The sequence below is a fragment of the Leucopleurus acutus genome, assembly GCF_964270905.1.
Source record: "Leucopleurus acutus genome assembly, chromosome: 9".
In the NCBI taxonomy this organism is placed as follows: Eukaryota; Metazoa; Chordata; class Mammalia; order Artiodactyla; family Delphinidae; genus Leucopleurus; species Leucopleurus acutus.
In genome coordinates this window covers 39,615,670-39,687,758 of record NC_139144.1, presented here as the reverse complement: position 1 = coordinate 39,687,758, position 72,089 = coordinate 39,615,670, and the positions used below count along the sequence as shown (strand labels likewise).

General features: G+C 37.1%; 1 protein-coding gene across 1 annotated transcript; it reads right to left on the bottom strand.

Moving 5' to 3' along the window:
- Positions 1-33,215: 33,215 nt before the first annotated feature.
- On the bottom strand, positions 33,216-45,892 carry AGR3 (anterior gradient 3, protein disulphide isomerase family member; the record flags this gene model as incomplete). The annotated part of the gene is made up of 7 exons (XM_082846548.1): positions 33,216-33,265; positions 34,020-34,103; positions 34,546-34,609; positions 34,853-34,929; positions 35,470-35,522; positions 41,476-41,539; positions 45,784-45,892. The coding sequence occupies 7 exons, from the start codon at positions 45,890-45,892 to the stop codon at positions 33,216-33,218; spliced, it is 501 nt and encodes a 166-aa protein (XP_082702674.1).
- Between the last annotated feature and the right edge of the window lie 26,197 nt (positions 45,893-72,089).

Genomic DNA, 72,089 nt, shown 5'->3' with positions numbered 1-72,089 from the left:
ACCAGGATGATTTTTGTTTTTTAAGCATCAAAATAGGAATAGGATTTTTTTTCAAATGAGTACATGGACATCTTTTTACGACTTCAAGTTTAGTCTTACCTGTTTCATTTCACTAGCCCCACTCAGGCTCATTTTATACTGGTCTTAAATGAAAATCTTCACTTCTTCACAGTTCTTTCAAACGAGCTTTAGGTAGCATGTCCAAAATGTGTAGCATTTACATCTCGGATTTGTTTAGAAAACTGGGATCAATGAATTTCTGAAGATGGGGAAAGAACATAAAACAAAGCTGTGAAAATATTTAAAATGTCTAAAATCGTACATTTTAGTGTATGTCTTAAATTGTTATTAACTCTGGCTGTGATTTCTGTAGTGTTATTATAGTGCTCAATTATGAAGCACGATACCCTTAAGATATAATTGGCCACTCATGTTCTATATCCTCTTTATTCCTTGTTGTAAATTCGTTTCTGTCGTTAAACCACTTTCCTTGTAGCACCATTTGTCAACTTTTATCATAAGTTTTTCCTGCATAATTTTGCCTGTTAGAGTCATTTAGATAGCTCAGTGCTACTGGACGATGGAGAAGTGGATAAAAGGGCCTAAAATGATTGCTTTGGGATTTCTAAACTAACACATGAATTTTAATGGAGACTTTTTTCCTACAAAATTACTGTCAAAAATTTCACAAATGAAATTTTTATTCCTGGTGGTTTTGGGTGTTACTTTTGTACCTATTTCAAACAGTATACGTTACTGAATTTTGGCAAAGCTGCCTCCCTTTGTTGACTAACTACATGTTCTGAGCTAGAATAAATGAGAGACCATGTATGAAATAACATAATATTTATTCTGTCACATGTGATCCAAGAAAGATTAAACTTCAAAAATGAATCCCCAAAGCATCTCAGAAACAAGAGTACACCCCCTGAGATCTTGTCGCTCGGAAACACTGCAGGTTTCGGTGGAACAAAAGATAGATCTAGTTCACAATTTTTTAAAATAACAGCTTTCACGAGGGAGTTTTGCACACCTTCTCGGATTCTGACTTTGTGGCCATTTTTCCTTTTACAAGGCACTCTGGAGGCACATTTCAGGTTAGGTAATAACACCACACAGATTTATTAAGCTCAGAAGAAGGAAGTTACCAATGGGAAAGTGGAGCCCAGGAGGCCAGTTGGTGCTTGCTAATTGCTAGAATTCTGGAGTGCTGGATAAGTACAGAGAGTTTTATATTTTATTTCCAACCACAGGTCAGCGCCAAAGATATGGCCACAAAAATGCTTTGTTGAGTCTATCTTGTTATCTGAAATCCAAGAAAGTAGTAGTTCCAGGGTCATATTTGTACTCAGTGCTTAATGCAAGAGGAGAAGAAATGAAATAGTGCTTCCTGCACCTAATGACATGACCCGGAAGACCCTTTGCCCCTTTTTATACCTTCAGCATCTGTCTCAGCAGCTAGACTTGCTACCCTTAAAGTGCCTCTTCCAAGGATGCCTGTGTATTCACTAGGCAGAGCGCTATATTATGACAAGAAGTTGTGTAAATCAGAACTGAGTCAGGATTCTCCTATGTTGTTCTTGTGTTAGCATAATGCCACTGGGGCTTTCAAGAGAAATATTGTGTCTTCTTATTGCTAGAACTGGGGCAGGGTGCTGTCCTTTTGATATCCTGGGGAAGTTTCCCTTTTATAGAATGTAAATGCAATCATTCCAAGTCCTCCCAGACAGCACCAGGGTGCTACTCCCCTTTCCCAACCCCATTTCATAGAACTGGGATGCTCTGATCATTATTAATGGTTTTGTTTTTCATTTCTAGAAGTTTTATTACATTCTTTCTTGATCCACCTGTTTATTTTTATAGCATTCTACCCTTATTATTTCTTTCCTTTTAACCATTTCTTTAATACTAATTTGATAGCCAGTGCTAAACAAACCTACTTGGTTTGCTTGTTGACTCTTCTTGGGGGGGCGCATTTTGTTTGCAATGGTCTATACATTTTATTTTTGAAATCATCTCTCCTAGGGGTTATTTTTCAGTAGGAGTCCAGTGTGCTGGGTCGTATACAAGTTTTTAGAGAGGATTTTTGAATTTGTATCCGGCAGGTGCCTGAGTGATATCTCTGATCCGGGACCATTCTTACGTTACTTGCTTTCCTCTAGAAGATTCCAGCACAATGAGGATGGTGTAAACTTCATTTCCACACCCACACATAGGACAGGTGTAGAATTTTCATTTTTTTTGTACACGACCGGGTTTCTTTTCTTTGGATTTTCTGTACCAGGTCTCTGCATAAAGATTGGTTTCCTGTGTTTCTTGGCCACAGGGTGGAATTTTCTAAACCCTTTTCCCCAGGGCCCTCGTTTCAGCAGAGTTCTCTGTTTTAGCTCTCTTCCTTGCACCAAAATCACATTTCCTAAACCCATTTGGCCCTTCTGAATGCTCCTGGAACTCTCAGTTGGAGATGATAGGATATAAAGGCAACCCCGTCTCCTGCAATCTTCAGGTCTGCGTTGATTTGTATTCATGCCAGCTCTTGTCATTCCTTTTCACTCAGTACTTGCTCCCTGGAAATGAGAATCAGCAGAAAGAGTGTTGTCTAAGCGGTGATTATTGCCATGGTGATGCGGGAGTGACTTTATTTAAGGTCCTGTTGGAGCTGGACTGGTGGAGCCAATATGGATTTTACTCATATTGGTTGGTGAGAGGGAGACTAAGGAAGGGAAGTAGAGGAGGTGGGGACCTGGCAGCAAGCCTGGGGTGATTCGGGTGGTGATTAAAACTGTGCTGGCAGCAGATGGGTACCCAGACAGAGGCCTGATTAGGTGTGGGTAGAACAACAATGCCATCTAATTCTTTCCGGAGAGGTTCGAAAAGGGCTCTATTTCCTGCTTTTATGTATTTATCCTCAGAGTGAGAAGTGATAGCATTCAGAATATGTGTGCCCCTGCGTAAACATCTAAGAAAAGAAGCCGATGGGACAAGGGGTGAGTTAGAGTACCGTGTACTTCCCAGGATGTGCCATCTTTATTCCAAGAACACTGAGTGTTTAATATTAACCATGTTCGTAATATTGTGTATCTAATATACTATCCAAGTGTGTGTGTGTGCATACGTGTATACACATAAATGTATACATATATAATACGTATCTATACGTGTGTGTATATATCTACATATCTGTATCTATTTGTATATCTATATATATGCACATACGAGGTGGTTAAGTATCTTTGGTGGTAATGAAGCTTTAGTAAAGGTGAAGGAAGCTTCATTCCATCAAAAAATAATTGTGACTTGCTACCATTTCCAGGCACAGGAAATTCAGCAGTGACTAAAACAGAGAAAAATTCCTAGCCTCATGAAATTTACATTCTAGTGCAGAAAGGCAGACAATAAATAAAATAATTTAGCAAAACATAAAGCTTGTTAGATGGAGATAAGTAGGATGAAGGAAAATAAAGCCAGTGAGGGGACATGGAGTGTTGGTGGAGGGCTCCTGTAATTTAAATAGGACGCTGAGGGAAGAGATACTGTTTGGGAGGGAAAACTTACTGGTAATTTTTAAAACATAAGGATATAGCAACTGTGAAAACTGGTCTTGTGTCGAGCTGTGGTCATCCATGCCCTGCTTAGACTGGACAGTCTGCAGCACTGCTGGACAGTATGATGCAGTGATAAGAGCATGGGCCACAAAGACAGCACCTGGCTTTGAATCTTGGTTACTCGTTGAAGGACCTTAAGTAAATTTCTTAATCTCTCTGTAGCTCTGCTTTCTTATGGGTAAACTATGGATAAAATAGTAGCTACTGCACAGGGTGTTTTAGAAGAAATGAGTTCACATTTTAACGTACTAAGAACAGCAATACAGGCCTGGGACACAACAAGGCGTCTGCAAATGTTACGTATTACCCTAAGCAACAAATTCATTCCCCTCTTCTAGCCATTCCTTCTCTCTAGCACACTATCTTTATTGACAACTTCTACTTGCTTAAACAAATAACACAACTTCCTGCACCTTAAGAACAATCTGGAGGCTGTAAGAGAGGAATATATGGGCGAAACCTCTAAACCCTGGGAAAAAAGTTCTTAATTCCCCCAAATGTTAAGTGCTATAGAAATTTCTGGATTTCTGTAGCTTCTAGAATTTAACTTTTATGGATGTTACTTAACTGTCTTTTGGTCTATCTTTGTTTATAGCAGATATTCTAGTAAATAAAAAATGATTACAAGCAAGAATATGTATGTGTATATAAATAATATTCTCTGTGCCTTCAAGTCATTTGTAAATTAGAACTTAATTTTTATCTCACCTGCATCCGTAGAGGATTTTTGGAGTCTGTCTTAGAATTTGTAATATACAACATAAAAGGAAGCTAAGAATGTGTGACTGGCTCAGAAGCTATGGTACTATTGTAGACTTGTCCACTTCCACTACATCTGTAATATGAGAATCACTAAACTGTCTGTGAATAAGCTGATTCAATGCATGCTTGAGTTTGCAAAAAAATGCCACCCTTTGTAGTAGTACAGCTGCTATCAAATAAAATTTGGTCCAGAGTTTGCATAATGGAGCTTATGATTGAGGGAGGACAAAACACAAAAATAGTTAGCAAAAATTGGCAGAAATTTATGGTTTCCTACAAGAAGTGTGTGTGTGTGTGTGTGTGTGTGTGTGTGTGTGTGTGTGTGTGTGTGTGTATTTCAAAGCATAGCATCAATATATGAAAATCAAGGGAGTCTAAAATATTTTGCAGGAATCTCTGAAAGATCCTGTGGTGGGAGAGAAAAAGTAGGCAGCCCCAGTCTCAATCAGAACAACTCTCATTTTGTGTGCTTACACAGTGGGCTTCCAAGTAAAAATTTCTTTAGAGCAAAATGATTTTAGGGACAAAATATTTGAAAGCCACTGGTGTAGACCAGGCTTTTCATTGCCACTCTATTTCTTCCACCACTGAATGGTCAGCACCTAGCACGGTACCTGGAACCCAGAAGAAATTCAGTAAATATGTAGCGAGTGACTGAGGGGAGATGGGAACATGCACACCAGCCATTTGTTGGGAGACTCATATGGTTCAAGCTGGGCTTTTAAGCAAGATGAATAATCTGTTATACTGTTTCGAAAGGGGAGAGAAGGTAGTGGAGAAGACGGAGACTGTAGATGAGGCTTTAATGATGGCTTCAGTTGGGTTCAATGACACTGGGTTGTGCCAGTGGAAATGAAGAGCAGGGGACAGAGGAGGTAGAACAGACTGGGCTGGCATCCAATTTGGTGTGAAAATGGAGGAGATGGATTTTACTATCAGAGTTTCGAGCCTTAAAAAGCTAAGAGAGGGGCTTCCCTGGTGGCGCAGTGGTTGGGGGTCCGCCTGCCGATGCAGAGGACACGGGTTCGTGCCCCGGTCTGGGAAGATCCCACATGACGCGGAGCAGCTGGGCCCGTGAGCCATGGCCGCTGAGCCTGCGCGTCCGGAGCCTGTGCTCCGCAACGGGAGAGGCCACAACAGTGAGAGGCCCGCGTACCGCAAAAAAAAAAAAAAAAAAAAAAAAGCTAAGAGAAAGGCAATAAATATGGGATGGGTGTATTGTGTTCAAGGAGTGGTGGAAAATAAAGACTGAAAACTGACAATGAGACCTGGCAACAAGGAAACCCTTGACTAAATCTTTGAAAGAACAGTTTCTTTTATAGGAACTTGCTTATATTTGCTCTGTGCAGTTCAAAGACTCAGACCGCGGAGCTCAGCCACATCCTGGTTTCCAGGACAAATCCTGGCCTCACATGGGAGGGAAAAGGGAGTCTTAGCTGAGCACACTGACACTCAGAATCAAGTCACGTTGCTTTTGTTGGTCTCTAATCTTGTGTCCTCACTGATCCCTGGACTTGTGCGTCATCCCTAACACATCGTTTCCGCAGGTTACCTTGATTCTGCCATATGGATTTCTGTGTTATTTTCTATCTTTAAATCTTCATCTAGGTGCCTTTGCCTAAGGTTCACCTCCTGCCTCGATTGCCCTGGCCCCCAAAATAGGGCATCAGCCTCGCTCTTCTAGTCCCATCCTGGAACTGGCCTTCGGTACCTGGGGCTTGGCGCTCTGCTCAGTGAATCCCCTCGTGCTGGCTGTTGCAATCTCTGAACATGGCCTGTTGCTGAGTATTTGCATGCTGTGTTTATTTGTTAGGGCATCCTGGTCTTCCACGATAGAACTCTGTTCTGGAGGTGTTTGACTGAACTTAACTGCCACTTCCAGGTAATGTTTTCTGCCTGGCAGACTGGATTTTTACTAAAACTAGCATTAGAATCTGAGCCTGCAATGGTTCCTAACTCCAGCGGGTCTGTTTCCAGGATCCATGGTCCCTTACTTCATGTCCTACCTGCTCTACTGAACTGGATCATTCCTCAAAGGCACCAAGCTCTTTCTTGCTTCAGGTCTTTATAGATCTGATTGCTCTAATCTAAAGGGTCATCCTACATTCTTCATAGAACAACTGGCTATTTTTTGCCACCGTTTCAGAAAAGCCTTTCCGACCATGGTACCCAAGTAGGTAGGCTTCCCTTGCTGTCACCAGCATGCAACCTGTTCATCTCTTTTATGGCGTGCCTTGTTATTTCCAAGTAATCTTTATTTGTTTACCTGTTACTTAGCTGTCTTCCCTGCTAGATTGTAAAATCCAAGTCACCATTGTATTTCTAGCACCAAGTACAGTGCATGCTCCGAAAGTATTTGCTGAATGAATAAATGTGCCCTGTATATGACGTAAAAGTAGATCATTGAAAGAAAAAGCCAGATTTTAGGGTTTTGGTATATGATTGGGCAGAGGATAATTTGTGGAAAACCAAATACTGATAACTCAAGAAATTAGGATCAAGAGCGGGGGTTGTAATTTGAGGTAATAACAGGGCTGATGAAGGTTTACTTTAAAATGAAGGCCATCTGAGTTTGTTAGAGATAACAGGAAAAGGGTCCCAAAGGGCTACAGGAATTGAAGGAGAAAATAGTTTTGTCTGCTTAAGTGAAGTTGGGAATTGAAAAAGGAAAATATTCATTCGTTCATTCCTAAATGGTAAAAAATCCATTTCCCAAAAATCAAGGTAACTTGCAGAATCTATGTGTTGGGGAGGAAGCAGAAATTGTGAATGGGCTAAGACTCAACAAACGTGTATAAAGGAACTGTCAGATAGGAAGAGCCGAGCTGAGGTCGGAGAACATGACTTTGAAGTATCCTCAGACAGCCAGGGTTTATGATATTTCTTTAGAAAAACAAATTGCTGCACTAGAGAAGTTCACAGGACAGAGGCTGTGGACTTGCAATTCACTCTCGGCGATTTTCCCCATTTGCTAAGGTTTTTCGTCACCTGTGGGTTTTTTTTTTTTCTCATTTTTGCAGTTTCATATTAGTCTGAAATAAGTTGATAGCATATTTTATGGGTACTTTAGCAGATAATTGGGATAAAGGGAAAGGATATGGAAGAGAGAGGAAAAAAGCTTAGTAATTTTTTTTAAGTAATATTTTTTATTGTGTAGCACCAGATTCATATTTTATCTGAACACTTTTTTTTTTTTCTTGCTAAGCTTAAATTTTCTTTGCATGGTCGGTTATACTTAGGAGATAAAAGAAAAAAACCCCACAAAAACGGTCATTCAGCTTGAAGACTTGATCCTCACTTGACTGTTAAGTAGAGTATTGTTGGCTACCCTTAATAAAGTGCATGTGCCTTGGGGCCTCAGCTTCTTCATTTCTGTACGGAATGGGGTAGTAATGAACTCCTTTGGGTTGCTAGGAGGAAAATAAACAGTCAGATCGGAAAGGATTGGCTAAATATTAAATGCTATACAAATACCTTTGGTACTGCTATTGAGGAAGGATGCATGACCTTTTAGATAAAGTTTATTAAATTTCTAAGGGAAGAAAATGAAGGAATGACAAAGCAGGCATTGCAGTTGGAAATCAGTCCCCTGATACTTTACTGATAAGTAGACTGGGTTTCAGTCATACTTTCCTTTTGAGGAAATGCAAACACTTTAGTAATATGGGCTTGCAAATAGTCCTAGACTTATGAAGCAGGGGGCCATTTTTACAAAGAAGGAAGCTTGAGCAAGGAGTATATGTGACTTGATAAGGATCAGCAATATGGCAGGAGAGAGGGGAAACGTACATCAGCACCTGCTTCTGTAGGTAATGAGTCACATACCCCACAATTCAACCAGAGTTGCACCAAGAACAGCTACTATACCTAGTAGGTGCTCAATAAAGGTTTGTTGCTTGACTGAATGTTGTTTCCAGAATGTCCTACTGAACAGCCACCGGTCTGCTAATCAGTATGAAATATGCTCTGATTTCCTCTGCAGCAACAGATTTGTTCATGACTCTGGGTTTCGTGTGGGTTTTAGGACTGTAATTCTGAGGTTACATCCCACAAACGCAATAAGCAGTGACCCAAGTGGAGTGGCAAACAGTCCCCTTCCTGAGTGCTACATGTTACCATTTGCCCAATACTTTTATATTCATTTTCTCTTGATTCTATGAGGTAAGGAGGGTAGGCATTTCTTCCACTTCTCTGAAGGGGAAACTGAAACCTCAGAGGTTATGCCCTGGCCTAATGTGTTATGATTAGTACTTTGCTAGAAATTAGTTTGACCAGAAATGAGGTCTCCTGGTTCATAGCCCCATGTTTTTTTTTTTTTTTTTTTTTTTCCTTTTCTTTTTCCTAAAAAGATCCTGTGGTAAAAACAAATGAATACATAAATAAAATTTGAGGGTCAATCCTTTCATGAAACTTTGGATTAAAACACCGAGAGCTTTTGTTAAATAAAAATAAATTGTCTAGAAGAAGTCTATCATTAATACTCACAGAATATTATATCATAATAGCCAGAAAAGTAGGAATAGCAAATACTCACTCTGTGCCAGACAGTCTCAAAGTGCTTTACAGGTATTAACTAATTTAGTCCTCACAGTGACTCTATGAGGTAGACACCACAAATATTCCTTACTCTCAGATCTATTTAGTTAGCGAGTATGGATAGCAAAGTTGGAAAATGAGTGATATTATACTGTCCAAATCAATTTGATTCCTGATTTTCAGACAGCAAGTAGTAGAAGTTTCAATAGCAAGGGATTTATTCAAATTTATTCAGTTCCTAAATTTAAATAACAAGGATATTTATACTATTATATCTGTTCTATACTAGAGGAAACTGAGGCCAGGGAAAATTAAGTAACCTGCCCAAGGCCACCCAGCTCGCAAACTCTGGAAGCTGAACCTAGGACTTGAATCCAGACAGTCTGGCTGCCAATTAACTTCTTATTTACTATAATACACTGTCTTTCACTAGGACCCCCAATTGTGCCCCAGAAAGTTTAGGACCCTAAGTTTTGAATAGAAAAGAGAAGGACACAGTGAAAACATGGGATGTTAGAATATGGGTGGTGGGGGGGTGGGAAAGAGAGCAGCTCTGGGGATACAGGTGGGGGACTTTAGGCCAAAGGACATCCACTTACCTATGGTTTTACTTTAAAAACTGGGAAGCAAAAACATGACTTGTCTCTAAAATATCTGATGCCCAGGACCCTATTTATCTTAATGTGATCAGAAAAGTGATGAACCCAGCTGGAATCAGTGTTAGCTCCCCTGGCTTCTTTCCATGTGCCTGTGTGGAGTCCCAGGTCTGAGGCACATACTGAATAAGTTCTGCTTCATTCAGCAAGTTGTACACGAAAAAAAAAATTTGTTAGTGCTCTGTTTCCTAATGCTACTCACCGGGCATTATTGCCAAGAGATGTTCTCTAGGAAAATAGTTTTAGAGTCAAATAGGCTTAGAAATCACCGCATTGAAGAGTGCCCATGGAGTATTGCATATTAGCATATTAAAGGCTTTAAGAAGTTCTGCAGGAATGAAGTCTGTTTAATTTTGCTTAACCAAGCATTTTTTCAGACTATTTGATCAAAAAAAGTTTGGAAGGCATTTCATTGTTGTTGTTATTTGCATAATATCTATTAATATCCCAGGGAACAAACTCTAGAAAATCTTGATTTAAGGTAAGAAGAAAAATCTTTCACCAACACAGATATGTTATAGAATCGGACTGCTGCTTAGTTGATATGACAATGTGCAGCCTATTTCTAGGAAGATAGAGCTACTTATTCATTTCCATGGCAACATGCTTCTGTGTACACAAAGTTCTTTTATGTACATCCCGTCGTGTGACTCTTAAAACCACTGTTAGAGAAAGTAGGGCAGCTAAACTTATCCCACTTGACAGAAGAATGTGGCTCACAAATGTACTGTCGCTCCAACTCCTCAGGCACCCGGAGCTATGCTGACGGCCGTCACTTTTTTCACAAATGTGTTGAATCACTTGGGGTTACTTGGGCTTTGAGTTTTATTTTTCATCAGGGTGAATGCTTTCTGTTGATCTATGGTCATCCTTTGTGGTGGTTGCCATTAATGGTCAAGGGGAAACATCTGGCTGATGTGGAAAGGGAAGTTTATGGCTATGGAACCGAAAATAGAAAAATAAAGTTCTATGAGAAAACAGAGGTAGTACTGTGTGTTCTAGACAGTTGAAATAACTAAACAACACGAAAGCACTAAAAAACTATCAAGACTTGTCATTGTGAAGTTGTATTAACTTTCACAAAAATTACTGGATATGGAGTAATAACCCAGAAGCCAATGAATTTATAAATATCATGTTTTTCAAACTATCAGGACTAGAGTTTGTCTCTTGAATATTTTCAATAGGATCATGGATTTTACATTTGAGAATGATTTGAGAGACCAGTTACTCCAGATTCCTTATTTTACAAATGGGAAATAGCCTCAGAAAAGTTACGGGGCAGACCAGACACTCACTGCTTTAGCACGAGATTGGACAAGATCCCCAGTTGTTTCACCCTTTAAGAAAAGGCTTCCTGTTATAGTGAAGGACAGTGGGGGAAATTTCCAGGGCCAGATCTGAATTGCTTTTGACATGCAAATATATTAAGAACCCTCAAGAAAATGAATAGAAACCCAGCCACTGTGTCAGAATCTGATTCACCCCTTCAGTGGTCCCCTTACATCCAGTAGCATTTAGATACTTGCTATCCTACAATTTCTAGAATTCCCATACATGACTGTTTCCTGCCTAAATAGTATTTAGGAAGTTCCTCCTTGTGTGAGAACCTATCAGGGTAGTTTGATGCCTTCCTCTCTTACTTATAGTGGCCATAAGGATTTTCCTCTTGTTCCCTGTTTATTGGGTGTTCATAGATTCAGTCTACTCTCTTGGCTACATGCCCTATTTACTTTGTGTTATCTTGGGATTATAATTCCTGTTAGCAATTATTTTCTCTCCTAAACTCAGAATTCCTCCTGGTATCTCCTCCTAATGAGAACACTATGAAGTAGTGAAAAAACATTCTAACAATAAAATTCTCTGTTCAGTCACAGATTGAATATTGAGTAGAGACAGATGCAAGTTTATCTTTTGGCCCATACACTTGTCAATGAGATCTGTCTTCTTGGGCTTGTTTAAAGGATTAATGGTAATTTATACAAGATGCCTGATATGTTTGAGGTGCCCAGTAAATAGAAGACACCAGTATTTTTTTTTTTTGAATTTTTGAATTTTATTTTATTTATTTTTTTATACAGCAGGTTCTTATTAGTTATCCATTTTATACATATTAGTGTATATATTTCAATCCCCATCTCCCAATTCATCGAAGACACGAGTATTGTTGTTAATATTAGCTGCAGGGCTACCTCTTTGAAAAGGCTTGCTGATACCTTATATCAAAATGCAGTACCGTAAAAGCTATTCTGTTTGGGGAGGAGGGACAGGGGTACCATTCAATGCAGTCCAAGTGCCCTTATTTCTTGTGATTTTGCTTGACCTATTAACTCTCGAGGAAAAACAAGACTTTTGCCCTTCAAACAATCAGCCCTGAGTATTATTTTTCTCAACACAACTTTTAATTAATACTGAATCCAACACTGTAGTGGTTATTAGTGGGGCCCACAGTGTATAGACCCATGTGTTATAATCACTAGTCACAGGAGAGGGAGGTTGAAGCTGGGGTACAGCTTGTACTGATGAAGGAGATGATAGCTACCAGCATATTTTCCCTAAACCTAGGCAGAATAAGATCTTTTTCCTGTCTTCCTGTAGTTTACTTGACCATTTTTAGAATTCCATTTTGAATCATCTAAAGTATTTCTGAATGCATCTCTTCGTATGTATTTTCTAGTTGTTACTTTAGGTATTATGTTTCACATACATAAATTAACACAGTTTACTGGCATCAACATTTACCAGTTTGAGTGAAGGGTAGAAACTTTACCTCCCTTTAAGTTGCTTTATCTTCCCCTTTTTTATAATAAAAGAGTTTTAAATATTTCCTTTACGTATCTTGAGCACTGCATGATACATTACAATTTTTGCTTCAGGCATCAAATATAATTTGGAAAACTCAAGAGGAGAAGGTGCATGTATTGTATTTGTCCATATTCTTACTCCTTATCTTGTTTTTCCTTCCTTTTTGAGGTTCCCAGATTCCTTCTTTTAAAATTAACATTCTGTTTCAAGGATTTTCTTTAGCCATTCTTTTAGGTAATTTCCCTATACATAGGTAATATATATAGGTAATGTGTTGTTTCACTCTCTGTTTACAAGACTTTGCCTTTAGTTTTCAGATGTTTGATTATCATATGTCTCGGTGTGGAAATCTGTCGGTTTATTCTATTTGGATTCTGTAGGTTTATGTCTATTGCCAAGCTTGGAATTTGTCAGCCATTGTTTTTTTCAATGACTTTCAATCCCAACATCCTTTTCCTTTCCTTCCAAGATGCCAATGGCATAAATGTTAAATCTTTTGTTATAGTCCTGTGCTGAGACTGTTATAGTCCCTGAGTCTATGCTCTTTTTTTAAAGTATGTTTATCCTCTGTTGTTCAGATTGTGATTTTTTCACTTTTTGTCTTCAAGTTCATTGATTCTCTGTTCTCTCCATTCTGTTATTGAGTCCATCCATTGAGTTAAAAAATGCACTTATTATATTTTTCCATTTGGTTCTTCTTTATATCTTCAGTTTTTTTGCTGAGACTTTCTATTTTTTTCATTGTCTTCAAGTACGTTTGTAATTGTTCATTGAAACATCTACATAAGGGATGTTTTAAAGTACTTGTCAGATAGTTCCAACATTGGTGTCATCTCAGTGTTGACATCTAATGATTAACTTTTTTCATTCAAGTTGAGATTTTCTTGGTTCTTGGTATGATGAGTTTTTAAATTTTTCTAATGGGTCCTGAATATTTTTTGGCATTATGTTGAGATTCTGGATGTTGTTTAAGTCTTCTGTTTTATCACTGACACCTCTGATACCATACTGATGAGGGAACTGGGGAGCCATCTCATTACTGCACAGTGGTGATGGAAATTCAGGTTCCCCATTGAACCTCTGTTGACAGAACAGGTGGGAGTGAGTGCCTTGTTACTGCTAGATGCAGTAGGACTTCTGACTCCCCAGTAGGCCTCCAATGACTCCGTCTTGCCTGGGAGAGGAAGGGGTGCCTCATTACTCCTCCCTACACAGCATTTACTAAACAACACAGGGGTGGAGAGATGGTGTCATTGCTCTCCTTAACACCATCACAACCGAGAGAGGTGTCATATTATCACCAAATGGTGGTGGAAGTCTTTGCTATCTGCTTGGGCTTTGCTCACATGGGTGATGGTGAAGCTATAACTGAACAGAACAGGCTGGCAGAAAATATGTCTACTAATAACAAGTGAGTAAAGTATTCCCTGTTTTTACACTTGGATTGTTGCAATAAAGAATTCTAAATATATGAACATTAGGATGGGATTCAGTTCCATTTGTTTGACACATGGTTCTTTGTAGCTCAAAATGGTAATACTGAATAAATATTTATTGAATGAATAATTATCATTTATTAGACCCTTGTGAATCCCTAAGCTAGGTACTTTGCTACATTATCCTTCTTCCTTACAACCATATGTCAAGTGGGTATTATTACTACAATTCTGTACTTAAAGAAACAGAGGTTTTGAGACAAATTAGGTGACTTGTCTAAACTAATGTAGGTTAAAAAGATGGCTGAATTAGGATTTGAGTCCAGCACCACTCAAAGCCTGGGTGCTTGAGCACAAGCCAAGGAGTGCTGAAGGGGGCCTGCCTGCTTGGGTGTGAGGATGAGTCAAACAGTGAGCAGAGGCACCCTGTTAATTGTCCTTCATTCGAGCCAAGAATCACATTATGTTGTTAATTAATACCTGCCAGTTGAGGCACTTAGGAAGGTACTTCAAGTTTGCCCTTTTAAGGGAGGGTGGTGGTTTTTCTTGATGCTGAGACCCAAAGACATTTGCCCCAAGTTTACCTTGGTTAGTTAGTTCTCTCTGGAAAGCCATAGGGTAGCCTCATGATTCCTGAGGAGAGGGAATTATTATTATATACCATTATTTCTGTCCAGCCCCTTTTTGTTCTTTTAATCCAAATCTTTGCCATTGATGAGTCCGAGTTTCTAGGTACAGCAGAGGGAAAAGAAAGTTAACTTTGGGTTCAACTTTTTTTATAATGCAACTGTATCAATGGTAAGTACCGCTTTGGAACAGTGCCTTTTGTGTTGCCATAAACTTGTACAGTCAATTATCATTAATTGAGACTTTATGATAATGGATATCCGGCTGGTTTGACGTTAAACTTTGATATGCCTTTGGAAATGTGAGTCTGTGCCAAAAAATAGTGTAAATAAGATTTCAAGTGGGAATATTTACCTATTTAAGACAATAAACTAATTAAAAACTGAGCAGTTTAACATAAAACCTACTAAAAGTAAATTGAAATAAATGCTTCTTATGCCGTTTGTCTTATACATTTAAAACAGACCACTTTTATCCATTCACTGACGCCTTATTAAAGGCCAGATCCAGTTACTGCCCAAACTTGAAAATAAACTACTTCTTTCTAACTAGTCTATTTTATCTTGTTCACTACAGTGTGAATGAGGTATTCATTGAGGATATGGGGGGAGTTCCCCAGTTTTGTTAACCAATTTAACAATCTATCCCAATCTAGAGACTAATGGTGTTGATGGGTTTCTGTGAGGCTTGGAGAGCCCTGAAGGTAACAAACAAAACAACACCAAAAGCTACCTGTAGTGAATGGACTGGAAGGCTTGGGAGTATTTCTATTTATTTATTTGTTTGTGCTTGTTTTTTTTTACAGTAGGTCCTTTTTGGTTATCTGTTTTAAATATAGCAGTGTGTATATGTCAATCCCAAATTCCCAATCTATCCCTCCCTCCCACCCTTCCCCCTGGTAACCATAAGTTCATTCTCTAAGTCTGTGAGTCTGTTTCTGTTCTGTAAATAAGTTCATCTTCATCATTTTTTTAAGATTCTGCATATAAGTGATATCATATGATATTTATCTTTCTCTGTCTGACTTACTTCACTTAGTGTAATAATCTCCAGGTCCATCCATGTTGCTACAAACGGCATTATTTCATTCTTTTTAAAGGCTGAGTAATATTCCATCATATATATATACTACACCTTCTTTATCCATTCATCTGTCGATGGACATTTAAATTGCTTCCATGTCTTGGCTATTGTAAACAGTGCTGCAGTGAACACTGGGGTGCATGTGTCCTTTTGAATTATGGTTTTCTCAGGGTATATGCCCAGTAGTGGGATTGTGGGGTCATATGGTAGCTCTACTTTTAGTTTTTTAAGGAACCTCCATTCTGTTCTCCATAGTGGCTGTACCAATTTACATTCCCACCAACAGTGTAGGAGGGTTCCCTTTTCTGGCTTGGGAGTATTTCTAACCCAAGAGGACTTTCCATGTGCTTTAATGTATACAGTTCCTTCTGAAAAATCCTTAGCCTTCTATAAAGCTGTCCCCAGCAGATGAGGGTGGGTTTCTGCTAACTAGTTACCTTCCCCTCCGGTCGCACTTGTAGTTCCCAATCAAAGCTTGAGAAAAAGGGTCAAATTACATCCTACTCAATAATGGATTTAAATCTAGATCCTTAGGTGCAAAAGAATAATGATGTTTACTTTCAAAAGAGAGTGTTTGTCCTATTTTTGAAGGTAAGTTGAAGACGGTAAAATGTAACCCTTTGAGGAGTCATCATTTATAGGAGGGTGAATGTTTATCCAATATCAGGGTCTGAAAGTATCATCACTCCTTTTAGGGATGAGGTTACAGCAGCCAGTACATATATGTAGCCAGGAAGCACTGGATTGGTCTCTGGTTTTGTTCAAGCCCATCCAGCCTGAGTCAGATAACCTAGAGATGAATGAGAGATGATCTCCTCGTAATACCTTACTAGCTGCAGAAATATTTTAAACGCGGTTTTTCTCTAAATGATAATTCTCACTCTGTGGTGAAATGGTAAGAAACACACTCTTAATGAGTTATTCTGGATTTTTAGCCTAAAGCTTAAAAAATCAGGTTTCAGATACAGAAGCTTTTGAATAGGAAAGGAATTAAACCACCAGTAACTAGATTTAGGTAATATAGAAAAACACTTAAAAAACAAACAGGAAAGATACCACTCCCTTTTCTGTTTCCTGACCCATTCCACTGTGTATGTGTGTGTGTGCATGTGTGAATTTAAAATTACTCACGTGCAATTAATAACTTGAGTGAATTTGGCATTTTATTATAAATGGTGATATGTAAACTGTTACTGGGAGAGGCCCTAACAAAGGGCTTTGTTTTTCTAAATAGTCAGAGCTAGCTTAGTATTTGTGGAAAGAATGTAGTTTAATACTCTTAATTTGCTTTTGCATTTTCTGCTAGGGCCTGCTAGGGCCGGTACATTGAGAGTTGTTCTCACTTTTTAATTTTTAAAAAAATAATTTTATTTATTTATTTAGTTTTGGCTGCGTTGGGTCTGCATTGCTGCGCACGGGCTTTCTCTTGTTGCAGCGAGCGAGGGCTACTCTTTGTTGCGGTGCGTGGTCTTCTCATTAAAGTGGCTTCTCGTTGTGGAGCACGGGCTCTAGGCACACGGGCTTCAGTAGCTGTGGCATGTGGGCTCAGTAGTTGTGTCTCGCGGGCTTAGTTGGTCCGTGGCACGTGGGATCTTCCTGGACCAGGACTCGAACCTGTGTCCCCTGCATTGGCAGGCAGATTCCTAACCACTGCACCACCAGGGAAGTCCCACTTTTTAATTTAAGAATGAACATTTTCCCCTAACTTCTTCAGCAAGATTTTAGATAAATAGCTAACTTCATAAGAGAACTTGATGCACTACTTAGATGAAAGTATCAGTATTAGATTATCTTTTATAAAGTTCAGTTCTGTAATTTGTTTTGTGCTGTGACACATATTTGAAAAATACCCAGGATTCTTTTCACCTCAAATAATAAACCACAATAAAATGCCTCTATCGCACTATCTCGAAAGAAATATTTCTAAATAAAAAAGTTTCAATAGCTCAATAAACTATTATCTGAGAGAAATCTGGAAAAGCATGTTAATCCAGACATAATTGCAATAATAAGCTCCAGAAATACTGATTTAACATCTATATTTATTTTCCTAGCTAATTAACACAGATCAACTCCAGATTTGTATTTCTGTTACCCGTTTGTCCTTATTGATTTCTGGAACTACCTCTGAACGTTTACACTTTTTTGTTTAAAAATTTGTGTTTTGGCTCATTAAGAGATCTCCCTGAAGGTTTCTGCTTTCTGCCTGTTTGAAGTTAATTTATTTTTTTCCTCTTGTTTCATACTCTTTGCAATTATACTTAAAGTCAACTTAGGCCTTGTGTGATGGGGCCCCTGTCAAAGCATGTTGCTCTAAAGGCCCACTGGATCTTTTGCAGACTGGGGAACTTAAATGCCTTCTTCTTTAGAATTTTGCAGTCTATTCCAAATAAAAAGCTTTCTGTGGTACCTTGAACTCTATTCCCCTGTTTTCAATTCTGGCCAGCAGTGTCTGATTGGTGCTTTTAATTTAATGTCCTCAAGAAGTTAATTTTATAAATAAATCAGAAGCATTGTATAGTAGTTGAAAATGCCCAGAGTTAGGGATCAGGTAGAATAGGTCAAATTATTCAGTCTCTCTGAGACTCAGCTTTCTTACCTGTAAAAGGGCGGCAATTATACTAATCTCATAAAGTTGCAAAGTTCAGATATTAAGTAAATATTCTAGCAGAGTACTTTGTACATACATGCACTATAAAAGGCCACTATTTTTTAAATCATAAGAATTCTACAGTTTAATCTTAAAACCCAACAGAATTTTTATGAATAGAGCTGTTTTTGCTCACTCCCTTTTCTAGGTACATGCTAACTCTACTGAATTTCTCCCTTTACCTAGTTTATGATGGGTCCTGAGTATCTATATAGCTAACCACAACTTCATTTTCTCATTGTCTTTGCTCTGCTCAGTTTGAGAAGCACCTTGGACGATTTTTGTTATAGTCTGCTTTCTTTCACAGTACATGAGCCTAATAAACTTTTTTTTTTTAACCCCATATTTGTTTATTTATTTATTTTTGGCTGTGTTGGGTCTTTGTTTCTGTGCAAGGGCTTTCTCTAGTTGTGGCAAGCAGGGGCCACTCTTCATCGCGGTGCGCGGGCCTCTCACTGCTGTGGCCTCTCCCGTTGCGGAGCACAGGCTCCAGACGCGCAGGCTCAGTAGTTGTGGCTCACGGGCCTAGTTGCTCCACGGCATGTGGGATCTTCCCGGACCAGGGCTCGAACCCGTGTCCCCTGCATCGGCAGGCGGACTCTCAACCACTGCGCCACCAGGGAAGCCCCAAGCCTAACAAACTTTTGACAGTTCTCCATGAGTTTCTGTATTTAGGCAATGGCTATTTGACGCTTTAAAATTAAGTGCCTCTCCAAAATGTTTTGCTGCACAGCTATGCCACAAGAGGTATTCATCCTTCAGGTTAACTTAAAAGTTTCTCTCTCTCTCTTTTACTCTCTCTCGCCCTCTCTAGAAGCTTGTATTTTTCAAACAGTATACAACATCTCCCATTCCACATGCTCTTCTTTCAATGCGACTTTGACACTCCTCCCATTAAAACGTGGGCTCTATGCTTCCTCTTTGTCCCACGGGTGGTACTGTGTAATGTTATGTGACTTGCAAAGCCAGGTCATAAAAGCAATACAAATTCTACCTGGTCTCTGTATATGCTTGCCCTTGGAACCCAGCCACCATGCTTTGAGGGTGCCCAAACTACCCCACATTGGTAGACCACAAGGAGAATACACATACACATTTTCTGACTGACAGTCCAGCTGAGGTCCCAGCATCAACTTCTAGACACAGGAGTGAAGACACCTTAAGATGATTATTACAGCCCTTGGCTGTTGAGTTACTCTCCCCACCTTCAAGTCTTCCCAGCCGAGGCCCCAACATCATAGATCTGTGCTCTGCATGAAGTTCTGACCCACAGAATCAGTGCAAGTAATAAAAAATAGTTCTTTTAAGATAGTAAGTTTTGAGATGCTTTATAAAATTAGCAACAGTATCTAGAACACTTTCCTTCCCTTTCCTACTCCCCCTTCCCATGGCATGTCAATAGAAGTTAATTCTGTTACTTACCTGTATATTTTGAGTAGATGTGAAATGATAATTTGCTCTGTGCTATGCACCAATGATTCCAAGCACTTTATGCATCTTATTTAAATACTATAAGAGAATACTAAAACAATACCAACTATACTATGAGAGAACTGCCATTATTGTTATCTGAATTTACAAATGAAAAACCCAAAGGTCAAACATCTATTAATTGTTGGCTCCAAACCTCTCACTTTACATCCAAAAGTGCAGAGGCAAGTGAAAGCAGTAATGTATAATTCTAGGTCAGAGAGCTCAGTTTATGTTTTAGGTACATAGATTGAAAATATTAGATTCCAAATACACTAAAAATATTCATTTAAAACTATTTCCTTTTGAACTTTAAAGAAAACATAAGAAGTTACTTTTTCTTTTAGTAACTTAATAACAAGTTGCTGGGATCTAGGGAACTGTGAATTAGTAAATCTAACCTTAGAAATCAAGATTAACATTACATTCTGTCCTTTACAAACATATTTCTTCTATTCTCAGATGCACATTTTTCAACATTTTTATAGCTCAAGAATGGGAATGCCTTTTACAGTTGATCATGTGTCATAGTTGAATTGGCAACACTTTAAATCATTTTTAGTGTTACACAGAAAATAATGATCTTACAATAGACTGTCTTGTTTTGGTAAAATGCACATATTTTACATTTTCAACCTATTAGATGGTGGAATCTGGCACTGTTGTCGCAACAATGGCACACACATACGAGGAAATGACAAATAACTCAAGAATCCTTCTGAATGATTGATGCAGCAGTGTTAAACTGAATAGTCAAAGACTGTCAAAAGTCTAGGAGGCTCTGAAATGAGACCAGCATTAGCCTCCCAGTATTGTCTTGCAAATACACGTATTTTTACCCAGAGAACTGTCATCACAGATAGACACTAGGTAGTCAGTATTTAATAGGGTCTCTGCTGGAACCAAGTTTCATAGGAACACAGCCAAAACCCAGTGAAATGTATTGGGGCACCTGATGGTGTTGCGAATTACTGCCCTTTTCTGCAAATAAAGGCATCTCTAGCATCAAAGAGCTCCAGTACCTAGTTTTATCCTGACATTTCTCTTGTAAAATTTATTTTTTATAAGTCAATTATCATAAATTTAGCTTTTCTAATCTATCACAGCAGGTTTGCAAGATTTTATATCAATTTGTAGTTTTTAAGTCATTGTGGTAGTAAATGGGCTAAATATTATTGGTTTTTGTATTCCTCCACCGTATCTAATTTTCAGAGATCAGTCATGTTCCTAAAGACTTAACTTAGTGATTTTATACACTACAATAAACCAGTCTAAGATCTTCATATTCACGGAAGGAATGATCACAATACAGTACGAGTTGGGATTCTTATAGACAGTGTTTTCAAAAGAAGGCATTTCACTGACCAGGTTGGCAAAGCGGCTGCCTGTAATCAGGACTATTGCATCTACTATGGCCATTGCAGATATGATCCCTGCCTCAATAACTCCAGATTTGTTAGTTTATATTCCTTCTTTTATTGGGGTTTTTGCTTGAAAAATAGAATTTCTTGACTGCTGAGGAAGCAAGGTTTTCAAGATTGGTTTCCTTTATGCTCCTCTGAGAATTTCTTGTTTTCAAAGGGGAAAATAGCAAATAGCTAATTAATTTTAAATTAAATGAAACCTCTATTTCAATTAATAATGTATAGATTATAGTAATTAAAGGTAAAATGAACTTTTAGGTCATTACACTCAATGTGATGAAATCCCTCAGAGATGTAGTGACATCTAAGGTCACATGGTTAGAAAGGGGGTGTGTATAACTGCCATGGTTTATTAAACAGCCCACAGCAGAAGAGGCAGTGCTCTGAGTTAAGATCAGAGGAACAAAAAGGAATAAATTGAAAAGCTGCCTGGCAAAGACTATTTTAGGTAGGAACAGTGAGTGCAAATAATCTGAGATGGGAAAGAGCTTCTTGGCATGAGAGAGCCATATAAGTGCCAGTGTACATGGACACAGTGATCAAGAAGAAGACTGGTACAAGACTGTTGGATAGAAGGCCGGGAGAAAGGAAATGGATCAGTGGCACCTTACAGGCCATGAACCATGGACATTATTGGTTGCCTACCTAACTTTCATTTTCCCCTTATTGTGGACTACATATTTGTATTCCCCCAAAATCCGTATGTTGAAATCTTAACTCCCAAATGAGATAATATTAGGAGGTGGAGCCTCTGGAAGATAATTAGGTCATGAGGGTGGAGCCCTCATGAGTGGGTTAGTGCCCTTAAAAGAAGAGACCAAGAGAGTGCTTTATTTGCCTGTCTGTCTGTCTGTCTCTCTCTCTAACATGTGAGAATACAAGGAAAGGACAGCTCTCTGTAGACCAAGAAGAGAGCCTTCACCAAAACCCCAAACGTGCTGGCACCCTGATCTCGCACTTCTAGCCTCCAGAACTGTGAGAAATAAATGGTTGTTGTTTAAGTCACTCAGCCTATGATATTCTGTTACAGCAGCCTGAACTAAGACATCCTTCTTCCGTTTTTCTGATTTTCTGAATCTTTTCTATCTTCATGCATTGCCCATATTCTTCAGTGAGAAGCTGACCCCGTCTCCGGCTCCATGTATTTCTGGATCTTCCTTATGTGAGTCAGTGAATTCCCTTTATCATTTAAGTCCATTTGAACTGGGTTTTCTTATATGAACATGCAGAGACATAGTCCACTGGGAAACCATTAAGTGGGTTTATGCCAGGGAGTGGTTTGCCCTTGTTCCAGTTTTTTAAAACGTTATTCTAGGTTAAATAATAAAGAAGATTTATTGGCTTACGAAGGAAAAACTGGAGCAAGAAGAATAAAGAAGCTACAGTGAATAAGTCTAGAGGGTGACATTGGAGGTAGAGGAAAGGTCATATGCAAAGAAATATATTTCGGTGGTACCGTCAGAAGGACTTAGTGAAGGGTTGGCTGTGGGGAATGAGAAATAGGAATAATCATGGGTGAGTTTTCCAAAGTCACGGGAAGGTTTTGGTTTGAACCATTAAGATGGCGCCATTTACTAACATGGAGTCTGGCACCCAGTGCAGAAATCAGGACTGTAAATAAGATTTGTGAGTCATCAGTTTATCAGTAGGCTTTAAATACATAGAATTAGATGAGGTAACTTGTGGAGAGATTATAGGTAAAAAGTAAAGGAAGGCCTAGGATGGAGCCCTAGTGCTTTCCAAGTTTGGAGGTTGATCAGAGATTTGGGGAGGACGTTAGAGAAGATTGGCCAGGAAGGCAGGTAGAAAACCTACAGTATGGAGAGTTAAAATAACAAAAGTAGGGAAATATTTCAAGAGAGGCATCAGCAGTATGGAATCCTCCTGAGACTTTGAATAATAGGGAGAAAGGGAAATGTCTGTCTCTTTGCATGTGATGCAAATCTGAGATACTAGAAAGGTCTAAATAATCAAAGATTAATTTTATTATTTAAGACAGATATGTTCTAAAATCTATGCTTTGAAGATATTTCATGGATCATGAATCATAATTAAGCAGAATATTTGATCAAAGTAATGATTCTAACTCAAGTAACTCTCAGGTCTTATAGGCTCCATCCAACAAAGATAATTAAAAATTATTCCCATTTTTACTTGCACTTCTCAAAGAACATAAATGGATATTCATGTCATAACTCACTTCTCTTAAGTCCCTTTTTTCCCCCCTCTAATTGTCTTAAATTTGTGTGAGAGAGAGAGAAACTGTCTTTCCCTAATATTTTCACTAAATCTCCCCCAGATACTCGTCTGTGGTCCTAGTCCAAGCCATGTCAGGCCACTCTTGCATGACTAGAAAATTCAATTACTGCATTTCTCTGGACTTTCCTTCTGGAAGGAAATATAAGAAGTCCTTTGGAAATTCTCTCTCACTCAGATTGCTTTCTCCCTGTGGTGAAAATCAGATGAATCAAATTATCTTCCTTCTTAAATCTAATTTTCCAGTTACCCTGGATGAGAAAGTTTATGGGTCAAACTATTTTGCTTTTCGGGGGGAATAGTCATTTAAAGAAGTTTTCCTACTGTGACTCATTTTCAAAAGGCAAAATACCACATTTTAGAGGACCTAAAATATTTACTGTATTTATGAAATTAATTTTCATTCCAATGGCCAACTGGCTTTTCTTTGGTTGCTGCTTTGGAGAAGGTTATGTGTTTTCCATAATGTCACCATCCCATTGAAATCCATCTGTCTCCTTCCCCCTGCAGTGGGGCAGCTCTTTCAAGTTCAGCAGGGAAGCCAAATTCATTACCAGTCTCCCACCTTTTCAGTAAGTATAGCAAAAACAAAAGCGAAAAAACAGGCCTACAAGGGAGAGACAAGTATGTATACTCGTGCTCTAAAGGTGTAATGTGAAACTCATATTCTGTTAAACCTGTTGAACATTTACTTAAATTTCTTCACCAGTGTGTTCACATTTACGATGAAAAATGACCATATCATACTGCGGAAAGAAACAACATAAATTACTAGAGAAAGAAGACTAGATAGGCCACACTTTCTGGCTCAAGTTGGGAACCTGACTTGTACCCTTTTATTAGAGCTAAAGTATGCATGTACTTACGCATCAAGGGGCTCTCCAAATGGGGGAAATCTAGTAAATCCCCAACAGACCTCACTACACGTCTGCCTTCCATCCTCTTCCTTTATTGATTGGGGCAGGTTTTAAGCAGAAGAGAAAGGAACGATAGGACCCATGGTTCATTCCCCTACCTCCTACAGCAGTTTAAATGCTGAGGTGCCCTAAAACTTCGGATATACTTTGGAAACTAAGCTGAGGTATGTTTTCTTATTCATTCTGGCCCAGTGCAAATATTTGTCTATTGAGAAATATATAATACATTAGACTTGTAAACCCACCATCTGCCTAAAATGAGCCAACACCCACCTGTAAGGAGGCGGATACAGGCTGGTATCCTGTTCCTCCAGCTCCTAAGTGAAGGCCGCTGACGCTATGCAGCCCGGGTTTGTTTGAGCTGCCCCATGCCAAGATGGCCTGATCAGATTCCAAAGGGTGTGGACATTTGTCACAGCCCATAAGGATTGCTTTCATGTTCTGTTAGAGAAAACTTTTTGCAGTAATGGGGTCAAACGGAGGCTAAAAAATACCGTCAGCTTTGGGCATGTGGGTGCATTTGTGAATTCTTCAGGGGAATGATCTAGTGCAAGGGATGAAATAAACCAATCAATCACCTCCTGTTCTGCCATGGTAGCAACAGGTGTGATGGTCCACATTAGCTGAGAGAGAAAGAGATCCTCATTGGTGGAGAGGATGATAGCAAGAAAAGCATACTCTGCTCACAGTGGTTTGTCTTTTTAAATGACCAGAAGTCCTATTTGGCTGACCCTTGACCTTCGAGTTCTCCCTGAAAAGGTTGCTCTCGATACTTAACAATAAGCTTATAAAATCTGGAGAATGAATTTGTAGTGGAGCGGTGTTCCTTGAAGCAGCTGCCATTGCTTTGTTTTTTAGTTTTGTTTTGTTTTTGCATACCCCTTTTTATTGAAGTGTAATTGATTTACAGTATCATGTTAGTTTCAGGTGTACAGCACAGTGCCATTGCTTTTTAAAGAAGCCCCCCAGAGAACAAGAATTTCAGGATGATCACATCACGTACAGTGTTCCCCTGAAGGGCTTGCCTCTGAGATTGCCCTTCTTTGGAAAGACTAATACACAATGGATACAGAAAGATGACTAATTATTATATTTTAGGGCTTGAAAATTTTGAAACAAACTACCACGTAATTTTTACAAAGGTTTTAGAGTGGTATTAACATGGCTGACCCGAGAAACATGATTGTCTAAGACTCCTGTGTGATTTATACAAGTTATTTGCCAAATATAGGCATGAAAGCAAATCAAGCTACATAACTTGCTCTTTTGGGGTGTGTTGCTTTACTCTGCATTTTTTTCTTAGGATACCAAAAAGTTTATGGTTAGTGTAAATAAAATTCCTAAACGCCTTAGGATGAATAAAGCCAGAAGAGAGTAGCTTCAATATGGTTTCCAGGTTTTAGGTAGACAGAACAGGTGGTCTTAATGGGTCGTTGAAAGCCCATTAATTGTTAGTACCTGGAGGCACTAATGCTTCAATAGATAGCTTCAGCTTTCCATCGTTAAGGATGGGAACACAGGTGGAAGTACTAATCACAAATATCTTACAGAGGAGAGCAAAAGTCACTGATGTAAGAATTTACGCAGGGCTCGTCCCACAAGAGGGGCTCTGCGTAGCGCCTGATTTCAAGAGGGCAATGTGTAACCCGAAAAGAGGTCTTTGAGAATGTGAAGAATTCTGCCAAAGGTAAGCTGTCTTCTTGGAAGTTTTCCTATGGGTACAGCGCATAGCGTGGTAAAGTAGGAATCGTGGGTCACTTAGATTCGTGATTGTCAATGAGGAGGTGTGTTTGGGATTTGAAATCACACCGTCCTGTCCCTCTTCTCTTGGTTCCCTGGATGCTCATGTTGAGAATCAGTTGCAGAGTCAACAAAAGCTGGTAGAGGCTTGTCCTTCGGTCTGTTGGGGGTGGAGGCTCAAAGCCAAGAATGGCAGGACCGTGTACAATCTTTCTATAAAATGTTAATGGGAATCAATGCGAACTGCCCTTCCTTTATAAAGGACATACTCTACATGTTTTCAGTTATTGCACACTGTCAGTTTTAATTAAATCATATATTTTTTTACAACATACAGATCCAAAGCAGAATTATATGGTGGTGAAACATGTTGACCCTGGAGCCAAACTTGCTGGGTTTGAGCACTGGCTCTGCTAATTAGCTGTGTGATTTTTTTTCTTCTTTTTTCTCTTTTTATCAGGTTATTGCGCATTTTCAGGCCCCAGCTAATCATAAGTAAAATGAGGGTCACGGTATTTCACATTTGTGGTGAGGTATTAATAAGATAATCTCTGCAAGGACCTCAGCTCTGTGCCTGGAACGTAGAAAGATTTCAGTATGTTTGCTTTAATAATAACGAAAAATACCAAATATAATAACTCTTTCTCTAGGTATGACTTTTGTTTCTGCATTAAAACCACAGTGTTAGATGTTGATATTTCATAAACCTAACTTAACTGATTATATACAGCTCTGAGTACTAAAATAACATTTAATTTGGCAGAAATTTGTTTGGAGGGTAGACTAGAACCAGACAAACTTATTGTGAAAAATGATTCTTCAGTTCTAGCAGGCCTTCTTTTTAAGTGTGTGATGAGAAGTTTTGGTGTTTCCTTACCTACCATGGGAATCATGCGAACTGGGGATGGGAGAGGGGAGAGCAGCTGGATTGGTTTTCTAGGGCTGTCTAACAAAGTACCACACACAGGCTAGCTTAAACAACAGAAATTTATTGTTTCACAGTTGTGGAGGCTGGAAGTCTGAGATCCAAGTGTTGGCAAGACTGGTTCCTTCTGATTGCTGCGAAGGACAGTCTGTTCACGCCTCTCATCTGGCTTCTTGTGGTTTGCTGGTAACTTGTGGCATTCCTTGGCTTCTGTAGCATCTCCAGATCTGTCTTCATCTTCACAGTATATTCTGTCTTTGTGCATATCTCTGTGTTCAAATTTCCCGTTTTTATAAAGATGCCAGCCATGTTGGATTAGGGGCCCACCCTATTCCAGTCTGACCTCATCTTAACTTAATGAATGATATCTCCAGTGACTCTATTTCCAAATGAGGTCACATTCTGAATTACTGGGGGATTTAGGACTTCAACCTGTGAATTCTGGGGGAACATAATTTAACTTGTAACAGCATCCTATCCTTGCACTATAATATACTTCAGGAAGTTGCAGTAGTCAATACTCAGCAAAAATCCAGTTGCCTGATTTCAAAGCTGTGGGCAGTGGATTTATTTCTTCTTTGAAGAAAAGATGTCCGTAAACTGGTATTCATAAAGTTTATCCCTGCCAGCATCGGGGGAGGTACACACTTAATGGCATCCTCCTGTGCGTCCTTGCTGCAATCCTGCATCCCCGCACAGCAGTCACAGCTTATTTTGTGAGGGGGCGGTGTGTGTGTGTGTGTGTGTGTGTGTGTGTGTGTGTGTGTGAGAGAGAGAGAGAGAGAGAGAGAGAGAGAGAGAGAGAGAGAGAGACTGATTTTTAAATCCCAAGGGCTTTTCACTTTGCTAAAAAACAGACATTGCGTAAGAAACGATTTTTAAAAACAGAAAAAAAGCTTATCTTTCTCTACACAGTAAGGATGTCCGTGGATACACAGATTATGTATTACGCGTCACGTTAAGTGCGGTTGTGTTCTAAGGAGTGCTACTGAGGACTGTCATGCACATCTCTATCAGTCTCTATAGTATGTAATCCTATATGTTAAAGAAGTTTTTCTGAAGCTTGACACAGTATCTTAAGCCTAATCTAAAATTCTCAAAGGCATTACTAAGAAAACCTTGTATACTTTTGTATTTCAGAGTTAAACCAATGAATGAGAATTTCTGTAGCCCCTATGATGTGCTTTATTCTCTGTCTTATCATGCGAATTTCCGTAATGGTGGAATACATTCTTATTCAAGGTGCATGGGTGCTGCATCCTGTGTGAAGCCCCAATAGGAGTCGGGCCATCTCTCCTCTGCTTCCACATCGTCCTATTACATTATTTCTTAAGGAATTGTTTCTCCTCAGTGATCTCTCTTACCACTAAATTATGAACTCCTCTCGGGAACAAAACAGCCTTATTTTTATCTAATTTATCTTTGGACGTATAATATCAAACACAGTGTCTGGCATAGAGTAGAAGTTAAATTAGGAGACATTAAATGCTATAAAATAATTGAGGTTATTTTCTGGAACTCAGAAACTGAGAGGTTGATTTGAAATATAAAGAAATGTTGCAAAAAAAACCCCAAAAAAAACAAATGTTGCTATTTTAGGCAAAAATAAGGGGAAAGAGGAGAAGGAGGGGCATCTACTTCAGTGATTCTAAACTGGCGTGGCCATTGTTAGCAAATGAAAGCACAGGTCACCCAGTTAAAAGTGAATTTCACATAAACAGCAAATACATTTTTTGCATAACTGTGTTCCAGATATTGCATAGGATGTACTTATACTAAAAAAAAATGGTCGCTAATCTCTAATTTAAATTCAACTGGATGTTCTTTACTGACAGTCCTATTCTAATGTCTTTTTGAATATGTAACTCTTTTTTATGATTAATTTCTTTTATTGCTGATTTAAAAATATCATATGAATAGACTTTTCACTCTCCCTTCTCATAAAATGTCTATTTAAAACCTCTTCCAGCCAACTCCTACACTATCTTCCCAGAACCGCATAACCACACTCTTCAACCCTGCCCCGCCCAGCTCTATGTGACTGCACAGAATCACAGAACACTCTTTTCTGGTGAATATCTAGAATGCCAGGGGATGCTCTCGACACACCATTTACAACCCACAGAACTCGAGCAAAGCGTCCTTTCGTTTGGCCGCATCACAGAATTTCCTGGCTTGTGATCTCCTGATCTTTTTCTAGCATGTGATTCCAGCAAACTGACCCATTATGCCTAAATTTAAGTTGCAAATACTTCTATGCCCAGAGCAAATTTCCTCTAATTGCATTTTCTGTCTTGTATTTTTTTTTAACATCTTTATTGGAGTATAATTGCTTTACAATGGTGTGTTAGTTTCTGCTGTATAACAAAGTGAATCAGGTATACATAAACATATATCCCCATATCTCTTCCCTCTTGTGTCTCCCTCCCTCCCATCCTCCCTATCCCACCCCTCTAGGTGGTCACAAAGCACTGAGCTGATCTCCCTGTGCTATGCGGCTGCTTCCCACTAGCTATCTATTTTACATTTGGTAGTGTATATATGTCTGTGCCACTCTCTCACTTCATCCCAGCTTCCCCTTCCCCCTCCCTGTGTCCTCAAGTCCATTCTCTACGTCTGCATCTTTATTCCTGTCCTGCCCCTAGGTTCTTCATGACCTTTTTTTTTTTTAGATTGCATATATATGTGTTAACATATGGTATTTGTTTTTCTCTTTCTGACTTACTTCACTCTGTATGACAGACTCTAGGTCTATCCACCTCACTACAAATAACTCAATTTCATTTCTTTTTATGGCTGAATAATATTACTTTATATATATGTGCCACACCTTCTTTAGCCTTTCATCTGTCAATGGACACTTAGGTTGCTTCCATGTCCTGGCTATTGTAAATAGTGCTGCAATGAACATTGTGGTACATGACTCTTTTTGAATTGTGTTTTTCTCAGGGTATATGCCCGGTAGTGGGATTGCTGGGTCATACGGTAGTTCTATTTTTAGATTTTTAAGGAACCTCCATACTGTTCTCCATAGTGGCTGTATCAATTTACATTCCCACCAGCAGTGCAAGAGGGTTCCCTTTTCTCCACACCCTGTCCAGCATTTATTGTTTGTAGATTTTTTGATGATGGCCATTCTGACCGGTGTGAGGTGATACCTCATTGTAGTTTTGATTTGTATTTCTCTAATGATTAATGATGTGGAACATCCTTTTATGTGTTTGTTGGCAATCTGTATATCTTCTCTGGAGAAATGTCTGTTTAGATCTTCTGCCCATTTTTGGATTGGGTTGTTTATTTTTTTGATATTGAGCTTCCTGAGCTGCCTGTATATTTTGGAGATTAATCCTTTGTCAGTTGCTTTGTTTGAGAATATTTTCTTCCATTCTCAGGGTTGTCTTTTGGTCTTGTTTATGGTTTACTTTGCTGTGCAAAGGCTTTTAAGTTTCATTAGGTCCCATTTGTTTATTTTTGTTTTTATTTCCATTTCTCTAGGAGGTGGGTCAAAAAGGATCTTGCTGTGATTGATGTCATAGAGTGTTCTGCCTATGTTTTCCTCTAAGAGTTTTATGGTGTCCGGCCTTACATTTAGGTCTTTAATCCATTTTGAGTTTATTTTTGTGTATGGTGTTAGGCAGTGTTCTAATTTCATTCTTTTACATGTAGCTGTCCAGTTTTCTCAGGACCATTTATTGAAAAGGCTGTCTTTTCTCCATTGTATATTCTTGCCTCCCTTATACCATAGGTGTGTGGGTTTACCTCTGGGCTTTCTATCCTGTTCCATTGATCTGTATTTCTGCCAGCACCATATTGTCTTGATTACTGTAGCTTTGTAGTATAGTCTGAAGTCAGGTAGCCTGATTCCTCCAGCTCCATTTTTCTTTCTCAACATTTCTTTGGCTATTCGGGGTCTTTTGTGTTTCCATACAAATTGTGAAATTTTTGTTCTAGTTCTGTGAAAAATGCTACTGGTAGTTTGATAGGGGTTTCATTGAATCTGTAGATTGCTTTGGGTAGTATAGTCATTTTCATTGATGTTGATTCTTCCAATCCAGGAACATGGTATATCTCTCCATCTGTTTGTATCATCTTTAATTTCTTTCATCAGTGTTTTATAGCTTTCTGCATTGAATATGTAACTTTTTAAACTGTTTTATCTCTTTGAAATGCAATTGGAAGTTCCCCAAACTCCTCTGTGAAAAGGCCTATACACGCAGAATTGTGCATACTGTTTCAGGTAGCTGGTGTAAGTAATTTAATTCTTAATTTTGGATGTGTTAGAGAAAGAATAAATACTTTTTTGGAGGTTACAAGGCTAAAAGTAATAGAAGTAAAGTTATATATACACATCTGGGTTCTATGCCTAGTCCTGCATTTCAAAGCTAAGGGTAACCACAGAAGTGATGGAATCTAAGCCACTAATTGTATAAAGTGAAGAAATTAGATAGAAATATCAACTAAGATATAGAATTTAATTGTTAAAGTAGAGTAGAGAAGGAAACTAAATTGGTTACAAGACTACCCTGATTAACATAACTTATTTTCAAATTATATATATATATAAACTAGATGTATAGTAAATGTTAGTGTATGTATAATTATATGCATAATTGAATTATATGTAATTTAAATACATATGATAAAAATATAAAGGCACATATATTTTCATGGTAAAGAATAATCAATTTAGTAACATTTTTACACTAATTGAAGAAAAACAAGTGAATATTCTATTTTATTAGTTCTTCAATCAGCAACCTAATTGTCAACTGGTTCCTTCTTAGTTCACTGCAACGACCATGGACATTTTCTGCTTCTGCACTGTTTATGCAACAATGAAATCAGTTATATTAGTCTTCATACATTATATTATTAGAGTATGCCAGTACACTTTGGTCTCTTAGAATGCATTAAAAAATTAACTCCAGGGCTTCCCTGGTGGCACAGTGGTTGAGAGTCCGCCTGCTGATGCAGGGGACACAGGTTCGTGCCCCGGTCTGGGAGGATCCCACATGCCGTGGGGCGGCTGGGCCCGTGAGCCATGGCTCCTGAGCCTGTACGTCCGGAGCCTGTGCTCCGCAACGGGAGAGGCCACAACAGTGAGAGGCCCGCGTACCGAAAAAAAATAAAAAAAATTAACTCCAAACTTTGATCTAAAATTAAAAAATAGGATATTTAATATTCTTTTGCAGTGGGAATACATGGATATCTAGTGTTGATGGTCTTGTAAACTGTTTATATCCAAATAGATCAGTTGCAAAAAGTCTGCTTAAAATGAACTGAATAATGATCAGATAAAACTTGGAAGAAACCTTTCTTTCTCTGACTCATGAAACATTGGACTTAATCAGACATCAGTATCATAGATGTTGTATATCTGTCTCATATAAATGTGTACCTTTATATTTCAAAACTTCAAATTATTTAAATGTAATCAAATCCTATGGATTAGGAAAAATTTTCCCATCTGAAATATTCTCTCATTTCTGAGAACTATTCCCAGCTGATTATGGGGTTTCCATTAGTAATTAGAATTACTCCAAATGATTAGGGAAATTTTTTCATAAAAAATTAGGATTTGTGTGTGTGTGTTATTTAAAGGAATAGAAGACATGAATGTGATCCTACAGAAGCTTCCTCTGAAGAATTGAGTTGGTGGTTGAATGTTTAATAATTTCAGAATGGATAGATTCCTCTTCTGCTAGTTAACTGGAGGTATTCTTTAATATTCTGGAAGTAGTTACATTCTTCTTAAAATGATTAAAAGTGTTAAATATCCACCCAGTAATTAAGCAAAACATATTTAAAGTTTTAAAATATATTTTAAATTTATTGTAATTACTTTTTAAGTGTCTGTTTTAAAGTAAAAAAAAAAGAAATAAATGGTTAATTCTAAAAGTTATGCTGCTAAAAGTTAAATAATAAGTGGCTAGAGGTGCATCCATTTGCTTTGGCAACATGCAGATCATTTATGACCTAAACTTGCAGGTTCGATATAATAGAGGGATCAGAATTAAGATTAGCTTACTTGGTGGAATGATGATAGATGAGGAAATAGAAACAAGCAGTGTAGACACCTCTTATTTAGGTCTTCCTGTCTCCACTATAACTATCAGCAAGCTTTCTTTGCTACTGATGCAGGCAGAAATCAAACCACAATATTGTCATGCTCTGGTTTTGATATTTATTGAAATATCATTTTACCTTCCTAAGAATATTCAAACACATTAAAAGTCTAAATGGTAATGTTACAAAATTCATTAGTATTAGTCAATTAGCCAGAAGTTTTTCTTCGTGACATTTGACCTCTTAGAGGTAATACATTATAACTCGGATTGAATAAGTTTTAATGCTTTCTTCATGTTTTCTATCACTGTAATAGAAGTAAATATATATTATTCTATTAGTAAATGAGAGCACCAAATTTTTAAATTAACCCCTGAATCTAAAATTGGCCCATTAAAGTTAACAGCTATAAAGATTTGGGGATTTATCTGCAACCTTAAAGAATATTATGCTAAAAGTGTATGTGTAAATTTAAGGATTAGACCATTCAGAGCTGGTTAATTAACTTAATGTTAAAAAATTTTATCAAAGGGATTTTGAGGGAGTATCTATTTTGTTAACTGATTATTTTGTAGCAGTATTGCTGGATATGACAGGCATAGCTCTCTTATTAAACATAGTTGATAGTGAATGTTGCAAAAATGAAAGTCCCAAGTCAGACTGTATTTCCTTGCTTATAGGCATTAAAGGAAGAGAAAAGATTTAATTATGATCACTTTGAGGAAATCACATATAATCTTTCATACCAGAAGAATGGACTGGCTTTCTTAAGGTTTAATTTTCATGTGTACTCTATTCTTTTTGGTGGTGTTAACATTTAGTGATCATAAGAACTATTAGAGATCCCTGTTGAAGAAAGAGATTCTGAGGTGCCCCAGAAATTCTGATTTTGATGGGAGCTAAGAGTTTGCATATTAACCACTATCTCCACTACCAGCCCCAGGGACTGTGATGTGTGGGTAGCACTGTTTGTGGGGAAGCACCCATGTAGGGTATCATTGACCCTTCTAACAGTCAAGTGTTGCTAGTATCACTGTTCAAGATAATTTGTGAATACTTACATAGCGGTAAATCCTGAGGTTCATATGTATATAATCTGTTTGAGTATCTTCCAGTTATATCAGCTCTGACTGTTAAAGAAGGATCTGCCAAGAAAAAATAAGTACCTTACATATTATTTAAAATATTCTGAAAATCATTCTTGCCTCTTACTCTAAAACAAACGTTAAGCAAATTTATAAGCAAAATCAGTTTTCATACATGTGAATTTATTGTGAGTTAATCTGAATTCTCATTTTAGTGTGTCACAGGTCTCTGTCAACATATAATAGTTTAGAGGACAATACTGAAACTACATTGGGATATTGATTTCATAGCATCAGTAAATTTAAAACATTAAAATTTAATATTTATAAGTTACCAGTTATAGATATAATGAGTTTGATTGTTGACCTAACAAGAACTGTTAACTGGGTTACTAATGACTTCCCTTTAAAAGGAATAGTACTTGAACTAGCATTTAAAAGTAAATAAAAGCAAGAAGGCTACTGATTTTCTAAATCTGATGGAAAGAGATTATACAATTACCCACAAACATGATTCTAGGCACATATTGTCCATCAGGTGATAAATTCTTATCAGTGGTTTCATGCTAGGAAAAAGATGAAAAAAAAGAATGTTATTGGATTGGATTGTTTTTAACAGTTGATTTAAAACTATTTTATGTAAACAAGCCTTTCAGTAAGTTATATATTTTGGCCTCTTACAATTCTATATAACATTCTATATCCACTAATACTTTATAGCTCTTTTTGTCTTCAAAAAAAGACAAAAAAAGAGATTCAGCTTTTCCACTGAATTGAGATATTAAGAAAACATTGTAGAGGTCAGGTACCATGAGATTCAGCATGATGAAATTATTCTGAGCCATTTCTTGTATTTCTTTATTTTGGGCAAACACTTTTTTTAGTGCTGTGGGAGAAAACATAATGTCAATTAGTTTCAAGGATCAAGACGCCTTCAATATAATGTAGCAAAATTAAGCTAGTATTTTGCATTTGTTTGCATCTGTAACTTGGATGTAAATAGTTCATTGGCCCATTGCCACTTCGTCTCTAACTGGAAATCAATGAGGGACAGAGTCTATCCAAGAAGACATCAAGAGAGAATCACATTGATGAAATCACCAGTTTTACAATGTCATGTAATTCATTGACTCATTGGTTAAAATAGCATCTTCTTTCAGCCATTTTTCCTACCTTTTTGGGGGGGGGGAACAGGGGAGGAAGAAGGATATAAAATTCTAAAGGACATGTAATATGAATATATTCAATAGATTACTAACAATCATTGTAGTCTTTAAGCACCTTAGTAAAATGGTGGTACTCTAGCAGTTGTCCTTTTTTTTTTTTTTGGAATAGAGTTTCCTGAGTGCCTTCTTAACAATTTGTAACCAGGTCACTTTCCTACTTCATATTGGAGATACAATAAGATCTCAGGAGCAAAAATTACCTTGGCAGTATTGACAGTCCTCCAAGTGATGAATAACCATCAGTGGCTTGTTACTAAACAGAGAGAGTGTGGAATTGAGCCAAGTGATTAATCTGAGTTAAAATGTACAGTGAAATTAGATTTAAGATTCTCATACTTTCTATGAGACGTAAAGTAAACATCTCAGCCTGACAAATCACAGCGCTGTAGTGTGTAGTCCTCTTAGTCATAACATGGCCTCAGCACTGAAGCATCAGCGTCACCAGAAATGTAGCTCATTAGAAATGTAAATTCTCAGGCTCCCTCTTGGGCCCACTCAGTCAGCATCTGGGGGGGTGAGGTCCAGGAATCCTTAGCTTAACAAGCTTACCAGGTCGTTCTTATGTATACTGTAGTACAGTTAGAAAAATAAAAGTCAATTCTGTCTCCATAGATGAAAGGATATTATGAGCAAGGTAGTATTCATTTCCAATGAACATCTGGTATAAAATTTTGGAATTGTCGAAGTTTTTACTTAGGTTTTTTGTTTGTTTTTCAAAAAGTCTATTAATATTTGACCATTTTCACAACCTTTTATTCTTGTCACAACTTACAATTACCAACAGTCTCAGGGAGAGTTCCTTTCCTGTATATTTTTCAGTGTCATTTTGATTTTAACTCTCTGAAGAAAAGTTTTGGTGGTAGCTCATTGACTACCCTGCTGTTTAGAATACGAGAAAAGTTAGAATGTTAACTACAGTGAAGGACAAAATAATTATGATTCGGGTATATAAGATGTTTTTAAAAATGTTTCTTTAATTTTGCAAGGATGCTAGGTACAAAAAGAGATAGACGAGTGTATATGTATCAAGCATAAATCTTTTTAAAAACAACAGATGTAATCATATGAAATACTTGTTACTGAATAATCCTGTTTTTTCAAACTTTAGTCTCAAAAGTGTTAAATAACACACTTTGAAGTGTAAATAATTTCATTTAATCCTCAAACTTAGAATATAAGTTAATTTTAGGTAAGAATAAATCCTACAACTTATCTCTTAAAATTTATAACATAGAAAGCTAACATTTGCCAACAACTTCACATTTACTGGTGAAAGAGCAGATTAGATATCCAATGAATGAAATATTATTACCTCTTTTTAATTAGTAGAAAACTGAGCCTAAGAATATTCATTGACATTTCTTTAGAGACACATACAGAACTTAGACCTCCTAAGCACCAAGTAGTAATTCTTTTACTAGATAACTTTTTCTCTGATTGCACTTAGGTAGATAGAGGTGTCCTGTGATGGAGAGCAATTCAGGGGCATGAATCATTCTGATTTCCTGAACTGCTACCCTTTCTTCCCAGCACAACAGCTGGAAATAAGGATAGCTCTGTGTAAGGAAAGACATTGATGTAACTCTTGGAAAACTAATTTCTCCATCAGATTTCTGGCCAACTGGAGTCCAAGGAAAAATGTATCAAGACCACAGAATACTCAGTCTTAATAGTTCAGCTTTGAATGGGTTGTTCAGACAGTCAAACCAAGACAGTAAGCCGTTTTAGGAAAAGCTTCTGTTTCTGGCAGACACTGAATTAGGAACACCTGAAAAAGGGCTCAGAAACTTTTAAAGCAAAGAGGCAGATGGTAAGTTATTTGAGGTTTTGCAGCCCATGTGGTCTTGTTCACAACTGCTCACCTCTGCTGTTATTGCACGAAAGCAGCCATGGAAAATATGCAACAAGGTGAGAGTGGCCGTGTTATAGTAAAACTTAATTTATAACACTGGAATTTGAATTTCAAGTAACTTCCATGTTTCACAAGATATTATTCTTCTTTTGATTAAAAACATTCTTTTAATGTAAAAATCATCCTTAGCTCACAGACCAAATTATCAATAAAACAGGTGGTCCCTAGTCTTATGGTTACCAGGGGCGAAGGGGAGGGGGAGAGATAGACTGGGAGTTTGGGATTGACATGTACACACTACTATAGATAACCAACAAGGACCTGCTGTATAGCACAGGGAACTCGGCTCAATATTCTGTAATAACCTAAATAGGAAAAGAATTTTAAAAAGAATAAAAAAAATAAAGCATTTTAAATTGTGAAAAAAAATCTTATGAACTAGCACATCAGATTATGAGAAACTCGAGTGAGAGAAAGAGTAAAATTTTTGGGGAGCTGTACTTCTGAGATGCTCTAAAACCAGAGCCTTCCAAGCCTAGTTGCTTATCAGCATCATTTGGTGAATTATCTTTTAAAATTCTACATGTTTTTCATTGAAAATAAGTTACAAATTCAGATGGTTTAAAATTCAAAAGTTAAAAAAGTAAAAATTCTTTCTCCCATCCTGCCTTCAAGAAGTAAGCAGTGTTACCATTTTCTAAGTTTGCTTCCAGAGTTTTTCAGGTCATATAACAAAATACACATGTGCATATGCATATGCTTGTGTATATACTTATGTATATGATTATGAATTGTGTATGTTCATATGCATGTCCATATGTATATATATTTATCCTTTCTTTTTTAAAAATACAGATACTAGCACGCTATACACATGTATTTGCATTTGGCTTTTTTAGCATAATCGTATATCTTGGATGTTATTCCCTTGTGCTTTTGTATAATATTCCATTATATGGATCATCTTTACTTTATTAGTCTCCTCAAAATAGATATTTAAATTCTTTTCAACCTTTTATGTTTAGATTGTTTTCAGACATTTAAAAAGATGCTTTGGTGAACATGATGTTACTTACATATAATTTTGCGCATGGGTGGGTATATTTGTAAATAAATTTCCAGAAGCGGAGATTCTGTGTCAGAGTATGTGCATTTATAATTTTGATGCACTGTGTATACTTTCCTTAGAAGCTGTACCAATTTATATTCTCTCTGATAATGTGAGAACTAAGTATTTACTCTCACTAAAACTGGTTATTGAGCTTTTAATTCTTTTATCCAGTAGGTGAAAGAGGGAAGTTAATGTAGTTTTACTTTCTTATAAAAAATAGTCACCATATGATCCAGCAATTCTACTTCTGGGTATATACCCAAAGAAAATGAAATCACTGTTTCACTATCTCAAAGGGATATCTGCATCCCCATGTTCATTGCAGCATTATTTACAATAGCCAGGACATGGAAGCAACCTAAGTGACTCTCAGTACATTTGCGACAACGTGAATGAACCTTGAGCATATTATGTTAAGTAAAATAAGTCAGAGACAAATACTATATGATCTCACTTATATGTAGAATCTGGAATTTAAAAAAAAAGTAAAAACCAAACTCATAGAAACAGAGAGTAGATTGGTGGTTTCCCGGGGTGGGGGATTGGGAGGTGGGGAAAATGGGTAAAGGTGCTCAAAGGGTACACACTTCCAGTTATAAGATGAGTGAGTCCTGGGAATGTAGTGATGACCAGAGTTAACAATACTGTATGGTATACTTGAAAGCTGATAAGAAAATACATCTTAAAAGTTCTCAACACACACACACACACACACACACACACACACACACACGTTAACTATGTGAGGTGATAATTAACCTTATTGTGGTCATCATTGTGCAATATATACATACATCAAATCACATTCTACACCTTAAATCTGCACAATGTTTATGTAAATTATATCTCAATAAAGCTGTAAAAAATAATCTTACTCATATGTTTAGGTTACTAATTTTTTTATTCTGTGTACTATCTTTCCTATCTTATGTTCATTTTTTCAAGGTCATTGCCTTGACCTTTTTCTTATTAATTTATATGAGTACTTTGTATATTAGAGAAATTCACTCTTGTAATATGAGCTATAGTTTTCTGTTAGTTTTGTATTTTTTGCCTTTTTCGTTTGCTTATGATAAATTTCTGGTTTGCAGAAATTTGCGTAATCAAAAATATTAGTCATTTATTTTAGGATTTTTCTTTCTTCTTTTTTTTTCCTTTGGCCATACTCAACTCTAAAGGAGGACTAGGGTGAGGCAAGGGTAGCATCTAGGGCACAAAAATGAAGTGCTTTGTTTTTGCATCCTAGACATCCCTCATGCCTCACCCTAATTGTACCCTACTCCAAGAATTTAAAGGAATAACAGTTTTGTAATAGTGTCTTCTAGTACCTTAATGGTTTCATCCTTATAATTAATCTTTATAATTTATTTTGATGTAAAATGTGAGGTATAGATACAAATTTTTTTATTTTTCACAAATGGCTATCAAATTCTAACAATTATTTTACATACTCTCTCTCTCCTACTCCTGATTCAAAATGCCACGTAATCATGTAAACAATTTCTGTAGTATCCAGTTTTCTGTTCTCTCCATTCTATTCAATTCATTTACTAGTAACATGCTGTGTTATTAAAATGTTTCATATTGATTAAGGGCTAGTCCCCACTGATTTCTTCTCAGAATGTTCCTAACTATTTAAGTCTGTCTATGTTTCCATTTCAATTTTAAAATCACTTAAAAACTTGTACTAATATATTGTGATTGTCTTAACAAATTTTTTAGCTATAGAGAGGATTGACATTTTTACGATATTGAATCTTCCTCTCCAAGAACATGATATCCCTTCACATAGGTTTGTAATTTCTTTCCTCACTAGTACATTTAGTTCATACAGATTTTGTACATTTTCTGTCAAGTTTATCCTGGGATATTTCATCTTTTTTTATTGCTATTTTATATAAGGTATTTTATAACTGCCTTTAACTAGTTTGATTTTATATATATATATATATATATATATAAAAATGTTGTCGATTTTTAGGTATTAATTTAGTCTCATCTAATTTAACTGAATCTTCGTAGTTCTGATACTTTGGGCTGATTCTCAAGTTTTTCACAAACACAGTCATCAGCTGCAAATGAGGATTCTTTCACTCTCTCCTTTGTAAATTTTTCTCATCTAATTGCATTGGTTAGTATCTCCAGAACAATGTTAGTAATTGTGGTGATTAAAGAATCCATCAGTGGGATACTTTAATTGTTTTTCCTCAGTAAGCATGATGTTGACTTTTTTGCTGGGATGGATAAGTTTTTTAACTTCAAATATGGATTTGGCATTATATTAAATGCTTTTTTTTAGCATTTGTGGAGATAGGAGATACTTGTATGATTTGTGTCCTTATAAATATTAAATTATTTTAATTAATAGATTTCTTAATCTTGAATCTTTTGGCTTTCCCAGACTGAATCTCACTTTATCAGGGTATATTCTTTAGTGTTCTGCTGTTTGCTCTTTGCTAATATGTTGTTTGTTTTTTACATTTCTATTTGGAAATAAGATTATTCTGTAGACTTTTTTTTTTTTTTTTGTAATATTTGTCTGGTGTTGAGAGTGTTTTAGCCAATTCTTATTTGGAATCTTTTCTTTTTCTTCAAAGAGTTGAATTGAACATTCTTTAGATATTTGATAAATTCTTGGGGTGCTTTTAAAAGTACAAGTTTCTCAGCTCCATCCCCAAAGATTTAGTAGATCTTTAGTAAATCACGTCACTCTTGGTCACTGAGTGCCTGGCACATGGAAGTGGATACTCAGTAAGCAGTTGACCCTGAATATGGATTTTTAAAAAAGCTCTCTGAGTTGTTCTGATGATCAGACAGCCTTGAGAAGTGCTGCTATAAGTCAGGTTGCTGTTTAAGCTTGTATAATGCCCAGTGAGTGATGCTGTTTTGTTTATACAATTTATATTCAAAGTTTGCTTGGTAGATGTTAACTAGACTTATTGTGGTAATCATTTTGCATATATACAAATATCCAATCATTAAGTTGTATATCTGAAACTAATATAATGTTAAGTCAATTATTCCTCAGATAAAAAAGCTTGCTTGGATAATTAAGAAATTAATACAGAAGTGTCTAGAGCTGTTGTTTATAAAAAAATTCTAATAGCAACTCTTAGTCCAAACAGCATACAATATCAGAGCAAATTCTTATTGTATCCTCTGAAAAGCTAACATGCTAGTGTTTGGCTCTCCTGTGAGGAGGTATCTGTATCATCTGTCAAAGTTAACTGAGAGGTGTTTTACCTTTTTTGAATATGAAAGAGACCTTCCTCATAAGTCTGCATCCAAGTGATGTCATCTCCCCATCCTAAACAGAAGAGAGAAATCAATGTGTTAACTCAGGACTACCAAAGAGTTCTGAATTGGGGGTGTGATAAGCAGGTATCTATCTACAGATATTTAAGCTACCAAGCAGTTGTCTGACATAAGGTATGGAGGATACATAATTATAACTAGATACAAAGAGGTTGTGTCCTTTCAGGTGATATTACTGAGGTTTTGTGACTATGTTTTAAATCTTAAGGCCATTGGCCTTGAACCCAGTAAGTGTTCAGTAGATGCTATTATGATTAGTGGTGATTGAAAGGACATCTCTGGACCATGCAAGAGCTCTCACTTTCAGAACGTACAGGAGGAAATAACAGTTAATCTTTGCATACTTTGTAAATCTATCGGGAATACTTTGGGCTATACTGAACAGCGTCCTTGAATCTTGAGTGTCAAGAGATGTTGACTCCTTCGAAGTCATAACACATCATTGAAAAAAAGGAATTTCAAATTCTGCTTTGAGTTTTAACAGGGAAAACAATTCTGGCATGGGAATTTCATGGTTGAGAGACTCAATAAAACCCTTGTTTTGGAAGCATCCAAAAGAGTGGAGGAGAGGGAAACAGAAAACAACGAGTAGAGAGAGAACCCACTAGCTTTTTTTTTAAAGAATCAATTTTATTTATTTATTTATTTATTTTGGTTGCATCGGGTCTTCGTTGCTGCACATGGGTTTTCTGTAGTTGTGGCGAGTGGGGGCTACTCTTCGTTGTGGTGTCCAGGGTTCTCCTTATGGTGGCCTGTCCTGTTGCGGAGCACAGGCTCCAGGCGCACGGGCTTCAGTAGTTGTGGCACACAGGCTCAGTAGTTGTGGCTCACGGGGTTAGTTGCTCTGCAGCATGTGGGATCCTCCCGGACCAGGGATCGAACCCGTGTCTCCTGCATTGGCAGGCGGATTCTTAACCACTGCGCCACTAGGGAAGTCCCCCCACTAGCCTTTAAAGAAATGATGTGAGTAGTTGGGAATGTGTATTAGAGATTGAAGAATAAGACCATTGAAGAGAAGAATGCACAAAACATCCAGAAATATTTCAAAGTATTTTCAGGAAATGTCTCAGTCTATGGATGAAAAAGGTTGAATTAATTTGAAAATAGAAATAGTTTCAGGCTATTTTGGACCCAGATTTTTTCATAAGTTTCATATGTTGTCAGACTGGAGTTCCTGGTTTTGACACCATGGCTTAAAGATGTCCAGGACTTATGAAGCAGAATTATGAAGCAGGATAAATATGATCCCATGATTTCTGCCTGCTGGGTTTTGGTTTGTTTGTTGTTTTTTTTTTTTTTTTTGCTGTACTTGGGCCTCTCATTGTTGTGGCCTCTCCCGTTGCGGCCTCTCCCGTTGCGGAGCACAAGCTCCGGACGCGCAGGCTCAGCGGCTATGGCTCACGGGCCCAGCCGCTCCGCGGCATGTGGGATCTTCCCGGACCGGGGCACGAACCCATGTCCCCTGCATCGGCAGGCGGACTCTCAACCACTGCACCACCAGGGAAGCCCCGGTTTGTTTGTTTTTTAATAACAACTTTATTCAAATATAATTCATATGCCAATACAGTTCATCCATTGAAAGTATATACATTCTTTTAATATATTTACATAGTGTGCAGTCATCACCACAATCAATTTTGGAAGATTTTCATCACTTCAGAAAGAAACCCTGTACCCTTTAGTTATCACCACGGAATTCTTTCATCTCCTACAACCCTAAGAAATGGCTAATCTACTTTGTCTCTATAGATTATCTTATTCCAGACATTTCATATAAGTGGAATCATATAAGATGCAGTGTATCTTATGACTGGATGCTTTCACTTAATACAGTGTTTTTAAGGTTCATCCATGTTGTGGCATGTATTAGGACTTCATTCTTGGGCTAAATATTATTCCATTTTATGGATATACCACATTTTGTTTATCCATTTATCAGTTGATGGACATTTAGGTTGTTTCTAGTTTTTGGATTTTATGAATAATACTGCTATGAACATTTGAGTGCAAACTTCAGTGTGAACATATGTTTTCAGTTTTCTTGGGTATAATCCTTAGAAGTGGAATTGCTGGATCAAATGGTAACTATAACTTTAACCTTCTGACAGTTTTTCCAAGTGAGTGCATTATTTTACACTCTTACCAGAAGTGTTGTTGGTTTGTTTTTGCCTGACCTTAGAATCCTAACATTGGAAGACATCTTACATTAGCTTAGTACCCCAACCTTAGCAGGAATACTTCCTATCTGTAATAACCCTGAAAGACTTTCTTTACAACTTTGCTCAAACACATGTAGTAAGTTTATGCCACGTTTTGCATTAGATAAAAGTTATTTTGGAAACAGCCAGTGAGACTGTGTTCCTACTTAATTTCCCTATTCTGTTGCAAATATCATTCAATGCCAGAATGTCAGCAGTGGGAAGAATTACTGTTCTCTGCTCCTGTTTAACTTAGTTCCACAAATATTGAAGGAACATCTGCTATATGCCTTGCTCCACTTAGCACTGGGTGTATGCAGGTAAGACAATACAGTCTTATTGTTCTCTGTTCATCATCATGATTCCTAATTCCTAATCCATTACTGGCTATGCTTACTTATCTTGTGAGATTTTATTCATTCTCCAGTATGTATTTATTGAGTACTTACTGTATGCCAGGCACTGGACCAGGTGCTGGACGCAGAGCAGTTTTGGTTTAACAGGAAGTTAAGATTTGGGGTTCACTTTTTTATTGAACCATTTCTTACCTTTTTCCAATTAATACTCCCTTTTCTCCCTAACACTGTGTCTGTTTAACTGGGGCTGCTCTGCCCTCTAAGAGGCTCCATATGCTACTTGGTACACTGTAGTCAAATTTCCCTTTCACCCTTACCTTAAATCCTCATTCTCAGTTGTTTTCTATGTGCCAGCAGAAGATAAAGGCTTAACTAAATGCAAACCATTTCTGAATAATGGAGTTCCCAGCTGCTATCAGTCATCTCCCCTATTGACATAGTTTAACTGAAATAACAGACTCATCACGTTGTTTAAAATTTCTTGTACGTATTGAGTATATTTTTCATAAAATTCACCAGTTTTAATGGACATTTGGAAGTGAATACACAGAATATTGGTACCTTAATTATAGTTACAACATGCTGCTTAACTCAGCCCTCGAGGGTCTTTAAGGGCAGTGACTTTGATCTTTGGCACTTTAAGGCTACTGAGTTCATTGTTTTATAACTGTTGTATGTATATATGGAGGTACATGATAAATTACACTTAGGAAAATATTTCCCTCTTTTATTTATTTTGCAAAACTTACCAATTTTTTTAGACTTATAGTTTCTGTGATTTTAAACTGAACACTGGCTGAACACTGACAGGCAATTGGCTGGTACCCAATACATCTCATCTGTTAAGGAATGAATTAACTTGGAAAGAAAGTCAATATTTTAAAATTTGAAATTATGCTATAGTTGATCTCCATTTGTTTGCTCCAGTCACATTACCATTCCAAGTACCAGTCAAGTGTTTTTTGGTTTGTGTTACTAATTTAGAATTAGCTATTTGGAGACAAATGATTTTCTTTCCATTTCTGGTAGCTGGAAATGTAGGAATCAATTCTGAGAATTTTCTTTATGAATTATTTCTTTGCAGATGAAGATATAATTGTTTCTCAGGCCAAAGTAAAACAGTGGGTACAAAATAGAAATGTTTTCAATGTGGCCAATGACAAATCTAGATTATGTCCTCTAAAAATACTGCAGCTGTTTTCTGGAGTCAACATAGCCAACACTTGGTTAACCAAAATTCTTGGAGGGTGGAGATAAAGTATAATTTTCTGGGGACCCCAGTGTAAAATCATTCCAAATTATTTTCTTGCCTGAATAAAGAGAGGACAGGGCACTGGAACAGATTTTGAGGGAATCCTGATTGCATTTAGGATATCAATATAACGTATCAATCAATAGCATTTTGCAGGACTCTGGTTACCAAAGTTATAGGCAATGAAACCAGTTCTCCACTATTTCTATAGAAGATGCAGCAAATTGTTGTTTTTCATGTCATGTGGCTCACTCTTTAAAATTAACTGATCCTCTCTGTTGGTTTTTTTTTTTCTCCTATTTTAAAGTGACACACAACAAAAAATTTCAGTTAATTGAGTTGGCTTTATAACTAGACTACAGGCAAGAGATGATGAATTTTAAAACAATCCAAATGACTGAGTCCAGAAAATAAAATGAGATTCTAGTACCTCTTGAGAGTGTCTGAGGAGGTCTTTTTCCCTTTTTGATTGCCATGGCAAGGTTAGAAGAAACCGTGATGAGTAAGAGACAGACGACCGAAGCTGAGTGTAACATCATATCTTCTTAAGAATCCCTCAGAAGCAGCTGGATGGTAAAAAATAATTGTCAGAATCTGGTAGGTTACCTCAGGCTGTCATTAAGACATTTGTTAAGAGACCAAACCTATGCTGCCAGATTGCTCTGCTTGTGTGAATTGACATGGTACAACCACCTAGAACTTTCACATTTTATTTGTAAATTATTGTAAAAATACAGTCAACTCAATAGATGTCCACTTGATGAAAAGCCACATTCCTGGCATCCTGGAAGCAGTACAATGAAGTTGAAAGAGCACTGGACCAGGGCACCCAAAGCCTACTTCTGATGGTATTCTAGTGCTCACGGAACTGCATTAAAACTCAAATAAGATGATATTGATTAAAGGCCTTGCAACTGCTAAGTGCAATGGAAAGGTGATGTTTGTCATGCATAAATATTCTTTGCCCTTTGATTCTTCTTGATCTGATAGGTTAAGATGACATTTTAACTCTGCCAAGACAGTAAGATTAGGCATGAACAAATACTGCTTAAATTAGAACTGAGGAAAAACAGAATATGGAGGTTCTTGTTCTTCAGTTCCTCTACAGTTGCTTATCTTTTTTATCCTTCCATCATTTACTCAGCCTTTTGCCCTTAAATTTACAACCCTGCCCTATTTAAAATGCATTCCTCTCATTTTAGTATCTTTATCTAGCCAGCAGTACATCCCTCTCCTGGATTGAAAATGGTTAGTTTGGTCCTATTTAAATTATTTTCTTTCCTAATCTGCAAGGGACCCACTTTTAAATTATTTTGTATTGAGAAACCCTGTTAAACAATAACCATGGTGCTGATAAGGATCGCAGTTTAAGTTCCTATAACTTATTAATACTGTGAAACATTTCAGCATGCCATCTTTTACCTTATGGGCGTCATCTTGTACCATAAAGACTGAAACAAAGAAAGGGTAGATTTCAGTAGGGGATAAAGACAGCTGACTCTGGAACACAAAGTCCAACGTGGGGAGGGCAGACTCTGTCAGAGTGAAAGCTGCAGTGGAAAAATTGAAGCAACCATCTAGGGTAGGGTCTTAACTTGGGTCCAGTGAGCTTCTAGAAGGTCTATGATTGAGCTCCTGGAGTCTCAAAAATCCCTGAATTGTCTGTAAAATTTTATGTGCCTTTGTTCTCTTTTCTGGGGAAGAGAGCCCCTAATTGCCTTAAGATTCTCCGAGGGATCTCTGGAAGTAAAGAGTTAAGAAAAAGTTAATCTGGAGGAAGCATTAGGAAAAGTTCTTTATGAGAGAGACAGAGATTAGTAGGTAGAATCTACAGCAAAAGAGAGAAGTGATAACTTCACCATCTTCTTATTTTAAAGCTGCCAAATTTAGAATGAATAGGAACTGAATTTTTTTCAAATTTCAAGTTGCTATGTATTATTGTCAGATTGTTCTACTTAAAAATCAAAAATTTTTTTTCTGTTTGACATTGATAAATTGTAAAATAGATAGTAAATATATTCTATGACAAAGCCAATCAATTTATATGTTATTATCTTTGGATGAACAGTAATTTCCCTGGTAAACAGAACATGAGTTAGTTATGATCCTATAGTATCAGATGCGTGGGTAAAGCTCCTTGGGGGACACGGATGAATACGACACGGTCATGGCCCTGGAGCAGCTCACATTGCCCTCCGCAGGCAAATAACCACACGTCTACAATTAGGTGTTAAAAACACGGATAGTTAGCATTTTCTGACACAGTATTTCACTTTTCAAAAGTAATTTAATGTAAGTCATTTACTTAAATATTATGTAAAAATTCTCTATAAAAGAAAACTGGGAGTGAGATTTTACATTCTTTTTTAATATTCTTTTCCATTATGGTTTATCACAGCATATTGAATATAGTGCCCTGTGCTATATAGTAAGATCTTGTTGCTTATCCATTCTATATATACTAGTTTGCATCTGCTAACCCCAAACTCTCACTCCATTCCTTTGTGCTCTTTCCTGGGGAAGAGGGCCCCTAAAGAATATTTTTAAAAAATGTATATATATGTATAACTGCATCACTTTGCTGTACAGCTGAAATTAACACAGCATTGTAAATCAACTATACTTCAATAAAAAAATAACAGGGAGGAACAACTGTTACTTGCAGCATAATTTTTAAAGGATCACTTTTGGTGAATGTTAGTTTATTATAATATCATTAATACACATAAAGAATAAAAGTATGAAGCCAACAAAGGAAATCTAGTTCATTAAAAGAAGAAAAATATCATTTCATTGAACTTGCCCTCTGCTTTACTGAAGACCTCACTTTTGTACAGCGATAATTTGATCCTTTAAATATAACTGAGCTTGACCACTGATTAAGTAATCTGGAAATTTTGCTTGCTTACCTGAACTTGTCAGTGCTCTTGCTGGAAGTGTATTCTGGATATTTCTGGTTAAAAATGGGTGTGGATTTATAGACACACACAGGCACACACACACCTGATCTACAGCCCCACCTGCATTGAAACAAGAGCACAGTCCACCTGCGAACTTAAAAAACAGCCTTGTCTGAAAAATCCGTGCTTCTTTCCAGTTCTCATGCTCTCACACTAAAAAAAAAAGTGTCCTTTTTCTTTCCCTAAATTAAGATTGAGTGTCCTCATAGAATGAGGCCAAATACCACCTTTGTGCTTTTTTCTCGTCTACCTTTTGCTTCCCAAGGTAATTTAATGTTTGGCTGGAGTTCAACACCCAGAAAAAAAAAAGAAATGGTGGCAAGAGTGGGGAAGGAACGGGTATAAATGTAGGAACTGTGTGTGCACCATTGTTCTTGATGAAAGGTCAGTGAGGCTTGCAGATTAGATATAAAACAAATAGAAATTCCTCAGGTTTACTCTCTTTACAGGAGTATAATTAACAGCTAAAGAGAGCAGGTCCCCCACCCTTTTTTTTTTTCCCCTGAGAGAGAGAAAAAGGAAAAGAGAGAAATAAATAAAAATGCTGTTTTAAAAGTTAACATTTTTATAATTTGATGATTCTTTATAGTCTCTCTGTAAAACCCCTTACCTTACCATGCCAAAAAATAGGAAAACAGGCCATTAGAGATTATATTTATCTAATAGTTAGATTTTTTAAATTATATAATTAATCCATGATTATGGTAAAACATTTTTAAAGTGTGGAATTGTGTCAAAATAAAAAGTAAAATTCTCTTCCCCTTCACCAGCATCACCTTTCTCTGATCACTCCACCCCCAAAGACACACACATACACACACACACACACACACACACACACACACACACACATACCCACACAAGTTCTACTTCCTGGACTTAATTACTGTTAAAGTGATCTAGGGCAGGGTCATCATATCTGGCCCACCTGTTTTCGTACAGACCAAGAGCTACTAATGGTTTTTACATTTAAAAATGACTGGGTGAAAAATAAAAAGAATCATACTCTGTGACATCTGAAAACTGTATGAAATTAAAATGTCAGTGTCTGTAAATAGAAATTACTGGATGCAGTGCAGCCATGTCCATTTCCTTATTATTGTCTATGGTTCTTCTTGCATTCTAAGTGGAGTACTTAGACAAGGACTATATGGTCTGTGAGGTCTAAAATATTTACTATCAGGTCTTTTATAGAAAAAGTTGACTCATCTTTAATTTAGGTGCTTGTTCAACAAATTTTTCCCTTCCTTCCTCCCTTCTTCCCTCTCTTTCTCTTTTTTTTACTTAATTACTCACTATATTAATAAATGTACTGCTAAAGAATGGAGGTGGTGGCTATCTTCTGACATTAAAGAGAGTATGCTTTGCTTCTAGTATTTTAACTTTGGATATAGAGCTGGTTTGATTTACCAGAAGAAGGCAGCCATTGTTCCTATACTACGTCTCTTGAAAGCAGGAATGTTGGATTTTGTTCTATAAAGATGGATAAATGTACATAGGGTAGCAAATTGATATAGTAAATGTATTCATTTCATATAGTAGATTTATAGTTTTCCTATTGAACCTTTCTTGTGATCCCAAGAGAAACCCCACGTAGCCAGGTTGTATTATTCTTTTACGGTACTACTGATTCATGTATTCATTTAATTGTGCTTTCTTCCTTCTGTAGAATTCTTAAAGGGAACCTTCCTTGGAACATGCTATTGAAATAGAATCCTCCTGCTGAAGGTTAAGGAACTTGACCAACAATTATAATTTTATGTCCAGCACTTACAAAGCAAAGAAACAGCTATGCAGTCATCCCTAAGCTTTCCTCTTAAAGAGAGTGGCACAGCTTTCACTTTCTTCTTGACTGGTAGTGGTTTATAGAAAAATCTTTTTCTTTTTTCTTTTTTTACCATCTATATTGGAATATAATTGCTTTACAATAGTGTGTTAGTTTCTGCTTTATAACAAAGTGAATCAGCTATACATATACATATATCCCCATATGTCCTCCCTCTTGCATCTCCCTCCCACCCCGCCATCCCACCCCTCTAGGTGGTCACAAAACACCGAACTGATCTCCCTGTACTATGCAACTGCTTCCCACTAGCTATTTTACATTTGGTAGTATATATAAGTCCATGCCACTCTCTCACTTCATCCCAGCTTCCCCTTCCCCCTCCCCGTGTCCTCAAGTCCATTCTCCACGTCTGCATCTTTATTCCTGTCCTGCCCCTAGGTTATTCATGACCATTTTTTTTTTACATTCCATATATATGTGTTAACATATGGTATTTTTCTCTTTCTGACTTACTTCACTCTGTATGACAGTCTCTAGGTCCATAATCCACAGTTTCGTTTCTTTTTATGGCTGAGTAATATTCCATTGTATATATGTGCCACATCTTTATCCATTCATCTGTCGATGGACACTTAGGTTGCTTCCATGTCATGGCTATTGTACATAGAGTTGCAGTGAACATCGTGGTACATAATTCTTTTGGAATTATGGTTTTCTCAGGGTATATGCCCAGTAGTGGGATTGCTGGGTCATATGGTAGTTCTATTTTTAGTTTTTTAAGGAACCTCCATACTGTTCTCCATAGTGGCTGTACCAATTTACATTCCCACCAAGAGTGTAAGAGGGTTCCCTTTTCTCCACACCCTCTCCAGCATTTATTGTTTGTAGATTTTTTGATGATGGCCATTCTGACCGGTGTGAGGTGATACCTCATTGTAGTTTTTTTTATTTTCAACATCTTTATTGGAGTATAATTGCTTTACAATGGTATGTTAGTTTCTGCTTTATAACAAATTGAATCAGTTATACATATACATATGTTCCCATATCTCTTCCCTCTTGCGTCTCCCTCCCTCCCACCCTCCCTATCCCACCCCTCTAGGTGGTCACAAAGCACGGAGCTGATCTCCCTGTGCTATGCGGCTGCTTCCCACTAGCTATCTATTTTACCTTTGGTAGTGTATATGTGTCCATGCCACTCTCTCACTTTGTCCCAGCTTACCCTTCCCCCTCCGCATATCCTCAAGTCCATGCTCTAGTAGGTCTGTGTCTTTATTCCCGTCTTGCCCCCAGCCTCATTGTAGTTTTGATTTGCATTTCTCTATTGATTAGTGATGTTGCGCATCCTTTCAGATATTTGTTGGCAATCTATATATCTTCTTCAGAGAAATGTCTATGTAAGTCTTGCCCATTTTTGGATTGGGTTGTTTGTTTTCTTGGTATTGACTTGCATGAGCTGATTGTATATTTTGGAGATTAATCCTTTGTCAGTTGCTTCGTTTGCAAATATTTTCACCCATTCTGAGAGTTGTCTTTTCATCTTGTTTATTGTTTCCTTTGCTGTGCAAAGGCTTTTAAGTTTCATTAAGTCCCATTTGTTTATTTTTATTTCATTTCTCTAGGAGGTGGGTCAAAAAGGATCTTGCTGTGATGTATGTCATAGAGTGTTCTGCCTATGTTTTCCTCTAAGAGTTTTATAGTGTCTGGCCTTACGTTTAGGTCTTTAATCCATTTTGAATTTATTTTTGTGTGTAGTGTTAGGCAGTGTTGTAATTTCATTCTTTTTACATGTAGCTGTCCCGTTTTCCCAGCACCACTTATTGAAGAAGCTGTCTTTTCTCCATTGTATATTCTTGCCTCCTTTATCAAAACTGAGGTGACCATATGTGCGTGGGTTTATCTCTGGGCTTTCTATCGTGTTCCATTTATCTATATTTCGGTTTTTGTGCCAGTACCATACTGTCTTGATTACTGCAGCTTTGTAGTATAGTCTGAAGACAGGGAGCCTGATTCCTCCAGGTCCATTTTTCTTTCTCAAGATTGTTTTGGCTATTCGGGGTCTTTTGTGTTTCCATACAAATTGTGAATAGTTTTGCTCTAGTTCTGTGAAAAATGCCATTGGTAGTGTGATAGGGATTGCTTTGAATCATTGATAGCTTTGTGTAGTATAGTCATTTTCACAGTGTTGATTTTTAAAATCCAAGAACATGGTATATCTCTCCATCTGTGTGTATCATCTTTAATTTCTTTCATCAGTGTCTTATAGTTTTCTGCATGAAGGTTTTTGTTTCCTTAGTTAGGTTTATTCCTAGGTATTTTTTTCTTTTTGTTGCAGTCATTAGTGTGTAGCAATGCAGGAGATTTCTGTACATTAATTTTGTATACTGCTACATTACCAAATTCATTTATTAGCTCTAGTAGTTTTCTGGTAGCAACTTTAGGATTCTCTATGTATAGTATCATGTCATCTGCAAACACTGACTGTTTTACTTCTTTTCCAATTTGGATTCCTTTTATTTCTTTTTCTTCTCTGATTGCTATGGCTACAACTTCCAAAACTATGTTGAATAATAGTGGTGAGAGGGGCAACGTTGTCTTGTTCCTGATCTTAGTGGAAATGGTTTCAGTTTTGCACCATTGAGAACGATGTTGTTTGTCGGTTTGTCATATATGACCTTTATTATGTTGAGGTAAGTTTCCTCTATGCCTACTTTCTGGAGGCTTTTTATCATAAATGGGTGTTGAATTTTGTCAAAAGCTTTTTCTGCATCTATTGAGATGATCATATGGTTTTTCTCCTTCAGTGTGTTAATATGGTTTAAAACAGTGATTGATTTTCATAAGGAAGCCTTGCATTCCTGGGATAAACCCCACTTGATCACGTTGTATGATCCTTTTAATGTGCTGTTGGATTCCATTTGCTACTATTTTGTTGAGGATTTTTGAATCTAAATTCATCAGTGATATAGGCCTGTAGTTTTCTTTTTTTGTGACATCTTTGTCGGCTTTGGTATCAGTGTGATGGTGGCCTCGTAGAATGAGTTTCGGAGTGTTCCTCCCTCTGCTATATTGTGGAAGAGTTTGAGAAGCATAGGTGTTAGCTCTTCTCTAAATATTTGATAGAATTCACCTGTGAAGCCATCTGGTCCTGGGCTTTTGTTTGTTGGAAGATTTTTAATGACACTCTCAATTTCGGTGCTTGTGATTGGTCTGTTTATATTTTCTGTTTCTTCCTTGTTCAGTTTTGGAACGTTGTGCTGTTTTAAGAATTTGTCCATTTCTTCCAGGTTGTCCATTTTATTGGCATATTGTTGCTTGTAGTAATCTCTCATGATCCTTTGTATTTCTGCAGTGTCAGTTGTTACTTCTCCTTTTTCATTTCTAATTCTATTGATTTGACTCTTCTCCCTTGTTTTCTTGATGAGTCTGGCTCATGGTGTATGAATTTTGTTTATTTTCTCAAAGAACCGTCTTTTGGTTTTATTGATCTTTGCTATCATTTCCTTCATTTATTTCTGATCTGATCTTTATGATTTCTTTCCTTCTGTTAACTTTGGGTTTTTTTTGTTCTTCTTTCTCTAATTGCTTCAGGTGTAAGGTTAGGTTGTTTATTTGAGATGTTTCTTGTTTCTTGAGGTAGGATTGTACTACTATAAACTTCCCTCTTAAAACTGCTTTTGCTGCATCCCATAGGTTTGGGGTCATTGTGTTTTAATTGTCATTTGTTTCTAGGTATTTTTTGATTTCCCCTTTGATTTCTTCAGTGATCTCTTGGTTATTTAGTAGTGTATTGTTTAGCCTCTATGTGTTTGTATTTTTTAGAGACTTTTTCCTGTAATTGATATCTAGTCTCATAGTGTTGTGGTCAGAAAGATACTTGATATGATTCCAATTTTCTTAAATTTACCAAGGCTTGATTTGTGACCCAAGATATGGTCTCTCCTAGAGAATGTTCCATGAGCATTAGAGAAGAAAGTGTATTCTGTTGTTTTTGGTTGGAATGTCCTATAAATATCAATGAAGTCCGTCTTGTTTAACATATCATTTAAAGCTTGTGTTTCATTTATTTTCATTTTGGATGATCTGTCCATTGGTGAAAGTGGGGTGCTAAATTCCCCTACTATTATTGTGTTACTGTCGATTTCTCCTTTAATGGCTGTTAGCATTTGCCTTAGGTATTGAGGTGCTCCTGTGTTGGGTGCATAAATATTTACAATTTTTGTATCTTCTTCTTGGATTGATCCCTTGATCATTATGTAGTGTCCTTCTTTGTCTCTTGTAATAGTCTTTAAAGTCCATTTTGTCTGATATGAGAATTGCTACTCAGCTTTCTTTTGATTTCCATTTGCATGGAATATCTTTTTCTATCCCCTCACTTTCTGTCTGTATGTGTCCCTAGATCTGTAGTGGGTCTCTTCTAGACAGCATATATATGGCTTTTGTTTTTGTGTCTATTCAGCCAGTCTGTGTCTTTTGGTTGGAGCATTTAATCCATTTACATTTAAGGTAGTTACTGATATGTATGTTCCTATTACCATTTTCTTAATTGTTTTGGGTTTGTTATTGTAGGTCTTTTCCTTCTCTTGTGTATCCTGCCTAGAGAAGTACTTTAATATTTGTTGTAAAGCTGGTTTGGTGGTGCTGAATTCTCTTAGGTTTTGTTTGTCTGTAAAGGTTTTAATTTCTCCATCAAATCTGAATGAGATCCCTGCTGGGTAGTAGGCTTTAAGGTAGTTACTGATATGTATGTTCCTATTACCATTTTCTTAATTGTTTTGGGTTTGTTATTGTAGGTCTTTTCCTTCTCTTGTGTATCCTGCCTAGAGAAGTACTTTAATATTTGTTGTAAAGCTGGTTTGGTGGTGCTGAATTCTCTTAGGTTTTGTTTGTCTGTAAAGGTTTTAATTTCTCCATCAAATCTGAATGAGATCCCTGCTGGTTGTAGGCTTTTCCCATTCATCACTTTAAATATGTCCTGCCTCCTTTATCAAAGATAAGTTGACCATATGTGCGTGGGTTTATCTCTGGGCTTTCTATCCTGTTCCATTGATTTATATTTCTGTTTTTGTGGCAGTACCATACTGTCTTGATTACTGTAGCTTTGTGGTATAGTCTGAAGTCCGGGAGCCTGATTCCTCCAGCTCCGTTTTTCTCTCTCAAGATTGCTTTGGCTATTCGGTGTCTTTCGTGTTTCCATACAAATTGTAAAATGTTTTGTTCTAATTCTGTGAAGAATGCCATTGGTAGTTTGATGGGGATTGGATTGAATCTGTAGATTACTTTGGATCATATAGTTATTTTCACAATATTGATTCTTCCAATCTAAGAACACAGTATATGTCTCCATCTGTTTATGTCATCATTGATTTCTTTCATCAGTGTTTTATTGTTTTCTGAGTACAAGTTTTTTGCCTCCTTATGCAGGTTCATTCCTAGGTATTTTATTATTTTTGTTGCGATGGTAAACAGGATTGTTTCCTTAATTTCTCTTTCACATTTTTCATTGTTGGTGTATAGGAATGCCAGACATTTCTGTGCATTAAATTTGTATCCTGCAACCTTGCCGAATTCATTGATTAGTTCTAGTAGTTTTCTCGTGGCATTGCTGGATTTTTTATGTGCAGTATCATGTCATCTGCAAACAGTGACAGTTTTACTTCTTTTCCAATTTGTGTTCCTTTTAATTCTTTCTTTTCTCTGTTTGCCATGGCATGGACTTCCAAAACTATGTTGAATAAGAGTGGACGTCCTTGTCTTGTTCCTGATCTTAGTGGAAATGCTTTCAGTTTTTCACCATTGAGTATGATGTTTACTGTGGGCTTGTCACATATGGCCTTTGTTATGTTGAGGTAGGTTCCCTCTATGCCCATTTTCTAGAGAGTGTTTTTTATCATAAATAGGTGTTGCATTTTGTCAAAAGCTTTTTCTGCATCTATTGAGATGATTATATGGTTTTTATTCCTTAACTTGTTAATGTGCTGTATCACATTGATAAATTTACGTATATTGAAGAATCCTTGCATCCCTGGGATAAATCCCACTTCATCATGGTGTATGATCCTTTTAATATGTTGTTGGATTCTGTTTCCTAGTATTTTGTTCAGGATTTTTGCATCTATTTTCATCAGTGATATTGGTCTATAATTTTCTTTTTTTGTGATGTGTTTTTCTGGTTTTGGTATCAGGGTGATGGTGGCTTCATAGAATGAATTTGGGAGTGTTTCTCCCTCTGCAGTTTTTTGGAACAATTTGAGAAGGAGTGGTGTTAGCTCTCTCTAAATGATTGATAGAATTCGCCTGTGAAGCCATCTGGTCCTGGGCTTTTGTTTGTTGCAAGATTTTAAATTATGGTTTCAATTTCATTACTTGTGGTAGGTCTGTTTATATTTTCTAATTCTTCCTGGTTCAGTCTTGGAAATTGTACCTTTCCAAGAATTTGTCCATTTCTTCGTTGTTGTCCGTTTTATTGGCATATAGTTGTTCATAGTAGTCCCTTATAATCCTCTGTATTTCTGTGGTGTCAGTTGTGATTTCTCCTTTATAATTTCTAATTTTATTGATTTGCATTATCTCCCTTTTTTTCTTGATGAGTCTCGTTCAGGGTTTATCTTCTCAAAGAACCAGCTTTCAGTTTTATTGATCTTTGATGTTGTTTTCTCCGTTTCTATTTCATTTATTTCTGCTCTGATCTTTATGATTTCTTTCCTTCTACTGACTTTGGGCTTTCTTTGTTCTTCTTTATCTAGTTGCTTTAGGTGTAGGGTTAGATTGTTTATTTCAGATTTTTCTTGTTTCTTCAGGTAAGATTGAATTGCCATAAACTTCCCTCTTAGAACTGCTTTTGCTTCATCCCACAGTTTTTGGGTCATCCTGTTTTCATTGTCATTTGTTTCTAGGTATTTTTAATTTCTGCTTTGATTTCTTCAGTGATCTCTTGGTTATTTAGTAGTGTATTGTTTAGCTTCCATGTGTGTGTGTTTTTTAGAGACTTTTTCCTGTAACTGATATCCAGCCTCATAGCGTTGTGGTCGGAAAAGACACTTGATATGATTTCAGTTTTTTTAAATTTACCAAGGCTTGATTAGTGATCCAAGATACGATCTCTCCTGGAGAATGTTCCATGAGCACTACAGAAGAAAGTGTATTCTGTTGTTTTTGGTTGGAATGTCCTATAAATATCAGTGAAGTCCATCTTGTTTAATGTATCATTGAAAGCTTGTGTTTCCTTATTTACTTTCTGTTTGGATGATATGTCCGTTGGTTGTAAGTGGGGTGTTAAAGTCCCCTACTATTATTGTGTCACTGTCAATTTCTCCTTTCATGGTTGTTAGCATTCCCCTTATGTATTGAGGTGCTGCTGTGTTGGGTGCATAAATATTTACAATTGTTATATCTTCTTCTTGGATTGATCCCTTGATCATTATGTAGTGTCCCTCCTTATCTCTTGTAACAGTTTTTATTTTAAAGTCTATTTTATGTGATACGAGTATTGCTACTCCAGGTTTCTTTTCATTTCCATTTGCATGAATATCTTTTTCCATCCCTTCACTTTCAGTCTGTATGTGTCCCTAGGTCTGAAGTGGGTCTCTTGTAGACAGCATATATATGGGTCTTGTTTTTGTATCCATTCAGCCAGTTTGTGTCTTTTGGTTGGGCCATTTAATCCATTTACATTCAAGGTTCTTATTGATATGTATGTTCCTATTACCATTTTCTTAATTGTTCTGGGTTTGTTTTTGTGTGTCTTTTTCTTCCTTGTGTTTCCCACCAGAGGAGTTCCTTTAGCATTTGTTGTAAAGCTGTTTTGGTGGTGCTGAATTCTCTTAGCTTTTTCTTGTCTGAAAAGCTTTTGATTTCTCCATTGAATGTGAATGAGATCCTTTCTGGGTAGAGTAATCTGGGTTTTAGGTTTTTCTCTTTTTTCACTTTAAGTATATTCTGTTACTCCCTTCTGGCCTGCAGAGTTTCTGCTGAAAAATCATCTGATAACCTTATGGGGATTCCTTTGTATGTTATTTGTTGTTTTTCCCTTTCTGCTTTTAATATTTTTTCTTTGAATTTACTTTTTGTTAGTGTGATTAATATGTGTCTTGGTGTGTTTTTCCTAGAGTTTATGCTGTATGAGACTCTCTGTGCTTCCTGTACTTGGGTGACTATTTCCTTTCCCATGTTAGGGAAGTTTTCCACCATAATCTCTTCAAATATTTTCTCAGTCCCTTTCTTTTTCTCTTCCTCTTCTGGAACCCCTATAATTTGAGTGTTGGTGCATTTAGTGTTGTTCTAGAAGTCTCTGAGGTTGTCTTTAATTCTTTTCATTCTTTTCTCTTTTTTCTGCTCCTTAGCAGTTATTTCCATCATTTTGTCTTCCAGCTCACTTATTCGTTCTTCTGCCTCAGTTATCTGTTATTGATTCCTTCAATAACAATAACAATAGTGTATTTTTCATTTCAGCTACTGTGTTTTTTATCTCCGTTTGCTATTTAGTTCTTCTAGATCTTTGTTAAACATTTCTTGTATTTTTTCAATTTGTGCCTCCATTCTGTTTCTGAGATTCTGGGTCATCTTTACTCTCATTACTTTCAATTGTTTTTCTGGTAGATTGCCTATTTCCTCTTCATTTATTTGGTCTTGTAGGTTTTTACCTTGCTCCTTCATCTGTGACATATTTTTTTGCCATCTCATTTTTCTTTTTTTTTTTTTTTTTTTTTGTGGTATGCGGGCCTCTTACTATTGTGGCCTCTCCCGTTGCGGAGCACAGGCTCTGGACACGCAGTCTCAGCAGCCATGGCTCACGGGCCCAGCTGCTCCGCGGCATGTGGGATCTTCCCGGACCGGGGCACGAACCCACTTTCCCTACATCAGCAGGTGAACTCTCAACCACTGCGCCACCAGGGAAGCCCTGTTTTTTTCTGAGTGGGATTGTGTTCCTGTCTTACTGGTTGCTTGGCCTGAGGCTTCCAACACTGGAATTTGTAGGCTCTTGTGTGGACCTGGATCTTGGTTCTGAGATGAGTATATCTGTGAGATCTCACTCTGATGAATATTCCCTGGGGTCTGAGGTTCTCTCTTGGTCCAGTGGCTTGGACTCTGAGCTCCCACCACAGGAGCTTTGGCCCGACCCCCAGCTCATGAACCAAGATCCCGCAAGCCACGTGGGGTGGAAAAAAAAAAAATTAGACTAGGAAACTAACAGATATGTTAGAAAGAATATGAAAATAAAAATATAGATGAAACAACAACTGGAAGGTACAACAATACCACAATAGTAAAAAAGGGGAGGAGGGAAAAGAAGAAAAAAGGGGGTGAAAGGGCTTGGCTGTGGAGGATGGGGCCTAAGCAAGAGCAAGGTTTTGGTGGTGGATGAGGCATATGCTTAGGACCCACAGGCCTGGAAAAGGCCCTGGGGTCTTTGGAGGGGTGGGACTTATGCTCACCTGAACAGAAGGGGCCCAGATGTGCCCCCATCCCCTGTTATCGGAGGGTAGGGGACCTCACCTGGGAGCCCCAGAGCCTTCCTGGGCTCGAGCCAGTGGGGCAAATGCACTCCTCTTCTCTCCTGCTTCTCCCACATGGCCCCATCTGCCTCTCCTGCTCTCCCCGGCAAGGACCCATGCAGACTGGAGGGGTCTTTGGAGGGCAGGAGATCAGCCTGGGAGCTCAGCAGGCTCCCCGTGTCCAAGTGGGCAGGGCAGATGCCCTTTGTTCCTCTCCTCCCAGAGGGCCCCTCCTGCTTGCCTCTCCTGATCTCCTCAGCCTCAGGGATGCCGATCCTGTCCGGCCTCCACTTCTCCTCCTCCCTCAGTCCCCTATGTCCTACTGGTTCACTTGGGGGTTCCTCCTGTCTCCTTGGGCATCAGGGTCCCCCCACCAGTGGCTAGCAGTCGCCCTAGTTGTGGGGAGACGCTAGCTCGGCATCTTCCCACACTGCCATCTTCCAGATTATCTATTTTAATAGATAGTGAGTGAGAATAAGAAAGTCAAGTACTTAAGGTGTAGTTAAAGTAGGTCTCAATGTGTCTGCACTGATCAATATCATTGGTTTTTTTCCCACTAGTGTGACTCTGTAATATATCCTGTAAACCAGGACAACTTTGAGAGCAAAAGAAGGTGGTAAGAGCTATTGGAATTATGTAATTTTAGATAGTATTTGGAAATATATATTTGTCAGCCAAAATTGGTTTTATTCTATAATAGATCACAAATAGCTCTATTAATGATTATTCTCTGTGTCCACCTAGAGGAGTGGGATAGGGAGGGTGGGAGGGAATTGCAAGAGGGAGGAGATAAGGGGATATATGTTTATGTATAGCTGATTCACTTTGTTATACGGCAGAAACTAACACACCACTGTAAAGCTGTTATACTCCAGTAAAGTTGTTAAAAAAAAAAAGATTATTCTCAAGAATAAAAATCTTTAAAATATATTCATGTACATTTTGGCAAAAATTAAAAAAATATTCTTTGTATATATATTAATGTTAATCAATTTCTTAACTATACTTTCTCTTATACCAGGTGGTTGGTATTTTTCTGAAGATTTTTCTGGTATTATTGGTTTTTATTTTTCAGTGTGATCTTATATTTATTTTTTTATAAAATTGCATGCAATCATCTTCAAAGTTGTCCTTATGGTTAATATATTTAGAATTGTCATCAGCTTCAATTGGTACTCCTCTGTAGACCATACTATTTTTAATTAAGAAAATACTCTTTCCATAGTTGCTTGGTTACCTGCTAAATTCAAGAAAATTTATTTCAATGGAGAATAATATTTTTAATCTTATAATCAATTTTAATCTTATTGAAAAGTGCTCTCAAATACTTTCTTTCTCTTTTTCTTTTTTTTTTTTTTTTTTTTGTGGTATGTGGGCCTCTCACTGCTGTGGCCTCTCCCGTTGCGGAGCACAGGCTCCGGACGCGCAGGCTCAGCGCCCACGGCTCACGGACCCAGCCGCTCCGCGGCATGTGGGATCTTCCTGGACCGGGGCACGAACCCGTGTCCCCTGCATCTGCAGGCGGACTCTCAACCACTGGGCCACCAGGGAAGCCCTCAAATACTTTCTTTTAGTTTCTGTTTAAAGTCATTTCTTCAACATTTCATTCCATTTGGGAATAGAATACAAATTTATCTAATTAAAGACTCCTTTAATAAGTCAAGGTAGTCCACACCTGTTAATTCTTTCAAGATCAGTGACCCATATTTTTACAAGATTAATAGGTCACATAAACCATAAATTGAATTTAGGATTACCTATCCACTCTGTGTGTGTGTGTGTGTGTGTGTGTGCGTGCGCATGCACACATGTATTTTTCCATCTGTCTGTCTGTGTTTCAATTTGTCTCTCACTGAGAATATACAAAAAATAAACAGTACAAAAAGGTTGACAGTGGAAAGTAGGCATCCCTCTATCTTCCAGTGTATGAGTCTCCTTCTTAGGGCAATAATGATTATCAACTTCTTGAGCTTTCTTCAGGAAATACTTTCTCTATATTCAAACAGGACACTATCCATTTATTATCTATCTATCATCTCTGTATATACCTACATATTATATTTTTTATTTTAAAACAAATGGCACCATTCTATCAATATTTCTAATCCTCTCTTTTTCATTTAATAATATTAAATATTGTACCACATAAGAAGAAGAATTTTTGAAACTATTAGTAAATGAAAGAGAAAGAATATACTGTAGAAAATGTTTATCCATCTTTATTTTCTAAATCCTGTAGAGGCAAATATTTATTTTAAAAATATTGATTTTTGGGAAAAAAGAGAGTCTTTGCTTTAAAGGAATAGGTATCTCCAGAACTGGTTATTGAGCCGTGTTAATTTATGTCAAACATTTAAAAGTGTAGTCTTTTTTATAAGCTTCTCATGTTCAGGGTCTGCAACCTACAGATTCTTGCTCTGTCACGAATGGTTACATTTCCCAATGCAAAACAATAGCCCTTTCATTTCCAGAAAGTATCTTAAGTCTCTTAACTTTCGGGATACTACAACTAAACACTTGATAAATGTGCAGTATTTTCACAACATGGATAAAAATGGGATTTATTCCTTGGTACTTGCCCTGTGGCTACATAAGATTAAATAGAATTACAAATGTCATTTTTGGACTACAGATTCGGTCCTTCATTTAGACTCTTACCTGTAGCCTTTTCCTTTTATCCGTAAAAATGTTCCTATGCCTACAAATAGGCAACACATTTTTCCTCTGATGGAGGGAGATCTGGGACCTAGACTGGCCACTCAGTTTCCCCAGATTCAGTTTGGGGAGAGCCTATTTTGGAAATTGTGGGTGACGTTCAAATGGAATGTAGAGAGCTGGGAGGCAGCCATGGCAAGTCCTCAGAGGGATTTAAAAATAGTTTTCAAATGGATGAAGAACATATACAGAAAGTAGGAAGAAGAAAGCGGAGCCAGTGAGTCACAGAACCAGGGAAAGGAGAGGAGAAAGCAGTGGGTCTGAGGATAAATGGGGACAGGGCTCTCGGATGACGTTAGGACAGCTGGCTCTGTTTAAATAGGTGGAGAGAGTGTGGATATGGCCTTATTATCATGAGATTGGAGGATGAAGAATCTTAAGATGGTATCTATAATGTTCATAATGAGATAAATTTGAGTTTCAAAGCTTATGGTTTAATTTGTAAAAAAAGTAAATTATATTCATAAGCTGCAGTTGTGAAAGCACCAAGACACAGAATAAATTATGTTTCTAGGGGAATGATACATCTTTGTATATATCTTCAAAAGATATTAACAGAGGAGTGTTCCCTGAAAAGGATACTGCTCTTGCAGCTGATCTTCCCCTTCACACAGCCAAATGCAGTTCTTGGTCAGGGTTCTTAGGGGCTAAATATTGTACATACAGACCCACAATGAAAATTAATGTTTAAAGACAAATTCCTATCAATCAAGTAAATTGCATATTATAATTCTTCTCAATACGGACTGATACTTTGTGTGCTTAATGAGTAAACAATGTAGTAGCAGACCTCAGTCCTGTTAAAGCTCTTCATTCCTCTTCCCTCTGTTTTGTTTCAGACAAGACAGGATTTTAATTTCATATTTTACATTTGCTTATATCCCTTTTACAGAATTACTGAACTAAATACTACTGGTTGCTTACTTAAGACTATTTTTCTTTCATATACGTCTCTTTTCTGAAAGACACGGACTTAGTTCAGATATTCCCTTGTCTCTGTGCTGCTATATATTTAGGGGAGGTGGGCCTCATAGCTAGTCCTAAAGGGAAATCTTGATTGGTCTATTCCAGTGGTTTTCAATCAGGGGACATTTAGCAATGTCTAGAGACGTTTTTGATTGTCACAACTGGAGAGGGTATTGCTGGCATTTAGTGAGTAGAGGCCAGAGATGATTTTAAACATGCTTCAATGTACAGGACAGCTCCCACAGCAAAAAATTATACAGCCCTAAATGCCAGTAGTTCTGAGGTAGAGAACTCTTGGTTTATTTTAATCCAGTCATGGTGGTTCCATTCTAAATTAGTGTTGGTTTATGCATGAACGTGTGATATGATTCTGGCCAATGAGCTGTGAGGGGAAATCTAAGGAAAGTTTTTTTCTCATTAATGCCATCAATAAATGTAAAGAAAATGGTTACTTTTCCCATTGTATATTGTCATCTCTGGATGTAATACATGCAACTGTGGCAGCCACCTTGGTACCATGAGGGTGGTTAAGGAGGACAAAGTGGATATACTTTAAAGAGCCTGATAGAGAGATGCAAAGAGTGCGTGTACCTGTGTGTGTGTTTAAATATCAGAGTCACCGTTTTAACCCATCTTGGAACCATCATGATTTAGGGCTTGTTATACAAAAAAAAAATTTTTTTCCTATTGTTTAAGCCAGCTGAGTCAGAGTTTTCTGTCACTTTTAGTCAACAGCATCCTAACTGATAAAATTTTTTAGCATTTGCTTGTTTTGTAATTAAACTTTCAACCATTTGGCATTTAGTTACATTGGTTTCATTTCTTATTGACATTTCTCTTTTGTCATATCTTTCTCATCAGAATTTTTTTACTTTGTGGAATTTTAGAGCAAGGGTACGTGGGTGATATTTACCGATCTGTGTAAATCTCGAATGTCTTTCACTCTCGTGGGAATGAGAGTTTGGATGTTGAATTATTTGTGGTAAATTCTAGATGTAGCCGTTTAGTGTTCCGCTTGTTTAGTATACAGTATTTTCTGTTTAGTGAAGAAGAAAGATTCGAGGCCAATCTGACTCTTTACTATGTGACTTTATTTTTCTATCCAGATACTTATGGGAGTCTTTTGCTTATTTCTAAAATTAAAAAAATATTAATCAAGATACTGTAACGTATAAATTTCTGCTCCTTAATTTTGCCTAGAACTCGATGAATTTGTTTAAAGTAAACACCCAAGTCTGCATTCAGTTCCTAGAAGTGTTTTCTCTTACTGTGTAGCTGGTTATTGATTTTCATTCTGTTCACCTTTTTCTTTCTGGAAAACTTGTTTTGTATATATTGGATTTCAGACACTATTATCTGTGTGTCCTTGATAATTTTCATCTCTTTAGGCTTTTCCTCAGAGGCCTAAATTTCTCAAGATTGTTTTCTAACTAACTGATTTGATTCTTGTAGTATTGAATTTATTACTTATTGCTTCCTTTACAGTTAAAAAGTTAGCAGTCACTTTTAAATTATAAACCTCCTTTCTGTTTTCAAATTGTTCTCTGTGTATGACTACAGATCCTGTTGTATATGTGAGGCAAGATGCCTTTGTAGACGTGTGTCCATCCAGATATTAAACCTTGGGAGTGACCTCACTTTCTTAAGCCAGTGTCTTTGCCAAATTTGCACTGTGAGTGCCTTTGTGGCTCCCACTGTTTGAAGACTCCAAGTTTTATTGCACTTGCTGGAAATTCCAGCAAAATTGAAATTCACTCCCACAACTTAGCCTTATTTTCAGGCCCCACTGCAAACCTGCTGGAGGGATCCCTTCATTTATGCCCCTGAAAGCTTTCCTTTATAAATTTTAGACCATGGCCATATCAGTCCTCTCTCACAGTGATCCTGCCTGTGCTATCTTAGAGAGATTCTTTGAATTTTCAGTTTGGCTAAGTATATCTTTCTGTAGTTTATAAGGAGGTATAATTTTTTTCCTACTGTATTCAAAGGAGAGTTTAGAAGCATGTGGGCTTAAGTTGCCATCTTGAACTGAAAGCTACCATTTACTGCACTTTAAATTGAGCCTAAAATGGGTTCAGTGACTTGCCCAAGCTCACGGTGACAGAGCCTGGTTTCATACTTAGATCGTTGGAACGCAACTTTTGTGTTTTTCCCACTCAGGGAGGCATCATACATGGTGGTGAAGAGTGGGGGCCCTAGCGAAGGGGAGCAGACAGGTTCTAACAGCTGGAAGGGTGGTCCCCATGATGGGTCACCATGGAGAACTGATTCTCCAGTGCTGATTGGAGGGAAATCAAGAACTTGAAAGGGGAATTTTCTGTTTTGTTATATGCTTCACAATGGGACCACTGATTTTAATCCCATGTTTTATAATGCTTCCTCGAACATTTTCATGATTGCCTTAACAATTGTCATGACAAAACGATGTCACTTAAGGAACAATGATCATGGGACCATTTGTCCTCTCCTGCCAGCCTCTAGTTGTCCTTCTGCTCTAGGGACAGGATGTCTGAGCTCATATACTTGATTAGTAGCTGGATAAATTATTAATGTAAATAGAAATAATGTTAATGTTCATCTTACAGAGTTGTGAGAATTACATGAGAGAAAACTTGAAAAGGGACAGAAAATGAACAGTACCTTCCCAAACATGTGGCTACCAGACTTTCTTATAGTTACTGGAAATAAGACAATATAGAGAATTGCTTTCTTTTTTGGAAGAAAAAATAAATATTTTAAAATGCTGTTTGATGAATTCCCAATAAATATTAGTTCCCTTACTTATTATTATAACTATTATTCAAATGAGCCCACTAAACCCAGAAACTAAATAAGAAAATGCTTTATCAATAGGATGGACTAATGTAATATTTTAGTTATTTTCCAAAAATATACACTTTTGTAAAGGGGAGACTTCCCTCAAGAAAAGGCCCACTTTGAAAATGTATCATTCTTATATAGTTTCAAATACTAATTCTATTTTCATTTTAAACAAGTTTAACTCAGTTTTAGTCATGTTTTTCATGGCCCAACAAATTCTTCTAGTGCAGTCTGTCTTCACTAGAAGGTGAGGTTGTAATCTGAAGAGCCCCGTCAGTTGGGAAGCTTGACGGAGGTTGAGCTGATCTCTGATTCTGACGTTAGGTGTCACTACAGTCAAAGAAAAACAGAGCAAACAAATGAGTGGTGAAGTGGACCTTGAACCTGGAGGGAGAAAGATGCACATTTAAATTGTGGTATGAAGTACCTGGAGAAGAGACGACGTATCCACATTGCCATGGTGAAGAAGGAACATCTTAATACATGGATGGCAACAGCACCCATTTTCCTAAACGTTGATTAGAAACAACTAGTAACTACTTTGCAATTTTTGCTATTTCTTCCCCTAAAAATGCTGAAACTGATAGTGGCCTCCAAGGATTTTTAAAGCCGAATAATCCCAATAGGTTACAAATGAGATTTTCACAGACTTGCTCGCTGAGAGTTTATTTCTTCTCATGAGCTTAAAGCTTAAACTTTAAATACTTAAAAAAATATTTAGAACTTATCAGGTGTTTCAAAATTCCCTTTGCTTTGTAAAGATGTGAAAAATCAAGAGATTCAATGGGCTTAAATTAAAAACTTGTTTCATACTTGGAAGGAAGTTATTTTTGTTTCTCCCACATTACTGACATTTCTGTGTTACCAGGTATGTTCACATTTGTTTATTTAAGCAAAATATCTACAAACAGTTGAAGACAATGGTACCCACCTAATGTTTTCTTTTATTGTTAGGCAACACTGTGAACTGAAAAGTCCATCCTCCCAAGAGATGTACTAAAATGTATTTTCCCATGTATATGAATTGGCACACACTGTTGGAATAGATTCAGAGTGTTTCACAATTGATACACTGTAGGTACTGACAAATCTAATGAATGCTAACATTAGTGCTTGGGGTTCCAAGGGAAGGGAAGGGTGCTCCATATGTGTGTGGCGGAGGGGACTTGGTGGTGAGCAGTGGTGACAGCACCTATTTATCAGCTCAGGGAAGAAGTATTTCAACAATTTAACAACTGGGATGGCTGTATGAGTACCTGCTATTGAATATCAGCCTTGTGTGTGTGTATGGAACTTGGCTTATCAAGGGCCCACAAGATCTCTGGTTTAGACTCCAAATACAAGTATCAAAATTCAGTCTTGTTTCCCTCTTGATAATGGTCTCTACTGCCAATTTTTGGTTAAGAATGACCTTAGTGGTGGGAAGTTACACCTGGGGAAAAACTGAAAAATACAGGGAAAAGCTTGGTCTGTTCATTTCTACACATCTTCCTTCCTCAGGCTGTGATGGAGGCCTTGATTCATCTTCTGTCATGATTCTGATGGGCATGATGATGAAAACATTGCTGAAGATTCAGAAAGCCACATTAATATCTGACATAACTACATTACCTTGGCGTTTGCAAGGGTACACTGATACTGGGGACAGGGGTGAGGTTCTCAGTATTGGTAACATATTCATTTGTTTTAAAGTATCTTGAACACTGATCTCTTTTCTTTGTTCTACTTGGTAGCTAATATACCAGCTTGCATTACATGCAAACTGTTGCATTCACATTGGATGGACAGGAAAGACTGAATTGTACAGGCTTAGAGGGCAGGCATTGTCATGTTCAAAGTGTTTCTGTGTCATTTGCAGTGGTTAGATTATGAGTCCATAGTAGTTGTCCAACTCTTATTTGATATTTGATACTTCTGTTGATTGTCCTTGTTGAAAAGGAAGGGACATAAGACATATCTCAGACCAGTGATTCTAGTATTGTTTGGAATCTGCTATAATTACTGAATACTGAATTACTGGATACCTGTATCATTATCTTGATGAATCACAAGCAAACTTACAACTAAATTATCCAGGTTATATTAACCTTTATACTGTATTAGCATGCCTTAGAAGTGATTGTTTTCTATAAAAGGAAGGTGTGACATATCTACGTATGTCTCATGCTACCTCTGCCAAGCTGTTTCAACAATTATATTCACTGCCTAAATGTGGATGTGTCATACAATTTAGAAAGTATGAATATATACTTTGACCTTATGACTTTAACAATTAATGATTATCATGATGTTGGAGGGCTTTTTCTCACCAACGTCAGGCACCTTTTGATGTCACAATAAGTGTATTTTTTTCTCTGTATGTGAAATTACTCTCTTTTAATTCCACCATTTAGCATTCTTTACCCACTTTGACTTAGGTGTTTTTCTCTAAATTTTGTTGATACATGTATACAGTTTGTTCCAGTGTCTTGACAGTTCCAATTCATAAGGTTGATCCCATTGTACATTTATGGATTTCACAGTATAAGTTAGTGGTACTCTTGTCATGATGTGAAATTACCCTGATGCTATGGTAGCTCCAAGCATGCTACCAGTAAACTATTTTAGAGGTTGGAGTATGAAAAGTCTCACAGACCAAATTAAGATTCTCAGGTTACATGGTTTATTGAATCAACAGAGAGAGAAGCAAGCAGAAGGAGTTAGCATAGGTTAACATGACTTGGATGGGTTATATACTGAGAGGAAAGGACTACGATACCTAAATCATGTGCTATTACAATATCCATACTTCCTGCTGCTTTCTACTGTATCACTCTTTTTTTGCTAATGGTAGGTTTATGATCATTGAAGTTGGAGATGGCCAAGGGGACTCAGCAGAAGGAAGGTGCTCAGAGTCAGCTTGCTCTATCCAAGAGACAGGACAAAACGTCTGACCAGTAGCTCTCACCAAATAGCAGTGGCTTTTATCTGTATGGGGTAGAAAACTTGAGGGACCAGTCTGAGTGTCAGCAACGGGTAACTGCTTTAAGGTTGCCATAACTGAAGATGGCATGATCTGAACCTAGGAAATTTGTCTATTTTTACACCTTAATTGAGAGTAAATTTGCAAACAATTAAATGCATCCATTTTTAAGTTACACTTCAGTGATATTTTGAGGACACTTTTATCTCATATAACCACCCTCAGAATTAAGATACAGAATATTTCCAACTGCCCAGAAAATTCCCTTATGCCCTTTTACAGTTAATCTCCCACCCCCGGTCCCAGGCAACCACTAGTCAGCTTTCTGTCACTATAGATTAGTTTTGTCTTTTCTAAATAAATTTATGTGCGATGTAGGCTTTTGTGTTAGCTTCTTTTGCTAACCACAATGGTTTTGACATTCATCCATGTTGTTGCATGCACCAGTAAATCATTCCTTGTTATTACTGAATATTAGTCCATCGTATGGAAATACCTCGATGTGTTTACCTGCTTATCTATTGTTGAACATTTGGGTTGTTTCTAGCATTGGGTTATTATGAATGGAGCTGCTATAAGTATCCAAGTACCAGGCTTTGTGTGGTTATGTTTTCATTTCTCTGGGACAAATATCTGCAAGTGGAATTGCAGGGTTGTATGATAAGTATATGTTTAACTTAATAAGAAACTACTAACCTGTTTTCCAAAATTGTTGTACTAATTTACACCGCCACGTCGTTCCACACACTTGTCAACACTTGTGAATCTTTGACTTTCGACATTCCATGGATGTTTAATAATGTCTCATTGTAGTTTTAATGTTCATTTTTCTAATGATCAGTTATGTCAGGTATCTTTTCATGTACTTATTGGTTATTCATGTATCTATTTTGGTGAAAAGTCTATAAAATATTTTCTCCATTAAATAAAATTAGGTTGTTGTGTTCCTACTATTGAGTTGTTAAGAGTAGTTTTATATTCTGGGTACAGCTCCTTCATCAGAGAGAATACTGTCTCCAATGCGTAGCTCCCTTTTTGTTTTCGTATGTTGTACTGAAAACTGCTTTTAATTTTTATAAATTCTAATTTATCATTTTGAATTTTTTGTCTTTTCTGTGTTCTAAGAAATCTTTGCCTGCTTCAATATTGCAAATTTTTTTCTATATTTATTCTAGAAAGTGTATAGTTTTAACTTTTATATTTAGGTCTATAATCCATTTTGAATTAATTTTCGAGTTGGTGTGAGGGAAGCGTTGAGATTCATGTTCTTTACATACGACTATTTAGTTGTTCCAGCATCATTCGTTGAAAAGACTAATCTTTCTCCACTGAATTACTTTGGCACATTTGTCACAGTTGAATTGATCGTATAGATGTGGATCTGTCTGGACTCTGTTCTATTCCACTGGTCTATATGTTTATCTTTATACCTGTGCCATACTCTTGATTGCAGTAGCTATATAGTAAGTCTTGAAATCAAGGCACTGTAAGTTTTGTTTCTTTTCACAGTTGTTTTGGCTGTTCTAGAAACTTTACCTTTTTGTATAAATAACAACTTGTCAATTTCCACACATACGAAAAAACAAAACAAAACAAAAAAATCTGTGGGGATTTTGATTGGGAATGCATTGAATCTACAGATTAATTTGGGAAGAATTGGCATTTTAAGAAATCGAGTCTTCCAATCCAGAAACATTTTATATCTCTCCATATCTTTAAGTCTTCCTTAATTTCTCTGAGTGATGTTTCACTGTTTTCAGCGCACAGATCTTGTACATATTTTGTTAAACTTATGAAGTATATCATATTTGTGGATGACATTGAAAAAACATTTTAAAAATCAGCTTTCCAATTATTTTTGTTACAATATGGAATACAATTGATTCCAGATATTGTCCTTACACCCCTGTGACCTTGCTAAATTCACTTAATAATTTTAGGAGTTTTTGGTAGATAATTCACAATTTTCCACATATGTATTTATGATTCTATGAATAAATATAGTTTTCTTCCTTTCCAGTTTTTTCTTTTTATTCCTTATTGTGTCGTCAGTACAATTTTGCCTGCTTGTAGTGAAAGCAGAGATGTTTATCTTGTTCTTTATCTTATGGTAGGACATATAATCTTTCATAATTAAAATGATATTAGCTATAAATTTTTTATAGATGCCATTTTTTTTTTTTTTTTTTTTCGGTACGCAAGCATGTGGGATCTTCCTGGACCGGGGCACGAACCCGCGTCCCTGCATCGGCAGGCGGACTCTCAATCACTGCGCCACCAGGGAAGCCCATAGATGCCATTTTATCAGATTGAGGAACTACTCTTTTATTACTAGCTCCCTGAGAAATTTTTTTATAATGAATGAGTGTTGAAATTTTTCAAATGCCTTTTTCTGCATCTGTTGAGATGATCATATGTGTTTTCTTTTTTCTTCTGTTAATATGATAAAATGACACTGAATTTCAAATGTTAAACCAACCTTGCATTCCTAGTATGAACTCCACTTGGTAATGATACATTATTGTTTTTATATATTGTTGAATTCAATTTGCTAATATATTTTAAAGAATTTTTGCATCTATATTTATAAGGTATATTGATTAGTAATTTTGTTTTCTTTTTAGTATTAGCATAGAGTAAAACATAAAAATAATTGAGAAGTGTTCCCTTCTCTATTTTTTGAAAAACTTTGCAAACAACTGGTATTATTTTTCTATTTTAACTGTTTGGTAGAGCTCACATAAAGCCACCTGGACCTGGAATATTTTTAGTGGAAAGTTTGAAGAATGTTTCAAAGTTTTATTTTGAATTAATTGTATATTTACAAGAAATTGCAAAGACAGTACAGAGAGGTTCTGGGTAGCCATCATCCAGCTTCCCATATTGGTCACATCTTCTTACTTAATTATAGTACAGTGTCAATACCAGGAAATTGACATTGCTTATAAAGTGTGCAGCATAGTACTGTGTAATTTTGTCCCATGTGTATATTTGTGTAACTACTACTGTAGTCAAGATACAGAAATAATCATT